Genomic DNA, 72,089 nt, shown 5'->3' with positions numbered 1-72,089 from the left:
CTGGCGATGACTAAGATCCTTGGCTTTTTCCTTAGGGGGGCGTTTATATATTCACGTAAGGAAAAACACCACCTCAAAATTTTCAAGATTTAGTTAATTACATTTGAATAATATGATAAAAATGTTTGCTCAAATTTACAATCCAAAATTCAATATACTCAAGAAACGGTTGTGGAGCATTCTTGGAGCAGGAAAACCTTCAAGAATCATACGACATACATTGCTAACCCTAGGGCTCCCGACCGTAGGCCTCGGCCATCGCGTCGCCCGCCCTGCTCAGCAATCTGAGTCACAGTAAGTGTTGGTGCATGCCGGCAAACAGGATCAAATTCTCCCCTTATGGCAAGCACGCCCACGTCACCTCGGGACTAGCACTGGCGTAAGAAGATGGACACCTGGCTTGTCAGCATTATGCAGCAGGTTTGATTGAGTCAGATCTTGCTACAGCGCTTGTACCGATGCTGTCCTCTTTTAACCAAGACACTTAGAACTTTACACCACACTCTCGTTCATATGCTGACACCTTGTCCTTTGGAATAGTGAACGCCACCGTCATGTAGAGCCTTCAGGATGCAGTCGCATCCGACCCCTTTGAAACACAAAGGCAAACCTCGCTGATAACCTCTCGCCCTCGACCCCAAGGAAGGTCTTCACCGCGTGTGTCTCGCTCCCCATGGACTGTATTTGCCTTGAGTTCAAACGAGCCATGGAGTGCGGGGCTTACTTATACTTCACAGGGCGCATCCCGTCAGAGGACGAGTTCAAACGGTGGTTCGTTGTTGCAGTGTTCCAAGGTAAAGCTACTTTGGCCCGCTTCCACTTTACTGGCACAAAGGTTTCGTTCAAGTCTTGGTGGAGTCAGGGGTGCAAAGAGAATATCTACGCGGTGGTCCCCTGCGACAATAGCAACCTAGTACACATTATTCCTTGGTATCCTGCGTTCAAGCCCGAGCATGTTCTACAGACGAATGCCCGGTTTGGGTTAGTTCCCCTGACTTGCCATGTTACTTATGGTGGACGGAGATCCTGACAGTGGCGGGAGTGCTGGGAAAAGTGCTCTATACCCCCCATTGGAACATAATGAAGGCCACACGCCACGGCGGTGCTGTATTCTGTGGGATAGAAGAAACGACATCCCTAATGTCTTGGCACTTATGACTCCGGAAGGAATCAAGGTCAACATTTCTATTCAGTTTGGCACCTTCCCGGATTCGTGCTACAAGTGCAAACAAGCCGGCCACTTTGCCAAAGATTGTCCACAACCCAACCACGGCACTAGCTAGTGATGAATCTAAGAAGAGCGCAAACACGTCTCCAACCCCCTTTGATGCAACCCCTATACATGCGGCCCCAATCCCAGTGGCAGAGTCGTCGAGGAAGAGAGACCGAAAACCACCTCAGGACCAAGGCTCTAGAGTGGTAGGTAAGAACACCCCAACTCACCCCACTCTGCAACCTAGAAACCCAACATCCCCCCACAAGGGCCAAGTAAAGGCTCGCTTAAGAAAGAAGCTCAGGCTAAAGGACAAAGCCTCATTATGGGTAATAGGTATGATGCTTTGGCAGCCCTTAAGCCGATTGAGTTGGATATGTCTCAAGAAGATTAATATGACTCTGCACACAAAGATAAAAATTATCTCCTGGAACATACGGAGGATGTGCTCTAGCCAGAAGAGACGAGAAGTTTTATACCTATTTGATGGAAAGCTATGTATTGGCTCTCCATTAGTATACAGGACACCATGATTGGGCACATTCAGGATGCCAAGTCCCCCAAGGAGACGTGGGACACCTTGGTTAAATTCTATGAAACAAATACCAAGGCACGCAAGATACAGTTGAAGAACGAACTTCATACTGTGGAGAAAAAGAGCATGTCTGTGAATGACTATGCATTGAAGATAAAAGGTATTGTGGAATCCCTTGCATCTATTGGTGTGTCAATAGATGATGATGATAAGGTGGAAGTCTATCTACGTGGTCTCGGGCCACAATACAAGGCGTTCAAGACGTCTATTCAGACTCGGGAAAACATTCCCAACTTTACAGATTTGGTATCTATGCTGATTATAGAAGAGAAGAGCTTGGGTGAAGACCAACAGTCTTCACAAAACAAAATTAGTTCAGAGCAACAGGCCTTCTACACAAGTTCAGGAAGAGGACGAGGTAGAGGAGGCCGTGGACGCGGTCAAGGAGGTGGCCGAACAGGTAATCAGAATTATGGCCAGCAGCAGCAACAACAACAGTCCCAGAATACACAACAACAACAACAACACGGAGGTGGAAGAGGCAAATTCAGAGGCAGGGGGAGTCAAAGAGGCCGTGGAAATTAGCAAAGGCAGTATAATGATGCACGTGAATGCTATTATTGTGGTAAGCCTGGACATGTGCAGGCAGAATGTTATAAGAAGCAGGTTGACATGCAAAATGGGAAAGTGCAGCAAAACAACTATGCATCCTCAAGCAGAAATAATGAGGATAATGAAAGGTTGTTTGTTATGCAACATGTCGTGAATGCCATGTCTGAAAATGTTGATGCAGCACAAAAAGATGATGTATGGTATGTGGATTCAGGTGCTTCGAACCACATGACAAGTCATGGGGAGTGGTTCAAGGAGATGAAAAACCCGGAAAGACCAGGTTTTGTGGAAACAGGGGATGACACTGCTCATCCAATTGCCCATGTTGGAGATGTGCCATTGTCTATGCAGGATGGCAAAGTGAAGTACCTTGCAGATGTACTTCACGTTCTGAACATAACAAAGAATCTGGTTTCAGTTGGCCAGATGATTGAGCAGGGTTTGCAGGTTCGGTTTAACCCTGATGGTTGTTATGTTGAAGACTTTAAAGACAAGTGGTGCAGGTTGGTTGCAAAAGGCAACAGAGTGGGCAGAATGTTTACGTTGAATGTAGACATGCCTGAAATAAGTGCTGTGATGTTTGCAAATGGTTCATGAGTTGTTGCAGACACAGACGGAGAGTCCTCATCTAGTGGGTCTGTTGATAGACCATGGAGTGGCAGGCTGCATCATAATACTAGTCCTGTAAATGTGATTAGTATCACGTAAAGGAAAAGAGAAAGTGGTTGAGCCCCTTGGTATGCTTGACATTTCTGTAGGGCATTCTCATGTTGATGGTGGAGAGTTTAGTGGCTTAGATATGAGCCTTGATGTGAGGAGCTTGGGATCCCAGCTATGAGAACACTTGGTGTAAAGAAGGCTATGGAAGCCATGAATGAAAAGCTGCGAAGATCTGGGAGAGTGAAAAACCCTGTGTAGAGATTTACATATGATAGTTATGTGGCATATCACTATGCATATATGGCAAAGGTTGTGCAGGTTGTAGAGCCCACATGCATTGATGAGGCTGTTGGAAATGTGTGTTGGGAGAAAGCTATGGATGAGGAGATGGATGCACTACATAGAAATGAAACTTGGGATCTAGTGCAATTGCGTGAAGGCAAGAAAGCCATTGGATGCAAGTGGGTGTACAAAGTTAAACATAACAGTGATGGAAGCATAAACAGGTACAAGGCTAGATTGGTAGCCAAAGGATATGCGCAGACATATAGCATTGATTATGAGGAAACTTTCAGCCCAGTTGCCAAGATGGCAACAGTGAGAGTTGTGATAGCAGTGGCTGCGTCAAAGCAATGGTCTTTACATCACATGGATGTAAAGAATGCATTCTTGCATGGGGATTTGCAAGAAGAGGTGTATATGTTGCAGCCACCTGGTTATGAGGTCACCCCGAGCATGTTTGCAGGTTGAAGAAAGCCTTGTATGGCTTAAAACAAGCATCAAGAGCATGGTCTGACAAGATTTCTGAATATCTTGTCACTATTGGCTTTCATGTAGCCAATGCAGATTTCTCGCTGTATGTGAGACATGGTGATAGAGGGGTTGTGCTTGTTATCATCTATGTAGAAGACTTGATCATTACAAGGGACCATGATACAGAGATCTTTGATGTAAAGATCTTGCTTAGACAGAAGTTTGAGATGAAGGATCTGGGAGAGCTCAGATATTTCTTGGGCATTGAGGTGATTAGGTCACCACATGGTATTGGATTACTGCAGAGACAGTATGGCTTGGACATGTTGTCCAAGTATGGTATGACAGGCTGTAAGCCTATCTCAGTGCCATTGGATCAGAATGGCAAGTTGAGTGCAGATTCAGGAGAGATTTTGGAGGATCCTACTATGTATAGGCGCATAGTAGGAAGCTTGATATACATGACGATCACCAGGCCAGATTTGAGCTATGCTGTTGGGTTGGTGATAGGCGCATAGTAGGAAGCTTGATATACATGACGATCACTAGGCCAGATTTGAGCTATGCTGTTGGGTTGGTGAGTCAGTTTATGCAGGTTCCACGGAAACAGCATTTGGATGCATTGAGACGCATACTGAGGTATGTGAGGTCTACTTTGCATTGTGGATTATTCTATGAGACTGGGACAAAGATATGTGTACATGGGTACACAGATGCTGATTGGGCTGGTAGTATCTCAGATAGAAGATCTACCAGTGGATTCATGTTTTCTTTGGGGAGTGCTGCTATGACTTGGAGCAGCAAGAAGCAGCCTACGGTTGCTCTATCCAGTACACAGAGGCCGAGTACAGAGGAGCTGCTATGGCAGCATGTGAGGTAGCTTGGTTAAGAAAGCTACTTGCAGATTTGGGTCTATCAGTGGATAGACAAGTTATCATTTTTTGTGACAACATTAGCAGTATACAGTTGGCCAGGAACCCAGTTTTTCATGCTTGCACGAAGCATATAGAGGTCCACTACCATTTCATCAGAGAGAAGGTCTTGGCAGGAGACCTTGACCTTGTTTATGTCAGCACAGAGGATAAGGTAGCTGACATCTTCACCAAAGCATTGGGTACAGAGAAGCTCCGCAGATTCAGGGCTTCGCTTGGTGTACATGAGATGGAGTTGAGCTCGAGGAGGAGTGTTGAGATATCGAGCTCGTCTAGTGAGGCGGTGGACACTGATGACCCGCCTGGGGGATAGGCCCCACACTTACTCCACTGGCATGGTTGGTGAGATCATGGGTGATATGCGGCCAGTGGGATGACAGGTTGTGTGACAGCCATTCTAGAGACTGGCATAGTTATAGCACCAGCTCATTTAGCTGGGTTCACACTATAGAGAACCCGTGTATGTATTGGTTGAGTACCTTTCATATTGTGTGTACTCTTATCTTGTATATGGTGTGTTGAGTGTTGAGTGAAGAAGAAGAAGATTTTCAGCCTCTCACCTTGTGTGTTCTCTATTAGGGTTTTGTGAGTGTGTGTGTGCTTGCAAGAGCTCAAGCTCTCTTCCCCCCTGCATCTTTTCAGATAGTTGGGATATTTGCATTCTGTGTCAAAGATTAGCTATTTGTAGGCTGAAATGGCAGGTAGGAATACTTTATGTTGAGGATAAGCTTGACGAGACTAACTACCCTTTATGGTCATATATGATGCGCCATGTATTGGTTGGCCAAAGGGCTTGGAACGTTGCCATTGGCATTGAGACACATCGTATCTTCTTGCTAGCATAGGATAGTACAAGTACTTTGGATGTTGAGACTAGTTCAAATATAATTGTGGTTTATCTGTCTCCACATTTCCACATAGTGAAACAAGCCAAGTGGGATGGCATAGATGCATAAGCACATGTATTAGTGGCACTTTCATGTAGAACTATAAAGCATGCTTGGGATACACTTGTTGTGCTTTACCTGGTACATAGTAAACGAGGCAAGAGTGGCTTACTTTAGAGTCCAAGCATATAATTAAGGGAGATTTAATGGATGAGTCCCTCACTCAATGAGTAGCTTGCATGTATTGATGAGGCCTATTCAGATAGTTCTTTGGTGTTTACGACTCTCATAGCTCTATCGAATTCATACCAAGGTTTTGCGTCTACAGTTTGGCTCATGTGATGAAGGGTAACCTAGATGCCCTTACTTTTGATGAGTTGGTTATAGTGCTCTTGCCAAGAAGAGAAATCTCGACAAAATTGAACTAGTATGTGTGTGGGAGATTATGTATTTACTATCACTAGTCAAAAAGGTAAAGGAAAAGTCTTTTCTCAGGGAAGATAAGCCAAGAAGGGGGTGATAAGACTAAGAAGAAAGAAAAATGCAAATACTATCAAAAGCCAGGCCATTATTATCAATAAATGTAAAAAAAGTCTTGAGAGAAGAAGAATAAGAAAGACTCAAGCATGGCTGTGGTGTTTAAAAAAAAGGCTAAAGAAGGAGAAGAAGAAAGATTCAAGCATGGTTGTGGTGTAAAAGAAGGCTAGAGAAGGAGAAGCAGCAAGAAAGACTCAAGCATGGCTGTGGTGTTTAAAAAAAAGGCTAAAGAAGGAGAAGAAGAAAGATTCAAGCATGGTTGTGGTGTAAAAGAAGGCTAGAGAAGGAGAAGCAGCAAGAGTCAAACATGGCTGATGCACTGGCACTAAGTGTTGAAAAGAAGGACTCAGCAAACTATATGTAGGATGATTACGCATTCATTATTGTGCACTATAGTTATGATCCTTATATCCATGATGTCTACATGTTAATGATAGATCCTTCTATCCACGATGATTACGCATTCATTATTGTGCACTATAGTTATGATCCTTATATCCATGATGTCTACATGTTAATGATAGATCCTTCTATCCACGATGTGTGCATGTTAACAATAGACCTTCTGTCCATGATGTATGCATGGTAATGATAGATCAACATGTCTAGTACTTTGATAAGGGCGCCAGCAAGCACCACTAACATGTCTGGTACTTTGATAGTGGTGCTAGCAAGCACCACTAGCATGTATGGTACTTTGATAGTGGTGCTAGCAAGCACATTACTTCTTAGTGTGATTTATTTTCCTTTCTTGAGTATGTTCCTCAAGGAGGCATAGTCACATGTGTAAACGATTCCACATATCCAGTGAAAAGAGTTGGTAAGGTTGTGTTCAGTACTGCAAATAGTGGGATAATCACTCTCTCAAAAGTCTTGTTTGTGCGAAGCATTAATAAAAAGAACTTGTTGTTAGTCTCTCTGCTATTGCTAAGGCAAACCTAGTGGGTTGGATTCATAGATAATATGTGTACAGTTCATAATCAAAGTGATGGAGACATTACTGTGGTATATCTGGTACTCTAAGCCATGGACTTTATAGGTTGGACAAGTATGAGAGATAGGCACATAATGCTTGTTCATAGTTACTACCACACATGCTATGAGAGTAACAAGGAGCTATGGCATGGGCCGTAGTATTGGTGTGCCTTAAAAGGTAAGATATGGTGTCAGAGTTGCCAAAGCTTGAGGCCTTTATCAATTATGTATGTGGGATGTATTTTGGGCAAGATGAAAATGGGCATGATTCCCAAAAGATGGATCAAGGGCTATCCAAAAATTATAGCTTATACATATGATGTATGTTTTCCTATGAGGATACCACCAATCGAGAGATATCTCTACTTTGTGACCTTTATTTTGATGACTACTCCAAACATACACACTTAGGTGTATCCATTGAAGGCAAAGTCAAAGTTTTTTACATAGTTTAGGCACTTTGTTTCTATGCCTAAAAATGTGTCCACATGTAAAGTTGACACCTTCATATATAGATCGAGGGGGAGAGTACATATCAAAGGAGTTTCATGTGTAAATGACTGAAAGAAATATAAAACACCAATGCACATTGCCTTACACACCTCAACAAAATGGTGTGGCTGAGAGGAAGTGCTCTAACCAAAGCCTTTTACAACTACCCCTTGTGAATCTTGGAATGACAAGAAGACCTTTGTGGCTCATTTCTGTGTTTTTTGTTATCTTGCTTGAGTCTTGCTTATGTTTTTATGCTTGAGAAACAATACAATAAGCTGGATGATAAGGTGTTAAAATGTATTTTTATGGGATACAACTCATAAAGAAAAGGGTATAGACTTACCATCTGGCCACAAAGGGTATAGAGTTACCATCTGGCCACAAAGAAGATCTTGGTGAGTGGAGATGTCTTCGTTGGAGAACTCAGTTTAGCCCATGTTTTTATGTAAAAAACAGCAAAATGTATTCTTACAGGAAATCTTTGATACACTCCTGGCTTTGTACAATGCTTGGAAACATCCATATGTGGAGCAAATGAATTCTCAACAAGGTGTTATAAATTAGCCCCCATATTGGGTAAGTTAACTCAAATTTCAGTCCACAGATTAGCCTATTGATGAGGCAAGTATGGATAGTGCAACGGATGAGGAAAGGGCAACTATACATGCATCCAAGAGTATGCCAAAATTATTGGTGTAGTCATTGTGGGATAGCAAATTAGCAACTCCTTTACCTAGCAGGACACGTGATGTGCTCTTGCTCTCTACTCTTTCACCTTCTTGCTTATTTCTTGCCTAGTGTAGGCTTGAACTCTTGTGTGATCATCTATGCATGTGTGAGTGTGCGCGAGAGAGATGAGATCAAGCAATAAGTGCGATCAAACTACAAGGTGTTTGTGATGATGCATAGGTCGAGCTTGCGTGTGCTTCTTCTTGATGCTACCTCTACCAGTCTACAATGAGAGCATGTTCATGAGGTGAGTGACACACCTCGCCGACTCTTTGTGTGCTACCTATGGTAGATTAGGTTCTCTTTGTAGCTCGTGTGCTCTTGGGAGCGATATGTAAGTTTCCCATGACATTTGGTTTGAGTCTCTGCCGATTAGTTGGCATGAGGAGCATCTATAAATGGTGCCACTATCGGGGAATAGGGTGTCCACCTAGCCACACTGCATCTTGATGCATTGTGTTTAGCCTCTTTTCTCTTTGATTCACTAATAAGGCTACAATGAGTTCGAGTTGCATTACTAACAAAAATTCCACCAAAATTCATGTGCTTTTGCTAATTTTGCATCAATTTCATGTTTTTCATTGCATTATCATCTCTTGTTACCCTTAAACCTGTTAATTTCATCTTTGTTTTGTCAATTTTGCTCAATATTTTCATTCTTGTTTCAAAAAACAAGAAAAACAAAAATGCTCATTTGAGCTCCTGATCGACGGAATTGGGTGAAACAAACCTCGTGTTAATCCCATTTTGGATTAACAAATATGCTCCTCCATTTGAGGACATTAATAAGTGTCATGCAAAGGCACTATTAAAGTTGTACATTATGAGATATTGGCCACCCAAGGCCTTAGTTAGTAAGTTTTGGGCATCCAACTGTGAATAAGGTGTTATGGGCTACCACACCTCCAAGAGGGAACTCAATGCATTCACCTTTGGGAAGAGCAATAGAACACAACTATTGTAGGGCACTTACCAATGCTTCGAGCTTGTGTCCCTTGAGGTCTCCAAGCTCACTTGAGAAGCTCCAATTCTCCAAGCTCCACCTCCACGATATCAGGTAGAGTCGCTCACACCACCACATGAGGCAATCACTCTCTCTCACTCCTTAATACAAGCATGCAACATACAAGTATAGAGAAGGCACAAGTGCTAGAATTCTCTCTCTCAAGACAAAAGCAAGAGCTCTCATAGCACAAAGGAGGATTGTCCCCATTCATTATGACAAAATGCCTTATATACAATTGGCTCTTATTCACACTTGGGCACCCAAAACTTACTTAACTAAGGCCTTGGGTGGCCAATATCTTACAATCTACAACTTTTATAGTGCCTTTGCATGACTCTTATTAATGTCCTTAAATAGAGGAGCATATTTGTTAATCCAAAATGGGGTTAATATCCCCCCTACCTGATGTAGGTTCTGTCCTCAGAACCTGTTTACTGAGGTTAAAAGACCTGGTTGTCGAACTCATTGACAATAGAAGTTCTGGCATGACTGAAGCTTTTTTAGGGTTCTTCTGATGCAGCGTGTGATCTCCAGAACCCAGTGTTGACCATGTCCTCGAATGTGACATGTATATATGATGGTAGACACCTTAGGTGATGATAATATAACATCATGCCTCTATCACTTGGTCCTTGATTCATTTCAAACTGCAATTGATCAGCACCATATCCATCATATCTTTCCTTGGGTTGATCTTTTAGGACCACAATCAATTTTAGGAATCAAACAGTGGCTACAATTGGCGTGTCCGGGATACAGTACCATGCATGTATCCAATTCAGCATTTGCTTTCTTTGCTCTCCTATGTATGTAAATGTTGTTGGCATGAATATGGGGAAGTTGTAGCTCACATGTGAATCCCTTTGCTTTGCCTCTTGAAACTCTAATGGTGTCCACCTTCTCTTCAGTGGCATGTGCAAGGGATCTACTCTTTGTGTTGGTGGTGCATGTATATATTGATGGCTATACTCTGGGATTGCAAGGTACTCTTTTCTCCAATCTGGCTGTATTCCAAAATCCTCTAGCTTGGGGTTAGCATTATTTGTGATAATCGCTGTATAACCCCCTCTTGTGTGGACTAGATGAGCCTTCCTCCACCTACGGAAGTAGTAACTGACCATAAATGTAACAATCCTTATTTCCCATAGATCTGCTAAATGTGGGTTTGCCAGCTTTGTGTGGTGCCATGTTGGACCATAATGTTCCCTCTCCAGCCAAAGGCAGTAGCTCTTCTAATTCTGGCCTTGGTGCGTGGAGAGGGTACAATACATATACGGCTGCTTTATTGGTGTGACATATGAGTAAGCTTTTAGGAGAATCTGCCGAGTAGGTTCAAAGGGTGTTATTTGCATTAACACCTTGAACATGAGCATTGGTTTGAGTAGCGGATTCCTGGCTCTTATGAAACCTTTGTATTCTGCAGCACAGACAAGGTCTCAAGAATAGAATCATCAGCAAATTGCTCAATTGTATCTTGTGGTGGAGTGTGACTTACCCTTTGAGTTGGCCATGGTGGAGATGGGCAAGGTGCCGGTAACTCCTCAAGGGGGGCGAGAGTGTTAGTGGGAAATTCTAAGGGTTGAGAAGGAAGAGTAGGAAATATACAGTCGGCTTGAAATTTGTCTCAGTAGGCGGAGCACTTGGATATGGATTAAGTAGTTTACTAGCAACATTAGAATATACGGGGTAAGTAGGATTAAGTGATGAACCTGATGTTTCTTCTTGACCCTATCCTGAACTTAGGGGTGGGTGGCTGGGTTTGTGGAGCTTCATAAAGTCTTGTAGCTCAGTTATATCCTCCAGAGTTATGTTGGGATACTCGATAAGTGTTTTATCAAAAGTATAAAGGACGTTGGTTAACATGGCTTCTAGATATTTGTAGATATTATGATATAGTTTTAGAAAACCAAAAGGATGATATAATGAGGACTCACATAGATTTAAATGCTGGTGAGTATTATATACCTCTAACCACCCATGGATTATAATCCATTGATAACTTTGGGCTACAACCTCGTAGTTGGCCGCCGGTGTCAGGAATATCATGTGGAACAAACAAGTCTAATTTATCGATGCTGTTGTCCAGGATTTCGGAGTTTTTAGCACCAGACACTAACTACAAAGGTTGAGCACAATGGGGTGTAAAGGATAAAAGCAAATATCTTTAGGATCAGTTTTAGAACTAAGTCCCCCCGAAAAATTCCCACGATGATGGTAGGATCAGCATCACGTTCTGTGTTTTGTTTAATAAGTGTTAATTCTCCTAGGCTTAGGTCATCAGACAGGTTTATATCATATTGAAGAAATGAGAGGGTTAGTGTAGATAAAAAGAGAGCCAGAGTTTGAGGAGGGGCCCAAGGAGTTACTAGGCAACTGACCTATTTTCGAGGCTTGCTCAAGGAGTAGTCGCATCTCGTCTGTGGGTTCTTGTCGTTGGCTCTAGCGTGTGGCAAGTTCAAGAGTTCATCTAGTCCCTCCATAGTTTCTTGAAAGAATCTTTCATAATCCAAATTATGGAGGAAAGATGTTTCTGGTATCACCTCCTCATCCTCCAGACGTTGCCTTTTGCTAGGACTTGGTGCATCTTCAGCCCGTGCTCGTTTTCCTGTATCCAGTGGCTCCTCTGTGAGTTGTACTCAGAGCGATGTACCTTCTTCAGGTCCTTGGGGCTCTGTTGCTGTGGTAATGTTTTTGGTTCAAACTCTTTCTACAACCCAGCTGGTGTGTCTGACATTGTGGAATTCTTGAGGGGATAAAGATTCTTGAATATTAATTGGGCCAAATTTTGAGGAGGAGTTAGATGTTGTACTTTCGTCCTCTCTCGAGGTGTTGTCAAGCTGATACTCGCTTCTTGTTGCCCCAGTACTTCTTGGTATGACTTTATTTCTCAAGCGAGCTCGGCCTCGATCCGTTGTGTCTCTTCATGACATCCGGTATTATGCCCCTCATCTTTTTCTCAGTCTTCTTTTTTCTCCTTCTCTTGATCTCCTTTATGATCTCTTTAGTCTCCATCAGCACACGGCCTGTCCTTCCTGCATGTCTTCGTAGAAGTCAGTGTTGGTTGTTCTGTCAAGAGTGCTAGTTGCATTCTTTCTTCTAGTTCTGGATATGGAAGAGGCCTTTGAGACACATGATTTAGCACATGTGTCATTAGGTACGGGTTGTAGATCTTTGACTGATGGGCCTTTAGATAATTCTCCATCTCTCTGTGGATGTAATAGGCCCAGTTATCCTCCTTTTCCTCATGTACCTTGGCTATCCTATTTAGTGGCACCATGTTGTACCTGTCTATTGGCTTCACTTGCACAATTAGTGACATTTCCCTACATGCCTTTTATGTTACTTCATCCTTGATATTGTCATATTATGCTCCATTAGAGTTGTACAAACTCTTCTTCAGCATCTAGGGGCATCTTTTCATAATTACGTGTGTGGATTTTAACTGGTGGTGGTAGCTGTAGAGCCTCACGTATCAAGTCCTCCGTGATCAACACTTGCTATGTGGTGCCATCTGCTTTAGTTAATGTCCCCCTCTTGATGGCCTTGTCATATGTCTTGATGTACTCCTCACATAGCTCTGTATCAATGTTTCGGGGGAGACTTTGTGCCATCAGCCCCCCTAAGCCCACCTTCTCTAGCTTTTCTTTGACTTCGACATCTTCCAAAATTTGTATGCACTTAGGACTGTGGGACTGTAAGGCTACCTTTCCATGCGCAGTGTGGAGTTCTCTGCTGATGATCGCCCCATGGAATGCCTGGGCATATTGTCCCAAGTACCTTAGCTTCGGGCCCTGTGTGGGTCTTCTCTTTCTGCTCACTGTGGATCCCGTTGCACTGGCTCATGTTATCGTCGGGGTCTCTGCAGCTTCCGGGTTAGATGTTGCTGAGGTCGACATCTCTACATTAAGAAAAAGGTCAGTCCATAGACTGGTGAGGGCATGTGCCACGCCTTGTTGTTTTTTTTTGGGTGGAGAAGTGTCAAGGTTAATTTTGATGGGAAGTGTGTTAGTGGTGTGAGCAATTGAGAGGGTATAAGTGTTGTGACACGATTGGGCCCAAATTCTCGTGAGTTGGTTAAACACTGTGAAAGTGTAGGTGTTAAGGTCGTGAAAGGGAATCCCGTGAAAGTGCAGGCCACCCGTGAAATGGAATTCCGTGAAATGGTCTAAGGTTGTGAAAGTTAAATCCATGAAATGGGGTAAACCTGTGAAAGTTAGTTCTGTGAAATGGGGTAAACACATGAAATGGAATTCCGTGAAGCGTAATTTCGTGAAATGGTCTAAGGTGGTGAAAGTGCAGGCCGTGAAATGTAATCCCGTGAAATGGAAAAAGCCCATGAAATTACAGGTTTAGGCTTTGAGCCATGAACTTGCAGGTTTTGTACCTTAAATTAGTGAAGTTGTTTTCGTGTTTTAATAACTTGTTTTCATTAATGCATGATATGATTGACCCGCAGAGCACGGGGTTTGCAGGGGGTGATGAGAACAAATGAGATTGAAGACGAGGCAATCAATGATTTCTAATCATGCGATTTTATGCTTATGAAGAAAATTTTAGAAAACATCAAAAGAAAGAAAATGCAAAAACAAGGCACAAGCTCCGACCTCAAACCCATATATGTCGAGATTTTGCACCCGATGAAGGAAGAAGGAAATCGATGAGAGCAAAGCTCAATGGTTGCGTTGCTCACACGATGAATGACGAATGCAAAATGATGAAAAAGGAAGGAATTTTGATTTTATGGCACAACCGTCGGATTGGGTGGCTGCCTTAATGAAGAATGCCACGTGTCTTCCTACGATTGGTCGAGAAAAAGTAACTGTTTCACAGAATGAACCTTTTAGGACCAGTTCACGACATGAATTGCTTCGAATGTTTCACGACGTGAATTGTTTTGTATCAGTTCATGGCGTGAACTGTTTTGTATCACTTGTGTGCAAGATTGATGCCCTATATTTGTCTTCATGCTCAGACAATCAACCATGAATTCAAAGACTAGATGAAGTGAATGATACCCATTTTTACCTTGTATCCATTTTTGAGTGATGGATACCTTCATCTTTTTATTGCCATGGAAACCAAGGTGGTACTTTGGCACTTCTGGGCAGGTGTTGTTGTAGGCATTTTAACTCTGTGTGGGAGTGCTTGATTCTTCCCTCCACCCAACTGAAGAGTGTTTCTACTGAGTCTTGTGGATTGGGGTTTCTATCGGTGTCCACTTGTTGCACCTTCTTTTTCTTATTTTCAATGACCTTGTCCAGCTCCTTGATCATGGTGGTGAGAGGTATTGGTTTTGTTATATTTAGCCCATCCTGTTGGATTGGCTTCTTCCTTTACACCAGTGTTTCTGTACTCCTAGCATTTGTTTTAGTCAAGAGTTGGTTCTAAATGCCTTTACTGTTCTTTTCTTTGTATTTGGAGGTATTTGTAATAGTGGCCACTAGGTGGAATTTGGCCACCCATACTGTTGTATTGCCCTGGTAATAACCTTGTACCATTAGCAAGTCCTTTCGAACCCATTGCTTATGGCTCTGTGGAGTGCTATTTTGTTTGGAGTACCACCAGCTTACCTGTGAAGACCATTTTTGTCCCTTGTCTCCTCTTTGAACCTTTCTTCTTGATTTCTTATTAATGCCCTTCTCATCTTTGTATAGCTAGTTTCCAAGTTGCCCCTTAGGCACCCACTGTTGTTGAGTACCCTGTGATTTGGGATGTTTTTTGCGTAGGGATTGTGAAATTGATGCCTTTTCTACTACATGAGCTGATGTCACCGTGCTTGGTTTTTTTATATCCTCAATCATGGCCTGCTTCCCTGTGTTTATCACACTCCATTAGGGTATGGAAAAGACATTGTTGCCCTCGTTCAGCAGTGATGTCCTCTTCTCCCATTGGATATTATAGTTATTATGCAAATCCAAGATCGTCCTAGGATCATTTCCTCCTCCATCAAACCTGCAGGCATGACAAACACCTTTCCAACCCAAGGAATTATTTTTGATGGTGTAAGGTCCCTCCCAAGCCATGTATGTGTCTCTTTTAATATAGATTCCAAGAAAGAAAGAGAGTGCACTTAGAGAAGAGTGAGACAATAAGGCTAGAAACATTAGGAAAGTGTTATAATAAAAATATTAGCTCCAAAAATCCTAAAAGAAATAAGAAGACAAGAATAGTTCTATTAAGAGATAAGTATCTCCAAAAATAGAAATTTGAATTCATAGTTCACGTTGTGAAATGCAATTGGTTCACATCGCTAATTTACGATTCTTAATTTTGTTAGACTCATGGTGTCAGGATAAGGCTACCTATTTTTGACAAAAGGCAATCCCGTGAATTGTGGTGATGATGCTAGGAGCGTTTTACGTCGTGAAGTTGTAGAAAACGTTTCACGTCGTGAAATGGTCTCTGCCAGTTTCACATGGGAAATTCCCATGTCGCCGACTGATATGAATTTGGGTGCAAAATACCTATCCAGATGCTTCCAAAATGATTGTGCCATGCATAAGGAATGTAATACGAGTTCTAATACGAGTTCAAGACACAATCAATGGCTCCTTATTTTTACGATTTTTATAAATTTTTAAAAGGAAAGAAAAATAAAACATCACCCTGCTCGTTCACGTTAACAATTCTGGTGATACAAACATCAAAATTGACTAGAAAAAACAGTAGAGCCTTCTTCCAAGGCCACTCCACCACACAACTACACAACAAAAACAAATAATATCTCACAATTTTTCACTTTCACTCAAATCTTATCCATTCCTTCCATACACAATGTACTACTAGAATGCAAAGGCAAGATGAATCTTATGTAATGGGAGCTGAAACTCAAAGAGGATGGAAGAAACAAAGGTGTTTCCCCGGAGCGGCGTGAAAAATGTTATGGGCTACCACACCTCCAAGAGGGAACTCAAATCATTCACCTTTGGGAAAAGCAATATAACACAACTGTTGTGTAGGGCACTTACCAATGCTTCGAACTTGTGTCCCTTGAGGTCTCTAAGCTCTCTTGAGAAGCTCCAATCCTCCAAGCTCTGCCTCCACGCTGTCACCATAGAGTCACTCACACCACCACACAAGAAGGAAATCACTCTCTCTCACTCCTCAATACAAGCATGCAACATACAAGTATAGAGAAGGCACAAGTGCTAGAATTCTCTCTCTCAAGACAAAAGCAAGAGCTCTCATAGCACAAAGGGGGATTGTCCCCATTCATTATGAGAAAATACCTTATATACAATTGACCCTTATTCACACTTGGGAGGCAAAAACTTACTTAACTAAGACCTTTGGTGGCCAATATCTCATAATGTACAGGTTTTATAGTGCCTTTGCATGACACTTATTAACGTCCTTAAATGGAGGAGCATATTTTTTAATCCAAAATGGGATTAACATAAGGGCCAATTATATATAAGGCATTTTCTCATAATAGAAAGACACAATCCTCCTTTGTGCTATGAGAGCTCTTGCTTGTCTTATGAGAGAGAGAGAGAGAGTGAGAGTGTACTCTAGAACATGTTCCTTTTCTATGCATGTATGTGTGGAAGTGTGAGAGAGAGATTGCCTTCTGTTGTGGTGCGAGCGACTCTACGGTGAGCATGGAGGTGGAGTTTGGAGGAGTGGAGCTTCCTAAAGCAAGCTTGGAAACCTCAAGGGACGCGAGCTCAAAGAATTGGTAGGTACCCAATGATGGTTGTTGCATATTGCTTCTCCCAATTGTGAATGGTTAGAGTTCTCTCTTGGGAGGTGCAGTACCCATAACATTTTTGCACCGCTGGCAGGGAGAAACCATTATTTCTTCCATCCTCTTTGAGTCTCAGCTCCCACTATGCAAGATTCATGATTGCCTTTGCATTCAAAAAGTGCATTGTGAAGAGAATGTATAGATAAGGTTTGATTGGTAGAGAAGAGTTGTGAGAAATCATGTGTTTTGGTGTGTGGGTGAGTACTTGGGTTATCTTAAAGGAAAGTTGCACTGTTTTTCCTATTAATTTTGATGTTTTTATCACAAAACTTGCTACTGTGAACGAGTAGGTGTGATACTTTGTTTTTTTTTTTAATTTACAAAAATTACAAAAATAAGGAGCTAATGGCTGTGCTTTTTATAACTTGCATTACATTCCTTACTCCTAGCATAACCATTTGGAAACATTTGGATAGGTAAATTACACTCCAAAATTTATTCTATCGATGTAGAGACTTTAACACGTGAAAGTGCAAAAAATGGTACACGGCATGAACCATTTCATACTTCATGGCGTGACCACCATCCAATGCCACAAAGTTCGGGATTTCCTTGCCAAAAATAGGGTACCTTATCCTAACACCTCTGACACAACGGATCCGAAGGAACCTTATCCCGTGAATTAGTAGTAAGATAATCTATGACGTGAAACATTCCCTATTTCACGACGTGAACCATTGATGACTTCACGACATGAACCATTCATCACTTCACGACGTGAAACATTTCCTGTTTCATGATGTGAACCCTTGTTTACTACTTCACGACGTGAACTATCCTCTGCGGTTTCACGGCATGAACTGTCAGTTACGGATCTAGTTCACGAACTAAGGGTTGTCAGACTAAAATTAGGGGAGTACATTGGAGACAATCTTACCCCCAACGATAGTGCATCCAATCACCTACGATCTTCCTATCAAAGGACTGTTGGTTTAGGCCACTCGAGGAGCACTCAATTGAGTGTTTCAGCTCAGAGGAATCTAACCATTATTGATACAAGTAGTGAAGAGTCCATGGAAGAAGGGCTAGGACTCTCTAGTTTTGGAGAGGAATAAAAACCATCTTTCCCTACAAGATCCAGTGGTATCTTGCTAGGGGATTTTTTGGTCTCCAACCCAGCATAGAAGACGAAGAGCAATTTGTAGGCATGACTCGTCAACCAACGCTAGACAAGGTCTAAGACCATAATTACTAACCCAACCTTTTGGTTCTAGGCTGACTAACAATGTGAGGATTAGTGGAACAACCCCTAGGGTTAGGAGAGATAAGGAAAGTACGTCCAGGACAGGTCAAGTATTCTTCCCTATGTCAGAGGAAATAGAAATCAACTTGAAGAGGGTTGAGGCGGAGCGACAATTGCGATTATTGAGCTTAAGGAAACAAGAGCTCGATACTCAAAGAACAAGGGTTGAACAAAAGGAAATGGAGAATGTAAATCCCTTCAATCACGTAGAAAGAAACTAGAAACGTCTAGAAACGCCACTGATAGTATGGGAATGGGTATGACTGAAGGAGCAATTCTAAATCTAGAACCTATCAATGAAGAGCCAAGGGCAGAGGAAGGCTTTGATACACAAAATGAAGGGGACCACTTACCTAAGGAATCTGGAGAGGGTGACGATCGCCTTTACACAAGGGAAGACATAGAACAAATAATCAATGATCCCACATTCTTGTAGGGCATGGAGCTTTAAATCTAACAAAAGGTAGGCTGAGGCCGCTAATAATGAGCCAGGCTAGGAGGAGTTGTCTAGACTTAGCCATAGACTTGAATTGCCTAGAAGAGAAAATGCAGGAAGAGGAAGAGGTCTAGGTGGGGGGGGAGTAGCTCCTCAAAGACCAATTGTGGATCCAAATGCAGATCTTAACGCAATCACAAGGGTTGATCTGCTGAATATGGTCGCAAAAATGGGTCGAGGAATGGTTAGGGAGCTAGGCAGACCATCCCAAATGAAGCCACATATCATTTCCAAACTTGTACAAAAGTTCTCAGGGGATGGGGACCCGATCCAATATATTGAGATTTTTAAGTCAACCTGTGGGACCTATGGGCCAGTGAGTGATGTGACCATGATCCATGCTTTCTCACCGACCCTAGAAGGAAAGGCTCATCAATGGTATTGACCCTAAATTCAGCCAGAGGATAAAGTCAACTTCACTAGGCTTAAGAATGTGTTCGTACCAAGCTTTACTCGAAGTGGTGATAGATGGAGTCATGTTGCTCAGTTTCACAATATTAAGCACAAAGAAAATGAGTCCATGTGCGACTATGTATCCTAGATCAAGCACTTGAATTCAAGATGTAAGCTGCAGGAGAGGCTAACCGATGATCAGTTATTGCCTTGCTTATGGGGAGGAGTCCGAGATCAAGCACTTGAATTCAAGATGTAAGCTGCAGCAGGAGAGACTAACCGATGATCAGTTATTACCTTGCTTCTGGTGGGGAGGAGTCCGAGATCATAAAATGCATGATTATTTAGTATTAGCCCGACCAGCCACTTTAGATGCGTGTTGTAAGCTGGCAATAGAATAGGAAGACAACATGCTTGAATTACCACAACCTGAGGATGCCAAGGCAGCTTCAATAGTAACAACATCACGAGTCTCAAGTCACCAGGACATAAGAGCCCGGAGTAAGCAAGTTGGAAACATGACTGTTGATGAGCTCAGTAATGCCATACTAGACAAAATAAAAGTCAAGGATGGAAGAGAATCATCAGGGCATGCTTATCTCTACCCCCATAGAGATTTGGTATGGTGCTCCCTTTGCAAAATGAATCACACCACTACTACCGAATGCCCTCAATTAAGAGTAAGGCACTTGCTTTATTGTGCTCATTGTGTGAGATTAGGGAACCATGACACTTCCATGTGCAGGTATCCGAGGCTCTAACCTGTAGCACAACTACCGACACCCAAAGTGCCACTAGCCTTACCAGCACCACCCCAGTGCAAACCACTGTGGCTGCAAGTTAGCCAAACCCATCCTACTTACCAAGAGGGATGTTCTGGATACAGGATACGTCATCTTTGCCGCCACTTGTTCTACCACCATATGCTAAAATCAATCAGGTGTTGATTGAGGAGCCCTCAAACGAGGGTGAAGTCGTGCATGAGGTAGAAATCAATAATGATTACTATGAGGAGGTCATGAAGATTGTGCCAAAGTTTTATGTTTTACAGAATAACATGCCTGTACCAGTGTTCCAAACCACGGTACAATGGAAAGGAAAAGATATAAACTCAACTATGAGAAGGGGGACACTACATTGTTTTGGTTATGGTGGACCTCATCGAGTAGTAGACTCAACTATGAGAAGGGGGACACTACATTGTTTTGGTTATGGTGGACCTCATCGAATAGTAGATTGTCTTAAAATAAGAATGTGGTTCATGCACGCCAAGCTCAGCCAATGGCAGCACAACCTAATGACATGCCAACACTTACTTGTGTTAAGTGTGGGGTTGATCATTTGATTAAAGATTGTCCATATCGCGCTAGTGGCTCTGCTTCTACTTCTAACCATGCTACTATCAGGACCATAAGTGTGTAACTTGGTAACATCACGCCACTAAATGTCTTGACACGAGCACAAGCAAAACAAGGGAACAAAGGGAAAAACCTAGTAGGTGTTATAACCTCTAATGTTGGGAGAAGGAGAAGAGTGAAAAAAGTAAGCAAAGGTGACACCATGGTCACAATCCAGAATAGATCCGAAGAAGATACCATTGACACCGAATCCACCCAATTAAAGGAAGGGAGCGACCAAGCGCTGAAACCAGATGAGAATACCCAAGAAACACAAAAAGGGAGACCAACAACCCCTAAGGGGATTGGTGAAAAGAAATGCCGAAGAATAGATAAGGAAGCTTGAAGAAGCTAAGGCTTTGGTTGAGGAGTGCTAACGAATTCACAAAGGCAAATTAAGGGCTAACAGGGTTAGGGATACAATGTATCCAAGACATGAGCTGATAAGAGGGGTTTGATTTTTTTGCGAGCTTTATTTGGCGAGCTTTTTGGAGATAAGATAGTTTTATGCGAGCTTGTAAGAAAAATGATACATTTTGGTGAGCTTTTATATAGTAAGTATTTATGAAAGAGAAATAAATACATTCACATACATACATATATACATGCATAGTCTCAAACACACCTACCTACCTACCTACCTACCTTCCTTCCTACATATATACATACATATATACATACATACATATATACACACATTTGTACAATACATACATACATACATGCATGCATACTCCCAAACATATACATGCATGCATACATACATACCTACCTACCTTCCTACATATAAACACACATTTTATGTCAAAGAAACTTAAATATAGGCACAAACATACCTATCTATGTACCTTTCTTCCAATATTTATTTCAACACAAGTAAAAACAAGTATACCCGACTCATATTTTCTTACAAAAAGATTGAGTTCACATTTCCTTACAAGAAGATATATGGTTGGTACAACTCCTTTACCATAGCGTCGCAAGCTACCTACAATAAGACTTTAGAGTACGTGACAGTATACTCCATCCCAAAGCAAGACAAAAATATTGGGTTCAAATTTTCTTACAAAAAGATTGACTTCACATTTCCTTACAAGCTTAAGTAGGCACAAACATGAGAGGCTTGATTAAAGCTTAAGTATAGGCACAAACATCCTTGCTTCGAGGACGTGATAGTATATTGCCCACTTCCTCTGGTGATAGTGTTGGTTGATGCATTACCATATCCTCATTCTTATGTAGTCCCAAAACTCGCAAGAAGACAAAATAGATATGCTTACATGCAACGTAAGACTTTCCTCTAGATTCTCTTTGCATGAAATCAGGACATGTACACCAAGGTTGTACCTTGATGTGTATAAAATAGTCCTCTCCACTCTCACATGCCAAATGAAAAATAGAGTAGGGGGACGGCTGCATTGCACTCTCATTAAGGACTGTCGCTGTCATGGCCTCGCCACTACCAATCCTCTTTTCTGCTTCTTTGGAAATCCAATGCCGCCACTTGGTTGATCTCTTTGTATTCTGTGTAGCATCATGTGGCCTCTTATCACTTTCTTTATTGCCCGCTACTTGTGTGGACGTTTCTCCCACCCCTGACACAAAAGGTTCTTCATGAGTAACATCTAACTTGAACCCTGCCTTTACTAATTTCTCTACCTCTTGGCTGGTTATGTTGGTCCCAACATCCACTTTGCACATATCTGGGTATGATGGCTTGTATATTATGTTTGGATCTACATGCCATGTGTGTGAAACATCTGAAGGACAAAACCACATCATTTGAGCCTTTGGCTCTCCCGGACCAGGATGTCGTCGCTTTGAGTAGAAGCTAGGGGCAACAACTCCAATAGAGCTTCCCTATATGTATGAGTTGCACTTAAGTCTTCCATCAATACCTCCCAAACATTTGACTTTTGAGTTCATTGGGGTTCGTCTAATGGCCCACATTGTGCGTCCAACGGCCTCTTCCTTTACATGCATTTGTCCTCCGCTCATTGTGCCATAATGTTGTTTAGGCTCTTCATGTCCGACATCTTTGTTTCCTCCAGTCATTGGACTTTTTGGTCCTCCCCTTGAAGCATGACTTGTTGCACTGTTTGTTCTAGATCTATCTCCAAAACTTACTCTTCTTGCTGTTCCCCGGTTTTGACGATGTCTGCTCTGCATGACATAACTTGGACGATGTGAGCATTGGTCTACTTCCGTTGTCCTCACCCTCTAGTCTCCTTATCTCCATGTAGAGGACTTGATTCCTCATACATAGGAGTATTAGCTACTACTGTTTCATGGACCATGTGAGCCACTTGTGGTGGTGTCGGTCTTAACCTTGCTACCACCCTGTCCAGCAACTTGCTTAAGCTTGTTGGTCCCTCACCTTTGTGCTTCCCCATCTGCTGATATGCATATTGTTGCACTTTGTAGTAAAGTGTTTGCCATATCTGAAATGCACGCATCATACAAGCTAACCTTTTCCTTGCCATCCTTCACCAGCAAGCCAACTCCCATGTACACTTTCAGATAAGTTTGTTCGAGGGGTTTGTGCTAAATCCACCGAGGTTTGATGTTACTGGACGTGTCCATAGGTGACCATCATATTTTTGCTCCATTCCATCCATATTTCCTATTTTGCCATATGTTAGTGGAAACTCTAGGATGGAATCACCATCATAATGTCTTGGCACCTCCTGGACTTGGATGACTCGAGTAACTTTTTCCAACAATGAACGTAGAAGAGAAGGTTCCTTCTTCTTACGAAGAACTGAAAGTATACTCTGTGAAGTAATACATTCATCTTTAGAGATATTGTGCTTTGAACCTTTTGGATTGCTCGTGCCTTCACCTAGTTGCAAAACAGTTGTTGAGCCATTCAAGTCACTCTCAGAGGAGGAGCTCGAGATATGAACATGGGTGTTTTGTGTCCCTAATTCTTTATCCACTGAAGTCTCCAAATGTCAAACATCTTGGGCAATGTCATTAGCACTAGAATCAAGACTATCAGCAGCACAGAGAGGACTACATTGTAGCATATATGTTTTACTTCGAGTAATATCTACGAGGTAGTTTTTATTGCCCTCCATATCATAAAATGAGCGATGATTTCCTGTAGGCTTCCATTGGTCCTAGTAGCTTTCACTCCAGAAAGGGCATGTGATGAAGACAGAAACCCTTGTAGATATCCATGACTGACAAGCGTGGTCTGGTGGTGAAGTATTAAAGTTTGAGATTTTTTGCTGCAGCCATCATGCTCCCACTCAAAGCTGACAGTGTGCTCCATAGGGAAGGCAATACGAAGATGCAGAAAGGACAGGAGAGACGAAAATGTGAAATGAAAATATAAAAACAAAGGAACAGGTGGACTTTATGAAACAAAAATACAAGATCAGGTATCTAGGTGGAGCAATCACGATTGAGAATGAAGGCGATTGAAATGATAATACAAGGTGGAGCAATCACGATTGAGAATGAAGGTGGTTGAAATGATAAAACAACGTGGAGCAATCACGATTGAGAATTGGCACGATAAATTTTTTTAATAAAAAATATACAAATATATATGTATCTACAAATATATAAAAAAATATACAAATATATACATTTATTGGTTCTAAGCATTATTTTTATAAAAGGCTAGTCTCTTTGTAAATACACACACACACACATGTCTATATTTATATATTATATTGTATATATTTTAGGCTAAGAATCTATTAGGATATATGTATTTTAGTGTGTGTGTGCATGTGTATTTACAAAGAGACTAGCCTTTTATCTATTTCAGGATATATAGATATATTAGACTATATATCTATTAGACTACACACACACACACACACACACACATTTATTAAAATACATATAGCTTAATGTGTGTGTGTGTGTGTGTGTGTGTAACCTAATAAATACCTAGACTAAAATATATATATATACATCAATATATATATATGTACATATATACATAGCCTAAACTATATTCTCTCTCTCTCTCTCTCTCTCTCTCTCTCTCTCTCTCTCTCTCTCTCACACACACACACACACACACACACACACACACACACATAATTTCAATAACATAAATTATAGAGAAGTTTTAAAAAAGTATGCCACACATATTGAACCATTGAAAAATGTGTGTGTATGTGTGTGTGTGTGTGTGTTGTGTATCTATAGCTTAATACATTTTTAGCCATATATATGTGTGTGTATGTATGTATCTATCTTTAGGCTATATATATTTTAGGCCACACACACACATATATGGTACACATTTTTTAGCGTACATGTATTTTGCTGTGAAGGTGTGGATACTCTCAACTTAGCAGGCAAACAGGCGAACGCATCTGTGAAAAGAGGTACTGTTCTCTCTGCTGTTCTTTTTCTGTTAAATTTAGAGCCGACGGCGGCGGCTATGTTGGAGGTGGCAGCGGTGGAGAAGATGGCCCAGGCGCTGCGGAGGTGAGGGTGTCGACAGAAATGGAGGTGGAGGGCGTCAACGATGGTGAGGGAGAGGGCGAGGTGGAGGTGGAGGTGGAGGTGGAGGAGGAGTCTAAACCGGTCATGATCTCCTCCCTTGCCCCCGTTGCTCCAGCCACTCCAGGCTCCCGGCAGAGCCTGGAGTGGCTGGAGCAACGGGGGCAAGGGAGGCATTGTCTAGGCAATTTGAGAGACCGTGGTGGCGCTGAAGGCGGAGGCGGTGGCGCTGGAGGCCGAGATGGAGGTGGTGGCGTTGGAGGCCGAGATGAGGCATGGAGGCGTAGGAGGCGGTGGCGTTGGAGGCAGAGATGAGGTGGAAGGCAAGGTGGATGGAGATGGAGATGGAGGTGGAGCTGGAGATGGAGGTGGTTCTCCAGTGAACTTCTCCCCCCTTGCCCCCGTTGATCCGGCCACTCCAGGCTCTGCCGGGAGCCTGGAGTGGCTAGAGCAACGGGGGCAAGGGAGGCATTGTCCAGGCAATTTGAGAGACTGCGGTGGCACTGTGGAGGCGGAGGCGGTGACGTTGGAGGCCGAGATGGAGGTGGTGGCGCTGGAGGTGGAGATGGCGTTGGAGGCCGAGATGAGGCATGGAGGCGTAGGAGGCATGGAGGCGTAGGAGGCATCATGTGTATAGCTGTCAAATTCAATTCAGATACTAAGCTTGCAACAAGCATGTCTTTATTCTTCAAACTGTATGTTTTTTTCTTATTCTCACAAGGTAATCATCAATACAACTAATCCCAATGTGCATGTATGGATATAAAATGATTGTAAATCTAAGCTCCATAAAGATTCTATTTTCAAGGATCGTAGCACTCTGTGAACTCAAATCATGACAATCCCACTTAACTCAGTGATTCCACTCAGCTTAACAATCCTACTCTTGGACAATTTCACTCAAGACATGAGATCCCGAGGGATTCACTAATAGGCCCCTATTTAAGCTTATAAGGATACCTTTAAAAATGAATGTCACCCCCCTTCCTTGGTACCCATATATTTGACTCTTCCCTTGGTAGTATCCCTCGCCTACTATAGGTGGAGGATGGAGATGAGGCGATGGTGAGGGGGAGGAGGCCTCTTGTCCTAGCCCTTTCTTGGCCTCTTGGATCTCTGTTAGCTACCTTTGTAGGTTTTCCACTTGATTGGCTTATGCTCTCCTCAAGATTGTGCAGTTCTTCCTATAGTGGTTCTTGCTGGCTCCTTAATTCTTCTGTGACTTTGTGCTCTAAGAACATGCCACATCTTTTTTCCTTATGATTGTTTGTAGTTTGGACATCTATTTGGGGACATTTGTCATGCATTTATTCAAGTAATCTAATACTCCCTACATCCAGTCCAATTCTATGGTTTCCAAAAAACTAGATGGGCCTGGTACTATTGGGGCTGGTTTGGGCATGGTGGATCCAGCACAGTGGGGCCCATTAGTTAATGATGGGTGAATGTTTCTTTCCTAGAGGTTTCTTTGAATAGGGCCTATAGTTACGGCCCGATCTTGGTTTTGGTATCCGGCCTTGTGAGCTTACTGATCTACTCTTTGAGGTTGTGTGCTAGCCTCTAGAGCTTTCACCATCCTGAATGTTTTCTTAGAAATGTAGTAAGGTTTGTGTGTGAGGTTGATGTTTTCCTATAGACATGAAGTAGGGTTTATGTGTGAGGTTGACCATCTCTATCTGTCATTCAGCTCAAACTGTTTGCTACTCATATTCAGGGCAAAAGAGAGACAGATGGCTCCAAGAAAAGCAGGAAAACAATAGGCAAGGACTAAGAAGGGTATATGATGTGAATAGCCAAGATTCTACTGAGATTGTGTTTTAATGTTTTTAGATATGCTTACTTGGGCTTGGTGTGTGTGTCTTACAGACAACAGGGGATACTCACTTAGATCTGGCCGTGTTTGTTTGACTCTTAGCGAGAGGAAGCTCAATCACGGACACCTATGTCCTCACATGTATCTCCTGTTAGAGAGGAAACAGAAGCGCATAATTCTCTTGTTCATGAGGAAGAAGCGCTTGTGTTGGAGAACGAAATTGGCTTAATGAGCTCACCTCCTCCAACTCACACGGAGATGCCTGAATCTAGTACTGGTCAAGGGGAGACCCATAGAAGGCTTCTTGGAAAATCTATTGAATTGGGATTGCTTGGTGATGTATTCACTAAGTTTTTTGTGCAACGCAATTCCTCTACCCCATTGGTCCCTTTATGCAAGCTGATTCCAATGAGAGCTGACAAACCTCCAAGCCCAAGTAAGAGGCAAAGACTAGAAGATGAAGACCCTGTCATAGTAGATTCCTTTTTGCATAACATGGATGCAGACCACTTCCTACATGAAGTGGTCTGCATAACATGGATGCAGACCACTTCCTACATGAAACAATGGAAGGTCTCAATAGCCTGCTGCAATTGTCACTCTGCGGATTAGAAGAGCTAGACTCTACAAGTGCTTCTATTTGGGAACAAGAACAAAGGGTTTGGAACTTTCATTTACTTACCACTCACTTGCTACATGATAGAAATGCAACTCTATGGAAGAAAGTGCAACTCTACATGATAGAAATGCAACTCTATGGAAGAAAGTGCAGGAAGCATCAGACCAAGTACAAATGTTCAAGGAACAAATGGCTGAAGCTGATGCTACACACAGAGATGTCATACTCAAAGGTTTGAAGGCCCTAGAAGAATAAGAGGCCAGATACCATGTGTTGGAAGGAAAAAACCAAGTGCTTAGCAAAACCATAGTGCAAAGGATCAAAGAGAACACAGAGCTGACAGCACAAGTCGAACAAGCTAAAGTTCAGGTTCAAAAGGAGGTGACTAATTCTCAAGAAAAATAAGAACAACATACACAACAGCTCAAGGAGGCCCATGCACTGTTCCAGATCAAAGAAGAAGGGTTAACTAAGCAAATCACCACTCTCACTGAATCCATTGGTAGTAGTTGAACAGAAAGTGGTCAATCTTCAAGCTAAAAGGGAGCAATTAAACAAAGTACACGTCGAAAAAATCAAAGCCTTAAATGAAGCAATCACTACAAAATCTTTGGAAATAGATCGGCTAGCCAGCCACCACAAACAAGTGCTTGAAGAAGACAATCAGTAGTTAAGAAGCAGCTAGTTATTAGCCGATGAGCAACTTAAGAGAATTGGAGCTGCTAATGCATTGGAAGCGTCGGTAAGAAGGACACAAGAAGTAGCTACACGAAGATATGAAGAGTTGGATGCTGCACAAATGGTACGTGAGGCTATAATATCTGATCTTCTGTCAACAAAAGACTCGAGGATACAGGAATTGGAGTGCCAATGGCAATAAGGGAAAGGATTGAAAGAATAGAGCCTATAGATGAATTGAGACTACTCATTGAATAAGCCTCGGAGATAGGTTTGTTTTGCCAGTAACTCCTCGAGCCCCTCCTCAAACCTTAACCTTGTTTTTGTCTACACTAACCGTCTCCCTTCTTCAGTATGAGATAAACTTAAGTGATGACCTCAGTTTAGGAGATTTAACACTAATTCGCCAAAATACAGAGAGAGATGCCGATCCAACTATCATTATGGGTATCTTTAGGGGTGACTTAGTACTAACAGATCCAGTTGATATATTTTTCTATCCCTTACATCCAATCATGCTTAACCTCCATAGTTGGTGTTGGGTGTTACAATAATTAGACATCTTGTGTTGACAAACTTGACCTATTTATGCCAGATGATATACCCACCACATCGGCCAACTACGAGGTGGTTGCATGTAGTTATCACTGGATCATTAGTCACGGGTGGTTAGAGGTTTATAATATACACCAACGTTTAAATCTCTCAGAGTCTACCCTCTATCATCCGTTTGGTATTATAAAGCTCTACCACAATATACATAAAAATTTGGAGGCAATGATGATTAATGTAGTATATAACTTTGATAAAGTACATATTGAATACCCTAATATTACCACAGAAGATCTTACAGAACTCCAAGAGTTCATGAAAATTAACAAGCCGACCCACCCAGCCACCCACCCACCCACCCACCCCCCCTAGTTTCAGGAGAGGGCCACAAAGAAACACAAGGCTTGTCCATTCCTACTACCTATCTAGTGTTCTCTTCTATGGCAAGTAAGTTACTACACCCCTTTCTGAGTGTTACTCCTACTAACAACACTGAGGCCGACTACATTTTCTCTCGACTACCTTCTATACCTTTAGATTTTCCCACTAACACTCTCGACCTCGAGGAGATTCTGGCACCCCGCCCATCTCCACCAAAAGGGCGCTTCAAGAGGTACGTCCCATTCAACCAAGACATGACATTTTACTGAGAGCACTGTTCTTGAGTCCTTGTCGTGTACAGAATATGAAGGGCTTATCAGGGCAGGCAACCCATTATTGAAGCTAAAGCTGATGTTCACCGTGTTGATGCAAATCACACCGTTTGAACCCAACAAAAGAATCATGCCAGATGCCTATTCTACAATCTCATCTACACGGCAACCCTATGTGCCATATCCTCTCCAAGCACCAACGCCCGAATTGGAAGAACTATTGCCAATTGCAGGAGAAGGCACCTTATGGGCCAATGTGGCAAAACATACAAAGCTAGCCAACCCCCACTTGGCAGACTTGCTCGAGATCAAAATTGTTACATTTATGATTAGCTACTATTTTTGCAGGTGGAAAAAAGCAAATCCTATTCACACAAGAGGGGGCTATACTGCCGTTATAACAGATAATACCAATCCCCGAATTGAGGAAAAATCGGTATACTACCAGATTGGTGTAAAAAGTACTTGACAATTCCAGAGGGTTGATCCACTGTACATGCCTATTAAGCGGAGGCTCACCCCCTTGCAGTTCCACGATGCTAGGAAAAGGGACTCTCATGTGTGCTATAATTTTCCACAATTTGTCCTAGCAACATTTTCAGATATAGCACAACAAAGGTAACAAATGTTGACCTGGATACGAGTGGCATCGTATTCTAGATCCAGCTATCGTGGCAATATAGTCAAGTTTTTGAAGTTGATCGTGGTGCTTCTCGACGATCAACCAAAGGAGCGATATGATGGCTTTGATGCAGAGCAGCAGCTCCTCTTTGACATGAACATAGGGCCAAATGAAAGAGGCATGATGCTATATACTATCATCGCCTAAGGTGTCTTCCAGGTTACATGCATATCACCTTTGAAGATATTGTCGACACAGGGTTATGGACCTCTCACTCCACATTTCGAAGAACCTTGAAAATGCTTTAGTCACTCTCACGCCGTAACTTTTACAGGCATGAGTTCGGCGACCAAGTCTTTCGATCTTGATAACAGGTTCTGAGGACAGAACCTATATCTGGTAGGGGGGATGTTAGTCCCATTTTGGATTAACAAATATGCGCCTCCATTTGAGGACATTAATAAGTGTCATGCAAAGGCACTATAAAAGTTGTACATTATGAGAGATATTGGCCACCCAAGTTGTACATTATGAGATATTGGCCATCCGAGGCATTAGTTAGTAAATTTTGGGTGCCCAAGTGTAAATAAGGGCCCAATTGTATATAAGGTATTTTCTCATAATGGAAAGACACAATCTCCCTGTGTGTTATGAGAGCTCTTGCTTGTCTTATGTGAGAGAGAGAGAGAGAGAGAGAGAGAGAGAGAGTGTACTCTAGGACATGTTCCTTTTCTATGCATGTATGTGTGGAAGAGTGAGAGAGAGATTGCCTTGTGTTGTGGTGTGAACGACTCTATGATGACAGCGTGGAGGTGGAGTTTGGAGGAGTGGAGCTTCCAAAAGTGAGCTTGGGACCTTAAGGGACGTGAGCTTGAAACATTGGTAAGTACCCAACGCTGGTTGTTGTCTATTGCTTCTCCCAATTGTGAATGGTTAGAGTTCTCTCTTGGGGGGTGCGGTAGCCCATAACACCCTGCCATTGTGTTCGCACCATGCCAATTAGTCTATTTGTACATGAGTGTGTACAAATTGGCAACATTTGTACTTGATTTTGGTGCTTGGATTGAAGAGGGTTGTGACTTGAAAATTTTTGGTGTTTGGATTGAAGAGGGTTGTGACTTGGAAAATTTTTGGTGCTTGGATTGAAGAGGGTTGTGACTTGAAAATTTTTCATTTTCTGTATAAAAAAGGAATCAAGCATGCTTAATTAGAGTTTCAATCGGTGGAATTAGTTTAAAAAAACACGGTCATCATGTTTATAGCATTGGAATTCTTCAATTTAGTTGTGTGCACACAAAAATCGATGATGATTTGGAGCATTGCATTATATGAGTCTTGGTGCTTAGCAAAATTTGGACCAATCTAATTATATTCTCACTTTCTAGGTAGGTTATGAGTGAATAAAGAGTCTTTAAGAAAATAAAAATACAAAGATACAAAAAATAGAGATCAAGAAGATAACTATCGCCATGTAGGATCCTGGTAGGTCTCTTGGATGCCAGTGATGGTGCTTGGTACCAATGCCTTGGTCTTCATGGGGTGGGATCTTGGATCTCAAATAAGTCTAATAAAAGGAAGAGGCTAAGCCATCGCCGTTCAGCACATTCCTAGTAGTTTTTAGATACTCTTGGCAGAGGTCTTTGGGCCATTGCCTTGGTCTCCGCGGGGTGGTGCCTTATTCCTACTTATACTTATTTATTAAAAAAATAAAAAAGAGAGAACTACATAAATAAAAAAATATTATCACTTAACAATTTTACCTCTAGAGTTAGAATATAGCTTAAGACGGTTTCAAAAAAGTTAAATGTATCAAGACTAAGGTCATAACTGTAGGCATATTCTTAAAACAAGTTCATGTGTAGACATGAATAGTACTCATTTCTAAGTTAGCTCACCTGTAATATTTATCTTTGTATCAATTATATGGAGTTTAACCAATCATATAGAAAATTAAAGAATGCATGTTTCTTGTCAAATCAGTTTTATAGCTTTAATGTTTTCTTTGGAATGCTTTACTTGCTTCATGTTGTCTTACAGATCTTGCCACACTTTACCTTGGTGGTGTGTTGCAATCTTACCAGACCCTTACAACTTTACAAGCTTTCATGGCATAAACTTGCAAACAACCCATGCACCTTTGCTAAATGTGGCATTGACTTGCTCTTCATCGACATATTACGAGGATAGAATCTGCATCGGGAAGGGGGGCATGTTAACCCTCTCCAATGACCTCTCAGATGTTGATGATGACGGGGACACACCAATTTCAACCTCCTATGGCCATTGTGAGCATCAAGATTGCCACTTTTCACTCTTGTAAGCCCTATTTTCTATATTTGGCATGTGTGATTGTTAATTGTCTATGAAAGGCATGCCACGTGATTAGTTAGTGAGAGTATATGCTTTAGACTAGGTGTTTGCACAAGCTTAAGCGACCTTGGGTACCCGAGAACCTATTTTTTAACTATGCTCGGCCATGTATGAACACTATGGGCTAGGTATAAAGGCCAATTTGTAACTCTCACACCTTATTCTCTTGTATGCTCTTATGTAAATACATTTTGTGCTCCTTCTCTCTACTGTTTCACCTTCTTTTTGCTTATTGCTTGCCTAGTGTAGGCTTGAGCTCTTGTGTGATCATCTATACATGTGTGAGAGGTGAGATCGAGCAGTGAGTACGCTTGAGATACGAGGCGTTTGTGATGGTGGTGACATGGAGGTCGAGCTTGCATGTGCTTCTTCTTGAGCTACCTACGAGTCTACAATGAGGATCGACCAAATGCAAGCATGTTCATGAGGTGAGTGACATACCCCACCAAATCTTTGTGTGCTACTTATGGTAGATTAGGTCCCAACTGGAGCTCCTGTGTGCTCTTGGGAGCGATATGTAAGTTCCCGCCGACGGTAACATTTGGTTTGAGCCTTTGCCGATTAATTGGCACGAGGAGCATCCATAGATCATGCTCTTATTGCCAATATATGCAATGAAGAGTAACCTATTTCCTTTCAGGCAGGGATTTCATTCACGTGATCACGTTAACCGCGAAGTGGTAATAACACTAGTTAATAACACTCTCACACACTTGTTAATATCATAGATATTCACACAACCGGGAGAAACTTGCTATCCCGGTTTTCCCGGCGGGCTACAAGCTTGGCCCGGCGGGCCACTGTTTAGCCCGGCGGGTTACTTATCTAGCCCGGCGGGCCCCGAGGCCTTTTTTTTTTTGCGCCAAAAACTTGGCTGTTTTGGAGGGACCTATATAAAGGGTTTCCCCTCACTTCCAAATGTGCTTTACCAAAGCACTTGGGTGGCTCACCTCAGGCTAAAAGACACAAGAGGTGAGTATAAATATTCTGGATTTTTGTTTGAAGCTTGTTAATAATATTTTGTATTTTACAAGATTTTGATTGTAAATGGTTCATCGTATTTGTTACGTGGACTAGCAATGTCTCCTCTTGGGTGGTCTACTCGAGTGCCAATTGGTCTGGGTAGGAGCTTCCCTAGAGGAGGGTATAGGTGGTGAGATGTTCGGGACATCATCTCTATCTAGGGATGGATTGCCTCAAATGCATCTCACCAAACGTTTGGTTTCTTTAGGTCGACTAGCAATACCTCCTCTTGGGTGGTCTACTCGAGTGCCATTTGGTCTGGGTAGAAGCTTCTCTAGAGGAGGATATAGGTGGTGAGATGTTCGGGACATCATCTCTATTTAGGGATGGATTGTCTCAAATGCATTTCACCAAACGTTTGGTTTCTTTAGGTCGACTAGCAATACCTCCTCTTGGGTGGTCTACTCGAGTGCCATTTGGTCTGGGTAGGAGCTTCTCTAGAGGAGGATATAGGTGGTGAGATGTTCGGGACATCATCTCTATTTAGGGATGGATTGTCTCAAATGCATCTCACCAAACGTTTGGTTTCTTTAGGTCGACTAGCAATACCTCCTCTTGGGTGGTCTACTCGAGTGCCATTTAGTCTGGGTAGGAGCTTCTCTAGAGGAGGATATAGGTGGTGAGATGTTCGGGACATCATCTCTATTTAGGGATGGATTGCCTCAAATGCATCTCACCAAACGTTCGGTTGCATTGGCAAGAAGTGGGTTTTAGACTTTATAATTGCATATTTTAGTTTTACTCAGGCTGTTTTGGATCTCAAATCTTGCATGATTGTTGTTTAGGTGTTACAATGGTTGCTTCTAATTGCGGCACATCAACCCAACGAAGCAACAGACCATTAGAAACTAGTGGAGTTTCCTTGCAACGAGATATGACAGCACAAACTTTGAATGTTGTGTCTCAAAGTGGCAAGAGGAGGAGCGGAGGAAAATCACCGGGACCTGAATAGCAATTTGCTTCCAATCTTTCTAGATTTGTCGAATGGAAGTGTAATTTTTGTGGCTTGGTAAAATCTGGGGGTGCTCCCAGAATAAGGGAGCATTTGCTTGGCACTAGCACAAAAAATCCCGGAGGTAAATGCAAGGGTGCACGAGCTGATGATGCTGCAAAGCGCCTTAGAGCTTTGATAAGTAAACAAGCATCACAAAACAAGAGGCCCAATCTCTGTGCAAGAAATCACCAATCGCCGAATTTGGCAGCATCAAGTGGAGGGATCTCCAACCAAGGAGTGACTCCAACACATACTACTTGCCAAAATGACACCCAAGGTCCAGATGTCTCAATACCGATGGATGCATCTCCTGAGTTTCAGGTGGGTATGTCTCGTACCAGACAAACTAATCTAGTTGACAGCTTTCATGCCACTGCTTTAGAGGATGCTCAACTTGCTTTAGCGAAAGCGATCTTCTTTACTGGTTCTTCATTGTCTATGGTCACGAAAGATTCATGGAAGATGGCTTGGAAGAAGATTGGAGAATATGGACCTGGGTTTTGTCCACCAACTTATCACCACATGCGAAATCAATTACTTGACAAGTGCTATGACAACACACGGGAAAGCGTTCAAAGACTCATAATTGACACCACAAATCAGTCTAGATGCACAATTGTCAGTGATGGTTGGTCGAATGCCCAAAGACGTCCATTGATTAATGTAATGTTGGTATGTCCTCGTGGGGAATGCTTTATCAAAGCTGTTGATAGCTCCGGGGAAATTAAATCTGGTCAATTTATCGCCGATATCATTGGTGATGCTATCGACCAAGTTGGGTCTGAAAATGTGCTTCAAGTGATTATGGATAATGCAGCTAGTTGTCGAGCAGCAGGTCGTAGGAATCTCGATTTTCCAATATCTATACATTTGGTTGTAACACTCATAGCCTTAACTTGGTGTTACAAGATTGGTACAAAAATGCTGATACAGAGTGGTTCAAGGAGATTATCGATAGTGCAAGTAAGATTGTCAAATTTGTGCTCAAACGGCAACGTGTTTTAGATATGTATCGTCAACGCATGGAAACTATGCTAAAGTTGCCTTGTGAAACCAGATTTTGCACTAATTTTTATATGCTTCAATCTCTCCTAAGAAATAGGAATGCAGTCATGGAAACCTTTGTGTGTGCTGGCTTCTCTGAGTGGGAGGTTGACCAGTCCGAAAAGGTTAAAGAAAAGGTGAGGTACATGCGATCTTTGATATCGGATCGTAGTTTATGGGAGGAAGCCGCAGATTGTTATCATGTTATGATGCCAGTTATGCTTGCTTTGCGCCAGTTGGATTCTAGATTGCCAAATATCGGGAAGGTTTGGATGGCGTGGTGGTCCATTCAAGAAAGCCTCGCAAACCCAGAGGAGCCCACTAAAACTGTTGTCAAGCATTGGAGTCCTCCATTCACCAGAGCAAGGAGAAATATCTTGGCCAAGTATGTAAGCGCTCGGTGGGTAGGAGCACATAGTCCATTGCATAGTGTTGCATATTGTCTTGACCCAGAATACTGGCATATGGACGTGAATGCCCTAGATGAGGAGGTAATCGATGATTTCTATGATGTTGTGGAGCGATTTTATGAAGGTCCAGATGAGCAAGCAACAGCGGTAATTGAGCTAACCAAGTATAAATTGAAAGAAGGTAGATTTGCCTTGGAGTTTGTGCAAAAGCTTGCTAAGGAACAGCCTGCTTGGAAATGGTGGATGTTGAATGGGGGAAGTGTTCCAACTTTGCGACGCTTAGCTGTGAGAGTGCTTGCGCAATGTGCTTCAAATTCTAGTTCTGAACGTAATTGGAGCAGTTACAAGTATGTGCATTCTATTAGCAGAAATCGTTTATTGAGTGATAGAGCTGAGAAGTTGGTGTATATGTATTGTAATGATAAATTGGTGAAGTCAATTGAGTCAGATGATTACAACGAAGAGATGCCTAAGTGGACATATGACATTACTCAGGATGAGTATGATGCAGAAGAGAATGGAGATGTAGAGCCTAATGTCCCACATACGAGCGATAACTTGTGCTTTATCTGCAGCGGGCTCTCAAAGCATTTAACAAAAACAAAGCCGCATTGTAACTTGGTAACTGCAAACCTAGTCAGTAAACCGACCATTTGCAGATACCGTGCCACAACGAAAACTTCTACATAAGTTAAATATTAAGAGTGCACATCAGCAGACCTAGCCAATCGCTCGGCCATCTGCAGCGGGCCTCTTAACATTTAACGACACATGCACATGCATCACAAACAACGTTAAACTTAAGCGTATGCAAAAAATTAAATGACACCAACACTTTCAACTTAAAAATTACCTCAAATTGATCACACTAGCACCACTGACACCAAGTACAAGGAAGATTCTGTGAACAGTGACCCCCTGGACCACCCTTTTATACTACAATATAGCCCGCCGGGCCGGGAGGCGGGCCCGGTGGGCTTCTGCCCGCCCGGCGGGCCCGGCGGGCCAATTGTGGGTTACCAGGTCATCCCACCCTCTAGGATTTGAGAACTGTGAATTTTGTGAACATTGAGATTTGTGAACAATAGCTGTGATCACAAGAAAAAAGGCTGTGATCACGTGAATATGAAATCCCTGCTTTCAGGAAGCATAGGAAAATGATCATTAGATGTAGGCCATGTAGGATGAGCGTGACTTAATCCTCAAAAATGACACCTAGAATTTAGTATATTTGCCTTATGGGTAAAAAGGACATTGGTACAAATTTTAAGCTTAAGCATAAAGCTCTGATGATAACGTTGATCACTACAAGGCAAGGCTTATTGCAAGGGTTATGCTTAAGAAAGGGGCATAGATTATGATGAGACCTTTACACCCATGTATTGTATGACTATGATCAGGTGTATTAATGCACTAGCAGTTCATCATGGTTAGAAAGTATATCAGTTGGATATCAAGCCTACCTTCCTGAATGGTGTATTACATGAGGAGGTGTATGTGTCGTAGCTTCATGGTTTTGATGAGAAGGGATAGGAGTCTAAAGTATGTAGGTTAAGAAAAGGTCTATATGGCCTTAAGCATGGTATGAGAAGATAAATGCATACTTGGTTGCAAATGCTTTTTACAATGGTCCCAACTGCGAGTACCCTCTATGTAAAAAGGAGTAAATATTATTTTTTGGTCATCGGTTTATATGTTGTTGACATTCTACTCATAGGCCGTGATGAGGAGAAGATTTTAGCCTTTGAGTCTGAATTACATGCAGCATTTGAGATGATAGATTTGGGCTCATTGCATTATTATTTAGGCATACAATTTAGTAACATGATGATGGTATTGTGATGTTACAATAAAATTACATACAAAGGTTACTTACACGGTTTAGTCTGAAAAGACTATAAGCCTATTGTTATACCAATAGAGACAAGTGCCAGGCTTAGTCTCTAGGATGCAAGTGAATCATTTAATGTATCACTTTATCAGCAGGCTAATCTATCTATATAATACGAGGCTAAACATTTAGTTTAGGGTCTCCCACTTGAGCAAGTTTATGCACATTCTCGAAAGTAACCATCGGCAAAGGCTGCTAAGTGAGTATTTAGATACTTCTAGGGCACTCGGTCCCTTGGTCAATTCTATGCTAAGGGGGGTGATATTCAACCACTTGCTTTCAGTGATTCTGATTGGACTTGATGTTATGACACTAGTGGCTTTTGCTTTTACCTTAGTGATGTTACAATTTGGTAGTGCCTAAGGTGGCTCAGAACAAGATAGTTCAATAATCAAGGGCAATCAACAAGATTAAGACAAAATGTACAAATTACACTAATAATATTACTCTCACATTGAAATACATAGGCTTATGCCTCTTATATAGGTAGGCCCACACATCCCCATCATGTGGTGTGAACAGGGCTGGGCAAATATCTAGTTCCAATCTAGTTCTATTATGAACACAACTTGTAAATGTTTAGTTTTCGTATCTTTCCAAGGAGACATGGTGTCCCTACCTATGACAAGCATATTTTACCCTCAAGCTTTGTTTCCACTCACTCCCTACCTTATTGCATACACAAGGCACGATAATTCTCAACACTCCCCTTGGTGCCTTTATGGCTAGGCTACTGCAAGGTGGTATGGATGTGAATTACAATATCCTACACACCCCTAGGTGCTACTTTGGCTACTCTCAAAGTAGTCAGATGAGGTTGATTTTTACTCTTCTTATCTCCCTCTATGTGCTTGGGTTACTCTGATCCTTGTGCTACTTTTGGCTGGGTGACTAACTTGGACACTCTCTAGCTTATAGGTTTGTACAAGGTGTTGGGATATAGCAACTTTGGCTATGATTTGATTCTCAACATGAGTACATCATACATCTTAGAGGATAGTTTTACAAGGCACTTCTTGTAGAGAGTAGGGTTCAAATCAAATGGCTTGGGTAGTGAGGTTTTTTGCATCTTGTTTTGCGTGACCTTTTTCCTTGCCACTGCAACAATATGTAGCTACCAAGATTTTATCTTTTTGTTTGCTCAGAGTCACCTAAATGCACTTTCATGGCTTTGTTGTTTTAGTTGTACTTCTTTTTAGGTGACGTCCTAGTTGTTGCATTTTATTTTGCATTTGTATTGTTTTGGTTATTTCCTAGGCTATCTCGCCTCATGCTTTGCTCGAGAGGTAGTGCCAAAAGATTTGTTCAACTGCTTGTTTTATGCCTAGAGGTTGTCTTACCAGACACTTTGTTTTTGCTACACTAGAAGCGTATACTTTCATTTCGGTCTAGCATTCATCGGGATGGTGAATGGAATAGTGGTGGGCAACGTGTAGATGGCTAACCAAGTCCTCCACTTTTTGAAGATGGTTAGTTGGGTCCTCCATACTCCACATTCATCATCTCCACCTTCTCTCCACTATGGTTGTCACATCTATCAAGTTATTGACTTCATCGGTCATTGTTGTAATCACCACACCGGAGCCCTCTGACCTCTCCATTCTCTTTGTGCTCTCTTTGACTCCATCGGCCGCACCATCTCAGCATCGTTGTGCTACCCTTTGAGTCCCCCTTCCAGCCTGCCCCTCTGACTTCTCTAATAGTTGTCCCCATCGATGGGGTCGTGTGCACTCATGACATGCATGGACACCTCGGACTAAGTGGTACTCATAGCTCACACATCTCCCTTCCTTTCTTCCCCAGTTGAGCAGAGATCTCCCTTGATCACTATCTTCCCTTTATCGATAGACTCTAGATCAACAGATCTTTCTTGTATTAGATATCATTATAGGGGTGAGGATAGCATGCCGTCCAATAGGTACGTGTTACCTTGAGTGTTATAACCTATATGAAGAAGGGTTTGTGTAATTTAGAGTGGGTGAAAGTAATGTGTGGTGTACACACCAAGTAAGAAGACATCTCCTCTTTGAGTTATGAGGAAGATGGTCTATGTATTGTACACACTCATAGTCTAATGAATATCATGTCTCTTATTGCTATGAGGGCATTAGACCAAGGCTAACTTGAGGGGCTATGTAGTGCAATGTATAGCATACCCGTAGTAGACAAGTGTCAAGCTTAGAGCTTGCAGGTCAAGGTAGTAAAAGTGACTACTAGTCCTTGGTGCGTATACTTCCTAGAGAGAACCCTAAAATCCCTCCTCCATCTCTTCCTTTGTGCATATAATCTATTTGTAGGTTAAATGATGATGACAAACCAACACACACACATGCACGCATGCAAGCACACACACACACACACACACACACACCCACCCACACCCACACCCACACTCCCCCCACATGCACACACATGCATGCATGTATGTATGTATCTATGTATGCATACATAGATACATACATATACATATACATATATGCATGTGTGTGCGTGTGTTTACACACACGTGCACACATTTATGTATGTGTGTATATGTGTGTATGTATGTATGCATCAATTTATGTATGTGTGTATGTATGTATGTATACATATATCGATATAGATATACATACATACATACATCAAGTTTAACCAAAAGATCCACATGGGAAAATTACTTGAACAATGTTAAGGATGACAAGTATTTTGAGCCATGATATATAATATATCTAACACCGTATTACTAATCGAGTGAATGGAACAATAAAGTTATAGTAAGGCTTAGTTGAAAAGGTAACCATGAGAGACCATAGCTAGTAAGGCTAAAGTTGTCAAAGAAAATCTTTAACGAGAATTACACAATTATCCATTTGATCCTCCACAATAGTGTTTCAAGTAGTTAAAACACTTAAGGCATAAAAATATAGATAATAAAGCAACGTGTAAGAAGTTAAAACTTGTACATTAACATGAATAGCATGATCTTGATAGAAAACAAGAGTTGGAAAGAGAGAAAGATGGAGGATAAACTTGATTACTATTACAAATGTTTTTACAACTACTAATGGCAACAACTTCCCACCTGTGTTCTCCAAAAATGAGGGAGCTTCAATGGAAATGTGGAAAGACATTGAGATAGAGGTTCATGCATTGTGAAATTAGGGTGCACACGTAGTGAAGGAAGACCTCAATTTGATAATCTAAACATAAGCCAGAGCTGCCAAATGCATCTACATATACATTGGGTCTAGCTATCCAACACAGTAACCACATCACCCAATTGGGGTAATATTAGACTAAACATTAAACCATATGTCTTGCTGTAGCTTCTTCATAAGGGCACTTGTTTTGGCCCTTTAACAACACAACCTAGGTGGTGTATCCCCAGAAGATCTCTTTCTACCCCTAATGCCATTTGGTATGCCAAGGATATCCAACTGGCACTTCGATGTAGCCTATTTGGAGTGAGATACTAAACCTATCTAGGTCTCTCTTAATATGGAGTATTGGAGTATCGGTAAGTATTAATCTTATTTTATCACTTGAGAAGAACCTGCCTAAAAGATGAACTTTGAAAATACATTGAATGCATTCTCACACATTTATGCACATACAAACTCTTAGGCCTAGCTATGTGCACTGTTGGAACAACTAAAAATTGAGACAAGTCTTGCTTCTTATAGTTAGGAAAATAACAAAAAACTTACCTGTAGTTTTCCTGTAGTTAGGAAAACTTACCTTTTTTATGGTTAAAATTTCCTCAATAAAGCAAGATAAGGTCTTCATGTTGCGAACTATTCAAATATAAATTTTTACTTGGAATATATTATATAAAGGTCATGATTCAAGATGTTTAATAGTCTTGTCCTTGTGTTAGAAAGTGTGATACATATGTTTCTTAGTTGATCTGCTCATGTAGATGGCAAAAAAATTGACTGGCCTTATGATAGCGTGCTAAACTATGACACAAACATTTTGCTGGTAGATACTAAGGATAGACTTGCTCCAAACCTGTGTGAGATCATTAACTCATTGGTAAAAATCATATTAAAATAACCTCCAATGGTACACACACACACACGCACACACACACATACCACACATACATAGACACACCTACACACACACATACACACACATGCATGCATGTGTGTATTGCACACGTGTGCAAACTTACACACACACACGTACACATGTGCATATGCACATAGACACACCTACACACACACGCACATCGACATACATGCACACACACACACACTCAGTCGCTCACTAACTCCCTTGCTTAGTCACTCACATAGAGTGCGTAAATAGTTGAAGCTTAATACATTTTTATTGATATCATGAGTAAGTTGAATTAAACAACAAAGGAGTAAAGATGTAATGATGAAGAAATCAATCTAAAGTTTGTTTAAACTATGTGGGATCATTATATTGAATGAACAAATATTTAAATTTGAGATTTCTTCAAGAATCACGTAATGTGTAATCTTTATGCAATATCAAGATATAATTAAATCAAGAGGCTCTCAATGGTGGGTCGCACATATACAATGGAATAGAACACACATCATAAAGATGTCTCAATACAACTCAATGCTGTAATTCATAGTGGAGGACCTTTGTAATGTGTCATCATACCATTTGTTTGTGCAAATAATTTTGATGCTGTTCATTGATGTGCCTAATCAACAAAGGTGGAATCACTTTTTAAAAGAATAGGGAATTGGTCTCTTATTAGAGCCTACATTCAGATGATGACATCATTTTAGCAAGGTTGAGGCGTATAAGCTTACTTCACACTTCATGAATTAATTTCTGTTTTATGCAAAGTTTTGGGTTTTGTGTTGTTGCTAAAAGTGAATAGTAAAAAAATATGATTCTAAGATTACCATTGTTGTTCAAACTTTGAATGATCATAGCCATGTATTATAGTAAAAATATGATTAACATTTTTGTTCAACCTTTGAATGATCATAGCCATGTTTTGACATTGGTGTGATAATGGCTACGAGGACCTTTGATGGTTATTGCCTTCAAAGCTATCTCCACTATTTGAGTTGGTTTTGTACTTGTGAAAATCCACAATAGGTTATTTGAAATAAATTGCTAAAGTTGTCTTGAAATTTGTAATGTAAAGGCCCAACTAAGTGTAAACTAAGATCTTTATTCAAAGCATTTCAATCGTCTCTTGGGCATATACACTCACTAGTTTAGACCCAATTTTCAAGCGCATTATGGCCAACGTTTGAAAAGCTTCTACAAGTGAGTGGAAAGTTGAAATCTTTTGAATGTTCAAGTAGGCTAGATGATGCGGGCTTGAAAATGATTTCCCGTTCAAATGGTTAAGTATAAACAATCAGACTTCAGCAAGATGTTATTTTCTAAGGAGAGAATCTTTTAGCATATTATAAGGTTGATAACTCATTTCCTTCCATGTGAAGACATGATGAATGATGGATTTCATTCATCTGCAACATTTGATAGGGCACTCGAGGACACAAGGCAGTCAATTTAAGCAATGCTTATAACATATGAAAATTGGATCCAAGATTTGCATGGGCCCCAGTTGGATATCTCAATGTTATTCACAAAATTGACTCATGGTGGTATATGAGGAGACTTCACGGCAAGGGTACAGGGCCTTTCAACTTTTGAAGTTTTGCTCAAATTGCTTTACAAGCCTTGGTACAACAAAGAGAAAGTAATAAAAGTACATGAGCCATTGCATAATGTGGAGCTAGGTTTGTCCGGTGGCGAGGAGACGGGCGGACAACGTGTAGTGAGCATCTGAAAGCGGCGATATTCACGTGTAGATGTGTGGAGCGCAAATGGCTCCATTTGTACGTTGAGAGTCGTACACGGCAAGCCACGACGGAAGGGAGCCCTGGAGAGAAGGGTACAGTAGGAACACGAGCGTGCTTTTGAAAGCAGATGGGCCCCGCCATCCGTAACGTGGGCCAGGGGTTGCCGGGTGGGCGGGGCCGCCGTGGAAGTGCCTTCTGCCTCTCCCGTCCCGTCCGGGCGGACGCCTACCCCATCTTGTCGTAGCTTTATTTTTTTTTCCTTTCCCCCCTCCCTTTTTTTTTTTCTTTTTCCCCTTCTTCCTCCCCCCTCCCTCTTCTGTTTGCTTAGATTCGCCTTCTGGCCTCGCTTCTGCACCGTTTGCAAACCCTCCATTGATCTCCCTTCTACTGTGCTTTTACATGCTCGCCCATGACTTACTATCCGCACATGCACCCTATATTCCATCTAATCATATCATCTCACCTAGCACGTAAGATATTCTGTCAGTAATGGCCTTCATGCCTTCCCTTCCTAATCCTGCTTCTGGGCTTGTTTCGAAGACGGATTAACTGTAGGGTCGGAAGCCCTACAGGAGGATTAGTGATCACAAGGGTTTATTAAGGTCAAGATTAATTTAGGCTAGGGTTATTGTAACTGTACAGTTGTCTGATCAATGAACGGGGGCCAACTACAAAACGTTGCCAGTGGAGGCAGCAGCAGTGATCAGCTCATGATGAGCGCTTCCATGCTGCTTATGCAGCAGCAGCAGCAAGATTTTGGAGGTTACAGTCACGAATTACCAGCTCCCCCTCTTGCAACACGCCAAGCTGCTACAGATCAAGCAAGTCCTTCTGGGCCTCCCGGCGCACCTGCGGCTGCCGGTCCTACGTCTCCACCCAGCCGCTACGAGTCGCAGAAGCGCCGCGATTGGAACACGTTCGGTCAGTACCTGAGGAACAACCGGCCGCCGCTAGCGTTGGCGAGATGTGGCGGCGAGCACGTGCTGCAGTTCCTGCGCTACCTGGATCAGTTTGGCAAGACAAAGATACACGCGCCAAGGTGTCCATACTTCGGGCATCCTCACCCGGCGGGCCCTTGCGACTGCCCGCTGCGCCAGGCCTGGGGAAGTCTAGACGCGCTGATCGGGCGACTGCGGGCAGCGTTCGAAGAGCACGGCGGCAGGCCAGAGTCGAATCCGTTCGGTGCCCGAGTGGTGAGGATCTACCTGCGAGAGGTGCGAGAAATGCAAGCGAAGGCTCGAGGAATCGCGTACGAGAAGAAGAAACGCAAGAGGCCGCCGCCACATCCATCTTCGGCGGGTGGCCAGCAGCAGCAGCAGCAGCAGCAGCTGGCCGAGGATGCCCCCGCAGCAAACGCAGCTACAGCTACGGCTCCTTATCATCAACAACCCGGATCCAGCTCCTTTCTCATACAAGACTGAAACACATGCAGCGCCGCCTTGCTTGCAGCGCACGTAAACACAGGCATCATGCAATAACACCGGAGACGGCCGGAGAAGATCGCCCATGGCTAGCTGTCTCCTGACTTCACACCGGCCGCCTGCAATCAGAGGTGACATTTCTCTCCCCTTAACAGCAAAGTATTATGGTATTTAGCATCTCATACTACATACTGCAGCTAAGTTTGTCCCGATCTCTCAGCTTCAAAGAGATCAATATTATAGGAAATACTCTGCAATACTAGTAGAGCTCACAAGTTACTGTATATTCTTAGCCAACACACATGATTTATATGTATTTAAATCCAATCTGTTTTCACAGCTAGCATGTCTGGCAACCCAATGTAGGTTGGATTAAATACCGTCTCAACAACGGTTAAGGAAAGGTGATGTGAACCTTATAAAGCTCTTCAGCAGCTAGCGAAACTGTTCTATACATGTCTGCTTTGTAGGTAGCCAAAGCTTCTATTACAGTTGCTAGGTTTGAGAAGTAAATAATACATGGCTCACGCATCGAGATTATATTCATTGACATGGGATAATTAACGCAGGGTTTATTAACGTCAAGCAGCTATTGACAGTGAGACTTGATCATCTTTAATTAAATTAATCTGCTATGCTTTAATCTTTCTCCATCTAGCTAGGTCCTTCATTGATTCCTCTCTCTCTCTCTCTCTCTCTCTCTCTCTCTCTCTCTCTCTCTCGTTTTCGTTCACTTCCATGATTCTTTCTGCAGGCTAGCTTCTTAATTCTTGAAATTCTACATACATGCTTCTGTAGCAAATAATCTCTCATGTTATAGAAGACCGGATTGGCCATGCATATGAAAGAAAGCGTCTGTTCCATGAAATGTAGGCAAGTTATAAGTATTGTAGCAAATAATCTCTCATGTTATAGAAGACCAGATTAGAGTACTTCAAGTTCTACAAAACTACTTTGGGTATTATGCCTTTAGGTTTGCATATGCAGCCCCCTTTGCCAAATTTGCTTTCAAGGGGATTTCATTTATCGTCAAAATTGCATATATAACACATTAATGCTCAATACATTTGAGCTTGGAGTTAGTTTTTACATTTATGTGGGTATAGGTATTCAACATTTATTTTGTACAAGGCCATTTTTAAGGGGTCATGCATGTAGGTGGCATTTACTAATAGTAGAAAATGAAGCTCTCTCATCCAATTTGTTAGGCTTTTGTAAGTATGTCTATAAAATGTCTAATTACTGTTCTACATGCAAAAATTTGTGGATTTGCAATAGCTTAGTTAGTGTATCACCCAATAATGTTAGGCATTGAACTCTAGTTAGTGCTTCCTTAATTTCCTTTGCTTCCTATAACTTCATTCATAGAGTGGACATTGATCAAGAGGTATATCACATATAGAAACCCCATATTGCATGAGTATACCCCCCCCCCCCCACTTCTTCCCCCTTCCTCCCCTTCCCCCTTTTCTATGGATTTTAAGATTCTAAAGGCAGCCATTCTTTGATAAGAAATTAAGTACCATCATGTACAGATCAGGAATTGCCCACTTTTTGAATTAAAATACCCCTTATGTATATATATTTTGTGTAGCATGATTGAAATCTCATGCTAACACATCCACACCCACCCCCTCCTTTCCTAGATTGGTTTCAATAGAGAAAGTAGGTGAGTTGGTGCTTAGCTATGAGCTTGCTATGAGTGTCTTCGGTGTCATAGAGGTTGAGATCTTCGATGACTATTCGGTTATCCAAAGATGCTTGGGAAAAGCATTCACATGTAGATGGGGGTCTTTAATTAGAATCAACAATAATAAGGTGTACCAATGGTGCCCTAGTCAAATGTGGTAGTGTAGAGAGGATATCTTTTGCTCATTTTTCTACACATAAGCAATAAGAAAAAACATAAACCCCACAATATTAAACAAAGAAAGATGACACCAAAAGTAAAACCCATGCTCTTATAAAGTTAAAATTGGAGTCCAATTTTGAGAGTTTGTGAAACAAGGCCTAGTTGGACCCAATAAGACTCAATCAGGTACACTTTAGCAATGTTGAGATAAAATCCATGCCTTTCTTAAGTTAAAATTGAATTGCAATTTTGAGAGCTTACAAAACAAGACATAATTAGACCCAATTAGGCTCAATTAGGTACAATTTAGCAATGTTGAGATCCAATGGCCACTCAATTGAGATAAAATTAGATTGACGTTTGTCAAATTGAGATATTAGGCCTAATCGGATCCAATTGGGGTGAAATTGAATTGAGATATTAGGCTAATCGGCATTAATTGTGTTCAACTGGGATGAGATCGAATCCTATAAGTAGATATAATTAAACCCATTAGCTAAAATTAGATCCAAATAAACCCAATTGATTTAAAAAATATGGCATCTATGCATTTAAGGTAATATTGGACCCAATTTAGTTTAAATGGGCTCATTTAAGGTAATATTGGACCCAAGTAGATCTTCTCTAGATCAATTGAGATAAATAAAATCCAATTGAGTCTAAATGAAAAAATGTTAGTCCTAATAATTGGAACCTATATTATAATTATATTGATAAAAAATGATTGTTACATATGACTTAAATATATTATTAATTACTAAATGGTAAAGAAAAGTATAATGAGAACAAAATTATGTTTCATTGGACCTAGCTAAGTATATTTGAGCCTTATTTATTCTAATTGAGTCTAGTTAAGACATATTCAGACCCAATTGAGTATATTAGGAGTCTAATTTAATCTAATTGAGCCTACTTAAGACATAAGTATAATTAAGTATATTGAGAGTAATCAAGCTAATCTATAATATATTGGAAGCAATCAGGCTCAGCTGTATATATATGATAAGCTAGAGAGTCATGGAATTTCTTTTATTGGTGTTAATCTTTGTCTAAAGCATATTGTTTTTATCGAAAAGTTTTCATATATAGCAAATAAATACCTTCTAGAGCCCAATAGAGAAAAAATTAGATCCAATGGGATCGAATTAGTCTCAAAGTCCATGTTTGAGTCTAATTTAGGCTAACTATGCTAAATTGAGTGCAATTGTGATTGATTAATAGAAACTTATGTCCAATTAGGTAGAATTAGTCACCAAGCTCAATATGGTTAAGTTTAATTGTAGCCAATTGAGTATAGCTTAGTAATTGGGATAAAATTAGCTCGATTGGGTAGGAGTAGTCAACAAGTCTTACATGGGTGACTATACTTGTACACAATTGAGCCAATTAAGAGTGGCAAAATCACTTTTATCAGTAGTATAAAGAAAATAAATGCCTTTTTGAGCCCAATCAATTAAATATATTTTTATCCAATTAGGTAGAAGTACTCCACCAAGTCCTACAATATAGTTAAGTCTCATTAAGCTTGATTAAGTTCAATTGAGTGCAATCACAATCTTGATTGAGATAAAATTAGGCGCACATTAGTCACTAAGTCCAACAGGATTACATCTAATTGGGTATAATTAGGTAGAACTAGGCACCAAGTCCTATAGATTTGAGTTTAATTAGGCCCAATTGAATCAATGAAATGGAATTGAGCCCAACTGAGATAAAATTAGGCCTAGTTAGGTAGGTAGAATAGTCATGAAGTCTTATACGATTAACTGTAATTGGACTAAGCTCGGTGTAATTGGACCCCATTGGGTCACTATCACCAAGTGCTTATTAGTTAAGTCTAATATGGGTCAGTAGTTAGTTACGTCAAATTGGACCCCACTTATAAATGCCATATGTATGAATGCAATGAGAAGAAAGCCTTTTTGTGCCTTTAGAGGGCTTCGATATGTTGCTCATAGGTTAGAGTAGTTTGCACTAAGTTTATGTTTTTCAATGACTTTTAATTCCAATCCTCATAAGTGTGTCTCCCTTTTACCTTATGCCACGTGGATCTCAACTTATACATGGTTGATATTGGTGTTCTTTGAAAGGTTAGGCTAGTAGCTTAGAGTAGACAAAGTCAAGTTCTAGAATGATTGACTTTTTTTTATTCTAAACCTCTTAAGGGTGCCCCTCTTCTACCTTATAACATGTGGATATGATAAATCATTAAAGATGTTAGAGGTCTTTGATAGATTGTCTAAAAAAGTCACTAACTTTTGATTCTATATTGATCGTGTCTTTTTATTATCACCCGTTTAAGAATCAAGACCCCCTCCCCCATCTTATGCCTAATGCCTTGGTTAACTCCCACATGGTTGGACATCTCGGAGGCCTTAAATAGGTTGGATCATAGATCGGCACATTCACCAAGTTTTTTATATACTTTTAAAAAATAAATCTTCTCAAGGATGCCCTCTTATGCCTTGTGGAACTTAGCTACTAAATGGTCACATTTCTTACAGCTGAATAGATTGATTTTATAAGAAAAAATACCCAAATGGGATTATTTTAGCTTTCACAAAAATAATTTTCCAAAGAAATACAATTTTAAACTTATATAATACCAAATATTTTTATTGCTATCAAAAATAATTTCTCAAAGAAATAAAATTTCTACACTTATATAATACCAAAGATTTTGATGAGTAACATTACACACATAGTAAGGCTTCAAATAGTAAGGATGCTTTATATTATGATTCAAGCACATTCTAAGGCCACATACTAAGTTTGGTTTATACGATTCAACACCATGTTTACATAATAAGATCATAACATAAAAGAGACGACGTAGTGCCTTACAAAAATTAAGATGAGGTGAGGCTGTGTTAACTAGAGTGGTTAAGGTAGTCCCCTTCTTAAAGGTGAACCAATGCTCATGTCACCAACTGGAATTGTTGACAAAATAAGATCATAATATAAAATAGACAACATAGTGCCTTACAAAACTTAGGATGAGGCGATGCCATGTTAACTAGAGTGGTTAAGGTAGTCTCGTTCTTAAAGGTGAACCAATGCTTACATCACCAATTGGAACTATTGAGAAAATGCCATCAATGACATGGAAAGAGTGTAAAAAGGTTTGCGAGAAAGCTACTGGAAGTATTTGATCACTTTATAATAATCTAGTAGTAGTAGCTGAAGTTAGAACCCTCATTGAGGTTAAAACGAGGGATTCATGCTTGGCACATGCCTCTTTTGGTACCTTACTAATATGAGTGCAATTAAATTGAAGAATCTTCAAATAGTGATGACAATGGTTGGATCAATAACTTTGTCATAGTTCTTGTTAATGAAGTTCTTCATTCTAAGTTGCATCTATGTTGTTCTCTATTGTGTTGAGGTGTAGGCTTTTCAAAGTATGGGTATTTGTAGAAGGGTCCATCTGTTAAAACCCTAAAATCTCTCGAGCTAATAACCATGCATAAACATGCATGAACCAGACATATTCTTATCCACCCAACCACCCCCGAGCCCAAGGGTGCACACATAAATACAATGAAGTATCACATATCTTACCTTAGTGTTCCATACCACCAAGAGATATGACTTCACTCTAGCAGCACTTGGATCTAGCTTGAAATGACTTCACTCTAGCAACACTTGGATCTAGCTTGAAATGGCAAGAGAGTAGACACAATGCTCTACACAAGAGAACATCCCTTGAGAATGCCCCATGGCCCTATTATATAGGAGGGCCCTTAAGTGACTCTTGACTCTTCATTTCCATTTGTGACCCTTCATTGCCTAACCCTAATCTTAACCCAAGGTTAGACCTAACCCTTGCCCCACTAGAGAATGTTCCCATGCTCCCATGTTCACATGCCTAGGGTGGGTTAGCCTCCTAGTATATGCACATATAATGTGCACATAACATACTTCCCCTCTCTCAAAACATTGCACTCTTGCAATGAAAAGAAGGAAAACTGCGCCGAATGTTCTCAATTGACTCCCAAGTCGAATCCTGAATTGCTCTGTCTTTCCACTTAATTTTAACCCCGGGAATTAGGTGACTACAAAGTTTCCTTTCCCTAAATTTAAGTACCTTTTCAGGTTCATGTGGAACATAAAGACAAATCTTCGACTTCAATGAGTTCTTGAGGAGTAACTGTGTTATGCACACCTCCTAGCTTCTCTTTTAGTCTACTAACATGAAAGACTAGATGAACTAGACTAGATGAACTCTGACATGTGGGTAGTTTTAATTCATACGCAACCGTGCTAATTCGACGTATAACTCGGAATGGACCACAATATCTAGGAGAGATAAGTTTGAGCACTTTCCTGTGTTGACAAAGTCTGAGAATCTTTAGGAACTTTCAAATAAACCAATGCCCTTGGCTCAAAAGACCGAGGTGAGCATCCCCTATCAGCATAAAACCATGCTCTATCCTCCTGATAGAATCCTGAGCTTGGGTTAGCATTTCCTGTATATGTCACAAGAAATCCCTCGATGCATCAAGCTCAATGTCCTTAAGACCGATATCAACAGGTTCCCTGGGTTGATACCCATGCATAAGCATAAACGAGCTATAACCAGTAGCCGAATTCTTAGAACTATTATAGGCAAATTCCATCATTGGAAGATATTTTTTCCAACTCAATGGTTTTCTAGAGACATATGCACGAAGCATATCCTTAACAATCTGATTCACCTGCTCTGTTTGCCCATCAGACTGTGGGTGATCAGAGGAACTCATACTCAAAGTAGTTTCCAATTTCTTGAAAACTTCTTGCCAATGGTTTTCCAGAGACATATGCACGAAGCATATCCTTAACAATCTGATTCACCTGCTCTGTTTGCCCATCAGACTGTGGGTGATCAGAGGAACTCATACTCAAAGTAGTTTCCAATTTCTTGAAAACTTCTTGCCAAAAATGAGCCGTGAACTTAGAGTCCCGATTGCTCACAATATCAGAAGGTAGACCATACAGTCTAAACATTTGCTTGAAAAATTAGTAGCCAATTCCGAAGCTTTAACTGATGTCTTTGTGGGTAAAAACCTAGCCATCTTTGTCAATCTATCCACGACCCCCCTGCTGGTATGTGGAATTCCTGTGATCAAATCCATGGAAATACTTTCTCACTTTTGAGATGGAATATCCAAAGGATGTAATAACCCAATAGATTTAAGGCGCTCTGCCTTAGTAATTTGACACTGATGGCATTTGACCATATAATTCTGAACAAAATCCTTCATTTTTGGCCAATAAAAAATCCTTCTAACCAAAGCCAAGGTATGCTGTATTCCCGGATGTCCTGCCGATGGTGCATCATGACACTCAAATAGGATCCTCAATTTAATTTCCAGCACATCTGGTACGCAAACCTGATCATTTTAGAATAAAAGACCATTCCGGATAAAAAGTTGGTTGGCTTTTCCTTGATTCACCAGGTTTTGATCCACCTCAGAGTTGGACCTTGATGTTGCCAAATTCTAATATTTTTCAAAGAAAATATCTGTAGTGCATTTTCCCTTGAGTGAATCGTACAAGTTAGAAGTAATTTTTGTGAAGTTAAGTTCATTAACTTCACCGATTCGACTCAATGCATCAGCAATGCTATACCTTTTCTATATTTAATCATGAAATCAAAGTCCTGCATCAATTTAACCCATCTGGCCTTTCTACCTTTTGAGTTCGGTTGATCACAAATGAACTGCAAAGACTAATGATCTGTCAAGACTATAAATTGATACTCGTAGAGATAATGCCTCTATGCCTTTAAAGCATAAATAATTGCATACAACTCTTTCTGCTAAATAGGGTATCTAGTTTGTGCATCATTGAGTTTCTTACTCTCGAAGGCCACAAGCTTCCCATCTTGGAACAAAGCTACGTCTACCGAAAAATCACTAGCATCGGTCTCTACAATGTAGGCCTACTAGGATCTGGTAAGGCTAACACAGGAGCATCTCGAACTTTATATTTCAAAGTATCGAAAGTTTCCTGTAGCTAGAATTCCACTCAATCGGAGAATTAGATTGCTTATTTTTACCCTTAAGAAGGTTGGTAAAAGGCACTGTTAACTTTGAATAATCCTTGACAGATTTTCGAAGAAATACCACAAAACCTAAGAAAGATCTTAAACTGCTTGACCGTACACGGAACTGGCGATTCCAAAACCTTTTGGATACGATCCAAATCTGTACTTAAGCCATCTCGAGAGATCTTATGCCCCAAGTATAACAATTCCTTTTTAAAGAAATCACACTTAGATAATTTACAATACAGTTTCTCCTTCCTAAGCCTTCTTAGAACCTCTTTAAGATGATTCTCATGCTTAGCCAAAGTTTTATTGTATATCAAAATATCATCTAAGAAAACCATATGTTGGAAAGTTGCTGGTGCATTAGTGAGACCAAAGGGTAACACTAAAAATTCATAATGGCCATAACATGTCCTAAAAGCAATTTTAGGAACATCTTCCTTTGCACGACGGATCAGATGATAATCGGTTCGCAAATCAAGCTTTGTGAAATACTTAGCTCCTTGCAACCTATCAATATGATTTTCTGTTCTAGGCAATGGGTATTTTTTTTAAATTGTAACTTTGTTAAGACGTTTGTAATCAATACACATCCGCCAAGTACCTTGATCTTTTTTCTTAACCAGGATAATTGGTGCACCCCAAGGAGACTTGCTTGGTCTAATTTGACCCATCCTCAAGTATTAAGCTAGTTGCTTTGCTACCTCGTCTTCCTCAGTTTGGCTAAGCCTATATGGAGGAATACTAACAAGTTCTGCACCCGGCACTAGCTCAATCTTATGGTCCACCTCTCGTTTAGGAGGTAATCCATGAGGTAATTCATCAAGAAATACATCCTGAAATTTTATCTTAATGGAATTTAACACCCCATAGAAACATTAATGGAATTTAACACCCCATAGAAACATTATTTACATCAAATTTTATCTTAATGGAATTTAACACCCCATAGAAACATTATTTACATCAAAATGAACACATGAAGACACTGGATCCATAACCAATTTGAAAAGTTCACAGTTAAAAAGATTTTCCATTAACTCAAGCTCATTAATAAAAGTTTCCCTGGGTATAACAATGTTTCCCTTAAGAGTAACAAGGTTTCCATTGTGATGGAAAGACATCAAATGTTTGACCCAATCAACAAAAAAATCCTTATTTTTTTATGAAACCATTCCATCCATAGAATTATTTTTTTTATAAAGCCATTCCATCCATAGAATCACAAATTTTTTTATGTCTAACGGTAGTTTTGACACCTTCTTGTCCCAAAATTAGACTTGTCCTCCAGCCATTCTGACCTTGTACATGTGATCATTATGTGTGGTTTCTAGCTTCATTCTCTGTACCACAATGTTGTCAATAAAATTGTGAGTACTACCAGGATCAAACAAAATATGAACTTGACGTCCATTTATTGATCCATAAGAACAAAATAATTTGTTTGGACCAAAAACATCTTTACTGAAAGTATAATCTGAACATTGGCTTCCTTTAAGATGCGTAATATTGACTTCTGCAAAATTACCTTGAAGTTTTGTAATGTGTACAGACTTCTTTGGTATGAACTTCTTTAGTGCCACCTTTTGTCCAAGTGCCGAAGGTGCTATAGCTCCACTCAAAGGACATAAATTCTTTGTGTTTCCCTTTTCCTTACATTTAAAACATGTGATATTATCCTTGCTCACAAATTTCTGCTTCTTTGCTGGCATTGTCAGAATTTTTTGGTTTTGGTGTGAAAACCAACTTTCTTTCTTGTCCACTATTTGAAAAAGTGAATGTGGATTTCTTTTCATTAGTAGATGATGGTTTTGAAGTGTTGGCATCGACCATAGTCTTATGAAAAACCTGAGCTACTTGAATAGCATCCTCAACCGTTTTGACCTTGCATTTCTTTACCTCGTAGTACTGATAATCACGAGCTGGACTATTGATGAAAATCCCACACAAGGTATGATCATCAGATTTGGCTTTGGCAGCCAATTGTCTAAATTTCTGCACAAAATTGTTAAAAGACTAATTTGCCATGCTATTTTTAACAAGCTTGGCAGTTATTTTAAATTCATCCTCTAGTTGGACAAACTCTTTCTTAAAATCTTCCTCAAAACTTTGCCAAGTAGTGGGAATGGGATCATCTTTGAGATCCTTCCACCAAGTTAATGCATTTCCTTTCAATAAACCCTGCACCATCTGCAGCTTTTGTGCATCTGTGAATGGATGAAAGGCAAAATGTGTAGTCCACCTATTGAGCCAGGCATCTACACATTCTTGTGTATTCTCCTTTTTCTCACTGTCGTACACTTTTGGTGCAAACGACGGAGCAACCGCTTTGGTAGGAGCAGGAGGTGCCGCCAAAAGAGCTTTTTGTAGTCAAAATCTACATCTTTAGTGTAATCAAGGGGGCTTGTTTGTAACGAAGGGGGCATGGAATTAGACTCAAAGGGAGCCCCATGGGCATGGATATGATCGAGAAAGTATGGAGGCCCAACATTAATGAGTGTGAAAAGGTGGGCAAGTATATAAGTGAATATTGTAACTAGGGGGCATAACTCACTTTTTTACTAATAAAATCATACTTCTTGGAGCTCCATGCTTCTATGGCTATGGTGGTACTCCATCATGAGTGCAGTCTTTTTCTCTTTCTCTCACCATCATTATAGTGGTATCAGAGCCTTGTCTTTAAACCAAGCTTTCTGAAAATTTTTAAAATTTCTGCATTTTCTTTATTTTCTTGGAGTTTCTTGATTTTGATGGATTTCTTAATCAAGAAATGGAGCATGGGGAGTATGGGATGCTCGAATTCTCTTGGATTTTTAAATTGATTAATGTTTTGAGGGGCTATGGGTCACTGTGGACCAAAAATTGGGGCTCCAAAATTTGAAAGAAGGGACCAAATTTGGGGGAAATTTTTACTAATCTTGATTAAATTTTCTTAATCAAAATGTCTATGATTTCCCTTCTTCTCCACATGCTTGATTCTGAGGAAAAATAGGGTTTCAACTTCTTGCCATTGAGCATCATTGAATTAGGGTGTTGATAGTGCATTTCAAGACCTTTCCAATGAACCTTTCAAGCTTCATGACTTTTGTTCATGGAGAAACCCTGACCTATTTTTCGCACCGTTTTGAGGAGGTAGTGCTGTTGTTTCACATGATTAAGGGTATACATAGCAAGCTTATGCTTGTTTAAGTTGAGCCTAAGCTTAATGCAAGCTTAACTCAAGCCATTAAAGCTGCGTATTGCATTTCTTTCTTCTTCGTGAGCAAACGTGAGAGAGCTACCGTTTTCTTTTCGTAAGGCCTGAGAGAGCTGCCGTTTTCACCTCACGAGTTCTTAGGAGCAAGCTTAAGTTTGCTTAAGCTTGGCTTAAGCATAGCCAAGGTCAAGTGTGGCAACATAGGCAGCATCAAGCTGCATTTTCTACCGAGCTGAATGGTGACCATTTTTGTGGATGAGAGACATGGAGATTTCGTCATGAAGAAGCCACAATTATCAAGTTGTAAGCTCCAATGATTTTGATCTTCTTCTTCAAGCTTCAACCATCAAGCAACTATCATGGAGTAAGGCTGCATTTTAAATGTTTGAATGCCATTGCTAAGAAGCATCATTATTGTGGTATATGAGATGCTTATGGCTGTATTTTAAGTGCTTGGATTTCCATTACTTTACCTACTTGCATGCTAATTGCAATGGTGGAATGCTCATGAGATGTGGAGCTTTTGCATGGCCATTATATTCACCATTGAAGGGATTTTGGTATGCATCATATTAGCTCTTGCTTTGCTTAAGCATTAAGCAAGAATCACTCTTTTGGTGTTCATTGAACCATTGGAGTCTACTTGCCATTTGGTTAATTGTTTTGTTCATTGATGAGGGCTATGGAGTAAAGGCAAAGGGGCTGAAGTGATGCAAATCAGTGAGTTGTGGTTCCATAATGTTGCCAAATACTAGCCTAATACAAGCACATGCATGTGTGTACATGGGCCAATTATTGCATTGATCTTGGGGATTCCAACTTGAAGCTAATCCTTGCAATTCATTTGCCTTGTGAATCACATGATGTTGGATGCTATGTGGATGCTATTTTTTGTGGTGATTGGTGTGACGGAGCTACTTTGGATGATCGTGGGGAAAGCAAGAGTACATGCGCTTTGTAGTGATGAAATGAAATAGCATGAGTCATGCTAAAAACATTGTAAGTGCACCTATCTTATCCTTTTGAAGCTACATCCACATACACTTCACTTGTATCTCACTTCAATTCATAGTATCTAGTATGCTTGTGAGGGTACCTTGGGGGGGAGCATGGCATAAACTCTCCTTGTCATCGTTGTTCGTGAGTGCTTTTGGTAAAGCACAAGGAGGGCAATTAGGTACTTGGATGTGAAGAATTGGCCTCAACTTGTGCCTAGAATCGGACTAGGTACAAGGGTGGGAAGGCTTGGCTGGGAGATCGGCAAGCATAAAGTGACCACAACCTGAAATCTAAGGAGCAACGGGAAGGCGACCTAGTACTTATGTACGGGGTTTGTTCTTTTAAGCAGAAAAAACTAAAATACCGTGGGTTAGGACCATTTAGAGTTACTACCCCCCACCAAGGTGCAGCTCTCGAATTGAGAAAATTGATGGCATTGAGATGCAAGGCTACATAAATGGTAGCAAAACCAAGAATTACTTTGGGCCCTTAACCCAAGGCATGTTGGAATAGGCATGAAACAAAAAAAAAAATTTAAGATAAAAATATTAAAATAAGAATCACAAGATGAGGCTAAGGCCCAGAGGAGTAGCCCAAGCCAAGGCCAAACAAAGTGGATAGACACTCCACATAAACATGGCTACTCTAACCCTGATCTAAGGACAAGGACCTTGAGATAGAACCTGTGCAACTCGAGGTAGGATTCTCTATAGGAGAGGGAACATAACTATTCTCCTTGTGCAATGATTAACTTGGGGGTAAGTCACAAATTAATCTCATATGAGACCTGGGTGAAGATAATCAAACCGAAGTTGGAACCCACATTAGCTAAGGTTAAAAGTGTGCATGTAGGAACCATAGGAGCTTTGGGTTGTTTGAAAGTTAATATTTCCACCATAAATAATTCTTGGTCGTATAAGGCTTTTGTCATGCATGCAGGTGTATTAGATGAGGAGATGTTGCTCATGCGAAACTAGATCTCTGCTCTATGAATTGTGAAGTTAATTGGGAGCAAAGGGCTACTCCTTGGTAGTGTGACCACTAGTCACCCCAAACATTACAACTATCTAGCCAATGAAAAGAGGTAACAGAAAGGGAAGGCCAAAATGGGTCCAACCCAAGAAGAACGCTCTATAACATCAAGTGGAAAAACCTATATGGGTGACTAAGATAAGATTCAATTCAAACCGGATCTTACTGAATCAATCAGCAAGATCAAGCCTTATTTGGGAATGGAGATGGAAGTTAGTAAATGCTGAAAATGTGACTGGGAAGCCACAAGAACCTCACAAAAAGCCACAAGAACCTTCCCAGCACGATGTCGCAAAAGATGCCATCATACAAACTAAGGTGAAACCAGGGTATTACCCAACTCCCTGCCTTAAGGACATGTCCTAGGTAACAATCAAGAACATAAGTCCACGATAGAACTCCCACCAAAACCTATGTATAGATTCGATGGACTGGGGCTAATTCAATAGATGGAGAAAGAGCTATTGTGTGTTCGTGATACAAGCTATAAAAATTGCATCAGAATGCTCCTTCTACATCCAAAGCTTCATCTAGATATTCTTGAGCCTACCCCCATGAATTAGGTAGCCCGGAACACCCCATGACTTAACATAACAAGCCTTGGAGGACTAACAAGCTCCATACTTTCTCTGCCTAACTCACCATTTTGCAAAATCACAACCACTGTGACAATGCAGAATCACGTCTACTAACTTCTTCCTATCATCATCATGGAGAGCCACAATCAGTTACCCCATGTCTCCAAAGCCCCATCTAGCCCCCTATTGATCACCACAACACTGTCTTGAAACCATCCATGATTCTCATGTCTGCATAATCATGCCTTACAAAATGATATGAAAATTATATCTACAAGTAGATATAACCAAGTGTTAATCCATCCTAAGGAGATCAACCTAAAATGACCTTTACTACAGAGTGGGGAACCTTTGCTTCTTGTAAAGTTATGCCATTCTTGGGTTATGTAATGCCTCGGGTACTTTTCAACGTGTCATGGTAGTGACTTCTTAAGATTTTCTTAGGCATTGATGGAGGTTTTTCTAGATGATTTTTGCATCTTTGACACTCTTGTGGATATGCATGACAAGTTGGAACAAGTATTCAATCAAAGTATTGAGGTTGGGATATTCTTAAACCCAGAGAAATGTGTCTTTAGTGTGGAAAGTGGTCCATTGGTAGGACATGTAGTCTCTAGGGAAGGGACAGCTATGGATGATGCAAAGATTAGAAAGATTAGTGAGTTATCTCCTCCTAGAAATCTTAAACAAATACGCAAATTTCAAGGCCATGTGAATTACTATTGGTTGTTGTCACAAACTTTACCATTATCACTTTACCTTTAACTGCCTTGTTAAGGAAAGATAATCCTTTCATCTGGATGAAGGAATGTTAAGGAACTTTTGAGCTCCTTAAATAGAGATTAGTGGAAGCTCCAATTTTGGTACCTCTAGATTGGATAAAAGAATTCCATATTTATGTAGATGCTTTAATGATGGCAGTTGGTTCAGTATTATGCCAATCAAATAATAATAAAGTGGATCATCCTATATATTTTGTGAGCAGGAACTTAAGTGATGTGGAATGAAACTATGCGATAAAAGAAAAGGAACGTCTCTCGATGGTATTCTACATCGAGAAGTTTTGTCATTATCTTATGGGAAACAAATTCATATTCTATGTCGATCATGAGGCTTTGAAATACCTCTTGAACAAGCTAGAAATATCGAGACATGTTATTAGATGGATGCTTTTATTTCAAGAGTTTGATTTTCAAGTGGTGACTAAAGTAGTAAAGTTACATGTATTGGCTGATCATTTATCTAGGCTATTGATGGATGATCAAGAGATTTAGGTAGATGATGATCTACCAGATGCTCAATTATTTTTAATAGAAACACAAGTGCCATGGTATGCTGACATTGCTAATTTTTTGAGCATGACTCAATATTTGCCTATGGTAGATAAGAGGGAAAAGAAAAAGATTTTGTTGCCATTAAGGTTTAATAGTTTGTTTGGTGGATATCTTTATAATAAGTACTCTCAAGAAGGAATTTATTGCCGTTGTGTGCATGAAGATGAAATTCCTGGTATTTTGAAAGCTTTACACAATGAACCATATGGTGGACATTCTGCTGGAGAGCTAATGGCTCGCGAGTTTCTCCTTGTGTTGGTTTTTGGTGGTCAATGTTATTTAAAGACTCTAATTTTTATTGTCATATATGTGATAAATGTCAATGATTTGGAAGACCATCTTAAAGTTTTGTGACATCATTGATGCCTATCATTGAAACCATTTGAGAAGTGGGGACTAGGTTTTGTAGGATTGATAGATTCCCCGTCACATTATAGATCCAATCGATACATTTTGGTATGTACAGATTAAGTGACTAAATGGGTAGAGGAAAAACCTCTAAAGATGGGTGGATGTCGCTAAGTTTCTCTATGAGAAATAATTACACGGTTTAGTTGTCCATTAGAGCTAGGAAGTGATCCGGGTTCTCATTTTTGAAATGAGATAATTAGGGAATTAACAAAGCTTTGTAAAATTAAACATTGTAAATATATGCCATATTATCCTAGAGCGAATGGTCAAGTGGAGGTTACCAATAGAATTCTATGAATATTAAGACAATAGTAGTAAACCAAAGAGATTGGGATGAATGGTTATATATGAAGCATTATGGGCTTACCGTAGAGCTTATAAAATCACTACATGAGATACTCCATTCAATTCAGTGTATGGAATAGATGCAATATTTCCCATTGAACATGAAATTCCTACTTTGAGGATAGCACTATCTAACCACATAGCATTAGCTATGTGGTTAGATAGTGCTGTATTGAATGATTGGTTGTTGAAGTTAGTGAACTTAGATGAGGAGATATTTATAGCTCTTCAAAGTTTGCAGAAAAGTAGAAAGGCTTAGCATGACCAGAATATCAAAGTGAGGAATTTTAAAGAGGGTGACTTAGTGTTAGTCCACGATAGTAGGTATTATAAATTTCTTGGTAAGTTAAGAATTAGGTGGTTATGACCTTTTAAGATTATAGAAGTGTTTGATAATGGCTCTTTGAGTATACAAGATTTACAATAAGAGAATAAACCATTTAGGGTAAATGGATTGCGAGTGAAACATTATGTTACTTGAGTATGAAGTAGTTAGGGTATTTGAAGGTATAATTTCTAGAAGGTATAGGAGTTGTTGTTTGTAACTTATGGTATTGTTGTCATGTTTAATTGGGGATGAACAGATATTTTAGATGGACTTTACGTGGACTTATACAAGTACACTGGTCGTGGAGGAGAGTAGCATATATGTTCGCCACATTAGGGTCCCTATAACATTCCTTCACTTCAAACTCATTCTCGCTACTTGTATACATATAGGGGTGAGTTATGTTGTGCTACTCATTTTATCCATTTGTTTCTTCTTCAATTCCATCCGGCTACATCATGTAGACGTTGTGAGAGGGAGATGATAAGATTAGTGTCTTTTTTCTATGTTGGCAGTGTTGCACCTATTTTAGATGCTATGGTACGGGGGGTATGCTAGGGTATTAATAGGAGTGACTCCTAAGAGGCATGATGAGCATAGTGTTTTCTATCTTGAGAAGAGAGGTATATATCAACTGAGGTTACCATGACCAAAGATAGAGACTGAGACTGAGAGATGGAGGGTAGTGAGATATTCTGAGTTGACCTTTCCTTTTCTTGAGTTCTTGCTACCATTAGCTTGTGGATTTTGGGATAGTCTACAGGACTTTTATGCTAGATTTAGTGGTGGTATTGGCCTCCCTGCTTTACCTCATTTATCTAGATTGCATGAGTTACCTATGTTATTTTATAGCTCTTACACGAGCCTTTATAGTGGAGCGACAAGGTCTATGCGACTTTTGTTTCGGTCGATGAGCAAGTAGATGATGACTTGAGGGACATATTTATTGTAGATGAGAGGCGAGAGGATGTAAGAGTGTGAAGTTTTAGACCATGGCTTATTGATAAGGAGTTATTGAGATGAGTGAGAAGCTATAGTAATTTGTCTAATTTTTTTGTTTGTTATTTTGTTAGTTTATTATTATTTGATTAGGCATTTGTTACCTCCCATCGTGGTGGCAAGGGGAAATCTGGGGCTCCACCTTGTGCTAAGCCTAAGGGCAAAGTCCCAACCCAATCAAATAATCCTAAGCCCAAAGAGGAGTTAGCTGAGAAGAAGAAGAGATGCAATTATTGTTGAAAACCAAGTCATGTTTTAGAGGATTGTCAAAAGTAAAAGGAGAGTGAGAAGAAGAAGAAGAAGCAAGGACTTGATGCCACTACAAGTGACAATGTAAAGGAAATAAATTTTGCACAGCACTGACAGTAGCATGTAGTGATCTGCCTACCTCTTATCTATCCTTGTCAGATGCTGGTTGGTACTTTGATTCTGGTGCCACCAAGCACATTACTTCATGTAAGCAAGTGTTTTCTACCTTGCGAGATGCTCCGTCTGGAATAGTTTTGTGTGCTAACAATGCATCCTATGCCATCAAAGGCATTGGTAATGTGGAATTGACTTCATGCTCTGGGAATCCTTATACTCTTGTGTACACGGAATCCGCAAGAATCTCATTTCTATCTTAGCACTTGACAAAGCTAGATTGAAAATTCAATTTTTGATCATTGTTGTTCCATTCACAACAGAATTGATTCTGATGCTCTTCTCTTGTCTAGTACATTGCACAATGTCCTATATAGGCTTGACATGTATGATAGGAGTATTAATCCTCATGCAAATTCCTTGACTATTTCTATGCCACGAATTCAGTGTGACACTAAGCTTTGGAATGCTCGGTTTGGTCACTTGAATTTACTATCTCTTCTGTGGTTTACAACATCAAGCTATGGTTCTTGAGATGCCACCTATGCAACTCTCCCACAAGCATGTATGCAAGGGGTGCATACTGGGAAAGATGCATTGTCAGTCCTTTTCGAAAGATGGCATTGTCTATGCTACTCAAACATTGTAGCTGGTGCACAGTGATCTCTACGGTCCTATGCGGGCTCCCTTTTTTTATGGACATTTGTACTTCATGACTTTCATTGATGCTTACAGCTTGGTGTATGGTCTAAAAGTCAAGTCAAATGCCTTTTCAGCTTTTTGTCAGTTTCTTCCTCTTGCTAAAAAATGCTTGCAATAAGCATAACCTAAAAGTCAAGTCAAATGCCTTTTCAGCTTTTCGTCAGTTTCTTCCTCTTGCTAAAAAATGCTTGCAATCATAAGCTTCTGACATTGCATACCGACAAAGGGGGGGGGATATTTGTCAAATGAGTTTACTTCTTTCATATTGTCCCATGGCATTTCTCAATAGTGTACTGCTCCCTATACACCATAGCAGAATGGTGTGATTGAATATCAGAATCGGACACTCATGGAAATTTCCAGCAAGGATCTGCCTTGGAGGATGCAAGATATGAGCAGCGGAGTTGAGATCGTCACATCGACAACGGTCCATTTTTGTCTCATTTTTGTGGATCATCAATGAGTGTAACTCTAAGTAGCATTGTGTGGCAATGTAGCTTTTGTGTTTGTTGAGAGTGTTCTTTTACCTCCGTTGTTTTGCACATTGTAACCTATATGAAGTAAATTTCTCTCTCTTGATATATATATCTCTCTCTCTCTTGATATATATATATATATATATATATATATATATATATATATATATATCTTGATATCGATAGGTTACAGAATGGAAAGGCACATGATCATGATGGGCTAGTTGGAGAGCACTTCTCATATGCACGCGACACTTTGGCTCCACTCATCGTCCATGTGTTTAATTGTGCCATTTGTGAGGGTTTCTCGACAAGCTGCTGGACAGAGAATATCATTGTACCACTCTTTAAGAGTGGTACAATGATCATGATGGGCTAGTTGGAGAGCACTTCTCATATGCACGCGACACTTTGGCTCCACTCATCGTACATGTGTTTAATCGTGCCATTTGTGAGGGTTTCTCGGTAAGCTGGACAGAGCATATCATTGTACCACTCTTTAAGAGTGGGGGGACCCCATGGTACCAGGCAACTACAGGATGATCATGATTGATTATTACTTGGCCAAACTATATGGCTCTATATTGGAGTCGTTGAAGCTGAGCCGCTGGGAAGATAGGCATGGTCATCAAGCACATGGACAGGCTGGCTTCAAGAGAGGATTTCTTACTTAGATCACATACTAACACTTCGGGCACTTATTGAAGAGGGAAGGGCACAGAAGAGAAGGATATACTGCTACTTTGTGGACTTTCGCAAAGCCTTCGATACCATACCACGTGCTAGGCTTATGCACAGATTGCATGACATTGAGGTACCCGAGGATATGTAGTGGGGAATATATGCTTTGTATGTGATAGGCAGAGTCCGGACTATTTGATATGGTGACTACTAGCACAATAGGGGTGAAGCAGGGATGCCCACTATCGCCCACCCTCTTTGGACTGTACATTGATGCGGTCTCTGATTATGTAGATAGATTGGGAGGCCTAGGGATATGCCTGGCAGGGGTGTTGATACCCATCTTGTTATATGATATTGTTCTAATCTCAGACTCTTCGAAGGGATTACAGAGACACCTCGATGCATTACAGGCTTTCTGTGTGAGCGGATAGAGATATGACAGTGAACCTTGGGAAAACCAAGGTTTTGGTGTTTAACACCACACAGGCATGGGTGACGAGATTAGAGCCTCAATTCACTTTCCGAGGGGAGCCGGTTAAGTACATCAGGTCATATGTCTACTTGGGAGTTACTTTCACAGGACCACGTTTCTCCTTGAAGGAGGCAGCAGCAGCTAGACTAGCTCGAGGGCATGCAGCCTTGGGGGCACTTGAGAGGTAGTGTGCACACATACAGTTTCAGGAGCCACGCACCTCGGGGGGGGGGGGGGGGGGGGGGGGGGTCACTATATGTAAATCCTCTATATCACGTGCATTCAAGGCCTATTTAAAAAGTCCCTTATCTGTGAATTTTTGAGTGAATATAATATATCCTTTCCTATTAAAATCTGTAATTTTTTTTCAAAATACAATAAATAAATCCCCTTTGTAAATATATTTCTGTAAGTTTTAAATATTTAAAATGTCCTTGTGTTGAACCCACGTGATACTTACATATTTATACGAGTGACCCCCCCGAGCCACGCACCAAATTGTGGCTATTTGATACGCTTGTCACACTGACCCTCCTATATAGAGCTCCAATTTGGGGGCCCAGCATACATCATAGATCTCGAGAGGGACAGATGAGGGATAGAGGCAAATGGAGAGACCACTGATTATGATGATTGCTCACATGATTTGGAGCAAATCATCAGTACCACATGAGATTGTGAGCTGGGTGCCGCACACCAGTAGTGACCGAGGCCCTATTCCAGGCAGTTACCTTTTTATAGCGGCTTTGGGAGCTCCCTCAGCAGAGGGACTAGCCCCCTTGAGCCCTTAGGCACGAAAATGGCTCATTACAAGAGCCATTTTCTACACCTCTCACCAGATGATTTTATCACCTACCCAGCGTACATGGATGTACACCTATCACATGCGATTGTGAGCTGGGTGCCGCACACCAGTAGTGACCGAGGCCCTATTCCAGGCAGTTACCTTTTTATAGCGGCTTTGGGAGCTCCCTCAGCAGAGGGACTAGCCCCCTTGAGCCCTTAGGCACGAAAATGGCTCATTACAAGAGCCATTTTCTACACCTCTCAAATCATCAGTACCACATGAGATTGTGAGCTGGGTGCCGCACACCAGTAGTGACCGAGGCCCTATTCCAGGCAGTTACCTTTTTATAGCGGCTTTGGGAGCTCCCTCAGCAGAGGGACTAGCCCCCTTGAGCCCTTAGGCACGAAAATGGCTCATTACAAGAGCCATTTTCTACACCTCTCACCAGATGATTTTATCACCTACCCAGCGTACATGGATGTACACCTATCACATGCGATACATTGTGCCATTGGACAGATCCGGACCTCATCACACCAGCTCCGGATTGGGACAGGGCGATATGTGCATCAGATCTTGGATGACCGCATTTGCCAGCTATGCTACCAGGAGACAAGAGAGAGGAGCACTACATTTGTCGATGTACAGCCTATTATAAGATCCGAGTGAAATATCACTGCCTCTTCCAAGAGGGTTTTGGGCCATTACATAGGGTCATGGAGTTTGAGGATCATAGATGCCTGGGATTGTTCCTAATTGAGCTCAGGAGAGACACAGAGAGATCCTCTTGCAGACAGGAGACAGGAGAACGAGCCATGATGTACCTTGACAGAGCACCCTGACAGATTTCTTCGGCACCAGCACCAGCAACCTAGCCCACACACCTCCTGATACCTTCTCCATCAGGGCACCGATGACCACGCTCCCCCACTGATAGAGCAGTCATCTTATGTCATGCTCGTCGACCACGCCCACCAAGATCCCGACCTTGCATCCTCACCATCACCAAATCAGAGCCATTATTGCTTGGCATCGGGGAGGCGCCTACCTCACTTCTATGACCTCTCCATTCTAGATAGCCCCATGGTGGAGATACTTGATCTAAGGAGAGGGCAACACTTCAACTGATCTACCCGAGACATTTTCCAGTATTTTCTACTCATTATCATCTCGAAGTCTTACAATTCTGTTTTTATAACTGTAAGACAATCAGTTTATTGTACTTTTTAGTCTCATTTAGTTGTTCTCTTTGATGAGACACCAACTTCATATGTACTGTCAGTTTTGGTCTCATAGGCCATTATGGCCTCTTAGAGACGTTAATATATCATTTCATCTCTCTCTCTCTCTCTCTCTCTCTCTCTCTCTCTCTCTCTCTCTCTCTCTCTCTCTCTCTCTCTCTCTCTCTCTCTCTCTCTCTCTCTCTCTCTCTCTCTCTCTCTCTCTCTCTCTCTCTTTCTCTCTCTCTCTCACACACACACACACACGCACACACACACACACCCGCACACGCACACCCGCACATGCACACCCGCACACGCACACCCGCACACGCACATGCACGCACACACACATGCACACACACGCACGCACGCGCACACAAAATTCCACCAATTGTTTTCATATGAGATACAATGGGCCAAATGAAATGTACATTCTATTTGAAATGATGAGGTTTGTTCAAACTGTCTCGCTTGTTCCCGCCTCCTTGTTGTTTGGGTTGCCTCAGGCTAATAAAATAAAACATTGGGTCCAAAAAGTAGGATTCGGCCTACTAAAACTTTTTTATATGCACTTGAGATCTAAAAAAATATTGGGAGACAAAATTTCTCTAGAGGATAGTTAGTCGCAAAGGGCTATGCCCAGAGGGAAGGCGTTGACTTTGATGAGACTTTTGCACCTACATCACGTATGGTTGCATTGGCTGTACATAAAGGTTGGAAAGTGCATCAATTGGATGTCAAAACTGCATTTCTAAATGGTAATCTACAAGAAGAGGTTTATGTCACACAACCTCCTGGCTTTTTTCAACAGTGTCCAAAGTGTCAAGTATACATATTGCGCAAAGCACTATATGGCCTTAAACAAGCTCCTCATGCTTGGTATCAAAAGATACATACATACTTGCTCTCTTGCCTATTTTAGAATAACACCACTGAAAACACTCTTTATGTCTGCAAAGATAGGAATCATCTCCTTATCCTCAATCTTTATATGTGGATGATCTACTTTTGATAACAGGCCTTGATGAGGGGCGCATTGCAGCTTTCATTGTTGACTTGCAGAATACATTTGACATGTGGGTCTTCTACATTATTATTTGGGTATCCACCAGTTTGTTTCAATTGACGAGGACATCATGTTATCTCAACAAAGATACATTCAGCACCTCTTGGAACGATTTCAAATGATAGATTACAAACCTGTTTCTACTCCTGTGGAACTCAATCTCCAACTGTCAGTTAAGGACTCTTTTGAGCCTTTTGAAGTATCTGCCTATCAACAAGTTGTTGGATGCCTTATAACATGCCGGCACAGGCCAATGTGGTAGATGGATTTACCAAGCCCCTTTCTAGGGAGAAGTTTAAGCTTTTCGACAAGCTTTGAACTTACTACCCCTACTAAGGTAGTCTGCTACACCCTGTATTCATTCACGACATTCACTTCAGGGGGGTCTGTTAGCCTTTTGCCATCAAGAAGTTCAGGTGTGAACAGATCTGATCACCATGGGCACTTTTTACAATGTGCTTGGCAGGGGTTTTTTCCCCATGAGAACACACTCTTAGTGTGTTATTAACCACGTCATCCCTCTAAGGACTACTAGTACATTGTACTCCACACACTCATTATTATTATTGAGTACATTTCAGCTACTACTATCGCTATTGTCTTTGTTGCTCTCTGAGTTTGTGCAAAGCATCTCCTTTCACATCCAATAAACATTACATCCTCTAAATCAAGGTTATTGATTCCAAGTGAAAATAAAACCAAGTTCATTCACATATAACTTCTAAATACAACTCTTGTACACAATCTTGTTTATTTTCATGGCTTATCTTGTCCTCTAGGGTGAACACACAAAGTAAGCGAACGGTGTTTGTTCCCTCCCGCACTTCCTCAAGCAAGTCTATGAGAAAGGCTTAGCTAAATGGTAATTGCAAAGTGCTATGGACCTTATCTCTATATTTATAGGAGTGGGAGAGGTGGATAAAGAGATATTCCTTGTACTTTTGAAACAAACAAAAAAGAACACCTTTCTTCCCATCTTCTACATCACAATAAGAAAGGGATCTTTCCGTTTTTTTTTAAGGAACAGCGAGTGTAAGATTCCTCCCCAGCCCCTCAAGATGTCAAGTTTCTCCCCCTGTAATCAATCCCCTTTTCAGAATAATAACAGATCTTGTTTCTATCTATTTTGACCTAGCGAGAGAAAATGTCTAGAGGGAGGTAATTCAAAATTGAGATATTTTTGGATATAAAAATCCTCCTAGTGTCTAAAATGATTTCTCTTGAAAAAGAAATTCAAAAAGAACTTTCCAATGTGCAATTGGAATTAATTAAAAATAGGTATAAAGGACCTTAGCCTAAGGGTATAGATTTTTAGAAATTTTTGAATTATGTTCTAATTAAGGTTCCTATGGACTAATAAGATTAATCCAAATGTAGGGAGAAGATAAATTGAAGAATAAAAGAAAATCTCCCAAAAATGAGTAAATGCTCACATAAGATGAAGAGTTGACTAAGGACAAGGTTTATTAGTTAAAAAAGAAGAGATATTTAAATGAAATGATGTATTTTTGACACCTCAGTGTGGGGATCTCCCCTCATGAAAGAGGTGCCTATTTCACATGTGTGGAGGAGTTTTAAACTCAAAAATAATGAGATATTTTCATCTCTCCTCTCTCCTGTTTCAACTAGATCCAAAAAGTAAGCTAAACAACCCAAAAATGGTCAAAAATTGACTAAACTGATCTGGAAAATTCTAGAATCAGTTTGCTTGGTTAGAGGCTCACTTTTTCCTATAAATAGAAGCCTCCCCCTTTGTAAAAGGTTAATAGTGTTTATGCATTGTTACTCATTGAATTTTCTTGATAATTCAATTGTTTTTGGCTTAATCCTCTCCAGAGTAATTGGTGGCCACTCTTGCTTCAAACAAGAGTAGAGCCCTCAATCTCTCAAGCTAAAGGAAAGCTTACAACTCCATGTAAGCTAAAAATTTCTACTTTTTAATTTCAAATCTATGGTTTTCTGATTTTCTTGTGTTTTATAGTTGATTAAAGTAAATTCTGATGCTATGCCTTGATGAAAAGGCCATCCCCTTCTCTTCTTTACAATTTAGCATTTCTTTATCCTAGAATGATTAACAAATAGATTGATTAAACTTTTCTACTCTCTTGGAAATTAAAAATTGTGTAGATTAGAGTCCTTCCTTTATATCTAATTGGGGTTAATTTAAATTGAAAATAGAATGTTAAAAATTGAGAAATGGTCAACCATACAAAGGAGGTTATGGTAAAATTTTCTTGAATTTGGTGGAAAAGAAAGTTTATTTTTATGTTATTCCAAAAGAGTAATTCCCACCGTTTGTACATTCTAAAAGAAATATTCTAATTTACTCCATGTACATATTCACCTATGAATATGCATGGATATCACTGATATTAAATTATTAAAATTAATTTCTATGCATAGAAAGATGCATAATAGAAATATTTTTATTATAAAAGTGTTGTTTTCATTGAATTTAATCTCTATGCATAGAAAGATGCATAATGGAAATATTTTTATTATAAAAGTGTTGTTTTCATTTAATTTAATTTCTATGCAGAGAAAGATGCAAAATGAAAATTTTTATTATAAAAGTGTTGTTTTCATTGAATTTAATTTCTATGCATAGAAAGATGCATAATTGAAATTTTATTATTATAAAATTTTTATTTTTCATTAAATTTAATTTTTATGCATAAAGGATTTATCTTTATTTCAAAAGTGTTATTCTCATTAAAATTGATTTTATGCATAGAAAGATGCATAAAGGATTTATTTTTATTTCAAAAGTGTTATTCTCATTAAAATTGATTTTATGCATAGAAAGAGGCATAAAGGATTTATTTTTATTTCAAAAGTGTTATTCTTATTAAAATTGATTTTATGCATAGAAAGATCCCTAAAGGATTTATTTTTATTTCAAAAGTGTTATTCTCATTAAAGTTGATTTTTATGTATAAATAGATGCATAAAGAATTTTTATATCAAAATTAGAATTCTCTTAAATTCTATGTTTAAATTCTATGAAATGATGTGAATCAGATAGATGTGAATGAAGAGATGGATAGATGTGATGTGAATAGAGGTGATGCGATGTGAGGAGGCAAATAGATGTGATGAGATGTGTGATGTGAATCAGATAGATGTGAATGAAGGGATGGATAGATGTGATGTGAATTGTGTGATGTGAATCAGATAGATGTGAATGAAGGGATGGATAGATGTGATGTGAATAGAGGTGATGAGATGTGAGGTGAATAGATGTGATGAGATGTGATGTGAATAGATGTGATGAGATGTGAGGTGAATAGATGTGATGAGATGTGTGATGTGAATCAGATAGATGTGCATGAATGGATGGATGGATGTGATGTGAATAAGGGTGAAGAGATGTGAGGTGAATAGATGTGATGAGATGTGAATCAGATAAATGTGAATGAATAGATGAGATGAGATGTCATGTGAGTCAGGATGTAAATGAATGATATGGGGTGTGAGTGGATGTATGTGAAAGAATGGATGTGATTATATGTGAAAGAATGTGATGTGGATGTGTATGTGAAAGAATGTGATTTGATGAAAAGAGATGTGATGTGACATGAATATATGTGGATGTGAAGTGATAAATATGAATGTATGAATAGATGTGGGTAGTCGTACAGGTGAACCATTGGATGGATGTGTATGAATGATGATTGGATGGATGTGTATGAATGAGATATGATGTGGATAGAAGTGATGTGATATAATGTGTATGAATGATGATTGGATGGATGTGTATGAATGAGATATGATGTGGATAGAAGTGATGTGATATAATGTGGATAGAATGTATGTGATGGGATGGTTATGAGAATGTATGTGGTGGGTATGAATGAACGAATGTGATGGATATGAATGAATGTGATATGAATGAATGTGATATGATGGGTGTAAATTGATGTGATGTGATGGTTGTAAATTGATGTGATGTAAATGAATGTGATGGACGTGAATTGATGTCATGTCATGTGAATCAGGATGTGAATGAATGAGATGTGATGTCATGTGAATCAGGATGTGAATGAATGAGATGTGATGTCATGTGAATCGGGATGTGAATGAATGAGATGTGATGTAAATTGGGATAGATGTGATATGTGATGTGAATGATTATGATGTGATGAGAATGGGAATACTGATGAAATAAATGAGGATTGTTATGGAACAATGTGCAAAGACGAGAGTTCGCTATAGAAACTGTATTTATGACCTATTTTTAAATGACTGTTTGCTG

At 40.5% G+C, this 72,089-nt stretch overlaps 2 protein-coding genes across 2 annotated transcripts in view; one reads left to right on the top strand and one right to left on the bottom strand.

Moving 5' to 3' along the window:
• Positions 1-16, bottom strand: part of LOC147615949 (uncharacterized) — a 10,860-nt gene extending 10,844 nt beyond the window's left edge. The window contains exon 1 of the mRNA XM_086778585.1: positions 1-16. This exon is cut by the window's left edge and continues 9 nt beyond it. The gene's annotated coding sequence lies outside the window, so the exon portion shown is untranslated.
• A 43,813-nt stretch (positions 17-43,829) lies between these two features.
• On the top strand, positions 43,830-45,502 carry LOC147615948 (protein G1-like1). Its single transcript, XM_086778583.1, has one exon. It carries the CDS (start codon positions 44,189-44,191, stop codon positions 44,954-44,956), a length of 768 nt encoding a protein of 255 aa, XP_086634709.1. The 5' UTR covers positions 43,830-44,188; the 3' UTR covers positions 44,957-45,502.
• The last annotated feature ends 26,587 nt before the right edge of the window (positions 45,503-72,089 follow it).

Source organism: Cibotium barometz, chromosome 39, assembly GCF_041138505.1.
Source record: "Cibotium barometz isolate CiBa-2024 chromosome 39, ASM4113850v1, whole genome shotgun sequence".
In the NCBI taxonomy this organism is placed as follows: Eukaryota; Viridiplantae; Streptophyta; class Polypodiopsida; order Cyatheales; family Cibotiaceae; genus Cibotium; species Cibotium barometz.
The sequence above is the reverse complement of the archived record's forward strand: the minus strand, read 5'-3'. Positions and strand labels throughout refer to the sequence as shown.

Coding starts and splice junctions, on each gene's coding strand:
- LOC147615948 (XM_086778583.1), top strand. CDS start 44,189: ATGAACGGGGGCCAACTACAAAACGTTGCCAGTGGAGGCAGCAGCAGT.